The sequence below is a fragment of the Aythya ferina genome (assembly GCF_964211825.1).
Source record: "Aythya ferina genome assembly, chromosome: 9".
NCBI classification, from domain to species: domain Eukaryota; kingdom Metazoa; phylum Chordata; class Aves; order Anseriformes; family Anatidae; genus Aythya; species Aythya ferina.
Window position 1 is genome coordinate 24,288,062 of NC_140305.1, and position 60,948 is coordinate 24,349,009.

The 60,948-nt window shown below is 40.8% G+C and overlaps 1 protein-coding gene and 2 long non-coding RNA genes across 7 annotated transcripts; 1 reads left to right on the forward strand and 2 right to left on the reverse strand.

Moving 5' to 3' along the window:
* Window positions 1-1,763: 1,763 nt before the first annotated feature.
* LOC311441680 lies at window positions 1,764-21,839 on the reverse strand. Of its 3 annotated transcripts, XR_014696148.1 has the most exons (5): window positions 21,705-21,839; window positions 21,485-21,546; window positions 10,251-10,475; window positions 2,709-2,835; window positions 1,764-2,636 (listed from the first exon to the last, which is right to left on the reverse strand). It is a non-coding gene; the product is annotated as an uncharacterized lncRNA (long non-coding RNA). The 3 variants fall into 3 exon arrangements; XR_014696149.1 differs by lacking the exons at window positions 1,764-2,636; window positions 2,709-2,835 and adding an exon at window positions 8,495-8,940; XR_014696150.1 differs by lacking the exons at window positions 1,764-2,636; window positions 2,709-2,835; window positions 10,251-10,475 and adding an exon at window positions 14,870-16,021.
* Window positions 21,840-27,970: 6,131 nt separating this feature from the next.
* GOLIM4 (golgi integral membrane protein 4) lies at window positions 27,971-60,480 on the forward strand. 2 transcript variants are annotated; one of them, XM_084529591.1, is made up of 16 exons: window positions 27,971-28,633; window positions 42,246-42,320; window positions 43,532-43,581; window positions 44,338-44,391; window positions 44,894-45,044; window positions 46,361-46,443; window positions 47,011-47,094; window positions 49,959-50,126; window positions 50,913-51,245; window positions 52,505-52,743; window positions 53,325-53,404; window positions 53,873-53,982; window positions 55,230-55,400; window positions 56,134-56,202; window positions 58,167-58,247; window positions 58,599-60,480. In XM_084529591.1, the coding sequence occupies exons 1-16, from the start codon at window positions 28,447-28,449 to the stop codon at window positions 58,749-58,751; spliced, it is 2,088 nt and encodes a 695-aa protein (XP_084385717.1). In that variant the 5' UTR covers window positions 27,971-28,446; the 3' UTR covers window positions 58,752-60,480. The 2 variants fall into 2 exon arrangements, with proteins under 2 accessions (XP_084385717.1, XP_084385718.1); XM_084529592.1 differs by lacking the exon at window positions 47,011-47,094.
* On the reverse strand, window positions 35,680-48,213 carry LOC311441450. Of its 2 annotated transcripts, XR_014695974.1 has the most exons (7): window positions 48,085-48,213; window positions 42,983-43,073; window positions 41,942-42,025; window positions 40,308-40,370; window positions 40,053-40,191; window positions 39,583-39,678; window positions 35,680-36,437 (listed from the first exon to the last, which is right to left on the reverse strand). It is a non-coding gene; the product is annotated as an uncharacterized lncRNA (long non-coding RNA). The 2 variants fall into 2 exon arrangements; XR_014695975.1 differs by adding an exon at window positions 46,007-46,104 and having other exon boundaries at window positions 35,680-40,191; window positions 48,085-48,204.
* Window positions 60,481-60,948: the final 468 nt, after the last annotated feature.

Consider the following 60,948-nt stretch of genomic DNA (forward strand, 5'->3'; position numbering starts at 1 on the left):
TGATCTGACTGTGCCCAAGTCAGTTAAATCTTCAGACCTGACACAGACAATACAGAGGTAAAAGCAGACTCATTTATTCTAGTTCTTACAGTGGTAGCAGCGGGAAATGTCAGGAAAAAAATGGTAGTGGATACAGCATTAGTGACTCCTTTATATTACACGTCCCTGCCGTGACCAACCAGACACGGTTACTGTCATGAAACTTATTTGCCATACAATTGTGTATCTTTGATCTTGATACCTACAAACTGTATCGTGCCCATCACCAAACTGAGCACTGAACATGTTGACAAAAGAGTTCTCTTCCTGCCTGGTGAAAGGAATAAATTAAATCCCATCTTGCTCTGCTAAACCAGCTTTTGAACTGAGCAGCTAAAGTGTCGATTCCCCTTGGTGACTTTGTGCAGGTGAGCTATAATCTAAGCCAATTGCACAGAATACTGACTGTCAGAAAAGGAACACCTCATGCCCTCCATGTAGTACTGATGGACTTTCTGTGGGATGGAAAATACATAGTTTGCATTGTTCTCCTATTTCATTGATCAGAAAATTCTTACCGTTTCCAGTGTGATCCTTACCTATGCACTATCAAACTCAGCATATTGTTTACAGCACCACTGAGATCACAAATTCTGTAGAAAAGTTGGCATCTCTCACGAAGTCTCATGCTATCCTCTTCATTTTAAAGCATATTTCCCTCCCCATGAATAGTCATTGATGATTTTGTCTTCCCACAACATGTTGTGAAAGTTGCTGTGTGTCTCCACATATGAATGAGCATGTCTACAACTCTGAGTCAGTGACACACCACCCGTTCCCGTTTTCATTTTTCTGTCTAATTCTCCATATCTCCAAGTCTTTTTAAATCGTAGCTAGTTAGAGGATTTAACATTCCCTTCTGATGGAAAGAAATTCTCGTGCAGAGATTGTAATTAGAAAGGCTGCGCCGTGTTCTGTTATTAGCAGGAATTGTGATTTTTGGAGTGGTGGGTTAATTGCTAATAACCATATGCAATGCTTCTCTCAAGATGTTTCCCATTACAGTAATTAACTTAGCAGCTGGGGTAACAGACATTTACCATTTGTCTTCACAGTATCCCTGATTTAGGAATGTTCCAAAAACCTCTTTGGATTTGGTTTGTTCAATTCCAGGCACAAGATGAAAAAGAGGGATGCTGAGAAAGGAATATTTGGGAAGGAACAAGTTGCAGGGATTCTCTCCATTTTCAGATGTGTATCCTCAGGACTTCTGAAGTTTTGTACAATAGTCTTAGCCTGGGACTGTCATTTTCATTGTGCCAACTGGATAGAGAACATGGCAGAGCAGCCCAAAAGAAGGCTTTTAAAAATATATATTTTTTTACTGTGTTACTCAAAATAATCTGATTAATCTTTAGCCTTCTGGAGGACTTATTAATCAAAAAGTGCCAAATTTGTTATTGCTTACTCATACCCTTAACCTCAGAATCCCTATGACTTATGATTTTTTTCTTTATATTTCATAGTCAGCTATACAGATATAAACATTTTTAGGTAATTACTTCCTTTCTATGTTGTCTCATTGAAGTTCCTTCCTCCACAAAAAGCAGTAAGAGCCAGGCTAGAATTACAGTAATAGTTTTAAGTGTATGGCTACCCTGAAATTTAAGAAGAAAATAAAGGTGGCCTACAAAGCCAGACCACATGACAGAGCAATTGCAGTTTTGTTGATTTAATTAAACAACAGAATATATTGAAAGGATTAATTTTGCGTACTACAAGAGAATTTTAAAGACTTTTAGAAACATGATGCTAGATTTAGTCCTCTTTAAAGTTTGTTCTGGCCAAACAGAGTAAGTTCTGTACAATACTGTATTAAAGAAGGTTTGTTGATACCCTTAAAGATGAAAAGTGATGTACTAAAGTAACTGGAAGCTTTCTCTGTTGCAATGAATTGGCATTGCTCCATCTCAATGAAGGGGGGAACGCTAATTTACAGTAACTGAGGATCCAGCCCGCATTGTTAATCATAATTATGGACTGACTTCAGGAGGTACATTTTCCAAAGCAGTTGGGTAAGACAAGAAAATTAAGTTCAAATTATTTTCTTCTACAGGAAGTAGAAGTAATACATAAATAAATACTTGGTGTTGCAGTAGGTCTTAAAAACATATAATAGCTTTCTGGCACTGCATCATTCCCTGATATTTTTCCCTACAGCACATAATAGTAAGTTTCTGATAATAGTGCTCACAGACAGTTTTGATTATAACCACTTGTCAGGCAATGGATAACTCAGAAAATAACACTGTATTCAACTTTAAAAAATGCTGCCTGAAATACATTAATACCGTGATAATTTCTGCTAATAGAAGCCTCCAAACCCCATCCATTAGCTCTGAATCGAAATTCCTGCTTCATTTCTATCTTTCTGAGCATTTCTGCCCCCTGACCCCTCTTCCATTACTTGGTAGCAACACAGCCATTCCCAGCCATTAGCTGCGACAAAGGCCGAACCTGCAAGAAGCCTGATGACAAACTCGACATGTGCTTGAACAAACCTGGCCAGGGCTGGGGACTGGAACCCTGGCGGTGGCTCTGCTTGCCATGGGCATTGCTTTGCAAGCGCCAGGACAGGGGATGATGAGAAGCAAAGCCTGTGAAGTTCAATAAATTTGGTTTCAATAACAAGGTTTGCCTAGTTTGTGAATTTGTGGTCATCATCCTACCTGTTCCCATCTCTTCCACTCCATCCATCTGATGACCAGCAGCTCTCCCCTCCCACATGCCCCGTGTAACAGAACTGTATTCTCTCACTGATGTTTGGGATTCACTCAGAGGTGAGGGCAGGAAGGGCTAGAAGGGAAGAAAAAGCAAAAGAGTGAACAATTTGACCCCAGAGCAATCTTTCTTTGGGGGGAAAAAATTATTTCTTTTTGACAGAACAAGTAGAAATCTATTGATATTCAAGTCAGGAGTATACTTCTGTAGGGAGCTATTACATCTGATTGAGAAAATAAAATGTAACCCACATTCACAATTACTTACATAAAGGCTGCTGATCTCATTCCTTAGCTTTTCACTTTAGCATTAGTTAACCAAAACCCCAGCAAGAACACACTATTGACAATATAATCCTAAAGTATGTTTTATGTTGGTAGGCAGTAACAACTGGGAGTGCTTTTATCTATTTCTGGATTTGGGATAATGACACTCCAATGAGTGGCTAATCCAGTGTACTTATGCACATTCAAATTAAAATCACACATTTGGGGGACTTGTATCTTTTCCAGCCTACACAGGTGAGAGCCAGATGTATCTGAAACTCAGTAGAGCTCTTCCAGCCTCATCTCAACACAAAGAAAAGAATTAGGCTTTAGAAACCCCAGAGCAATGCACTGTTTTGCAGAGCAGTGAAAATATTGCAAAATATTTTCTAGGAGGAAGTATTTAAAAAAAAAATAAATTAACAATTCTTTCCTAAATGAATTACTTTTGGCCACCCTATTAGCCACCTGAAAATTTTCAAACAGCTGAGCAAGCGCCTCGTTCCAACATTGAGCAGAGTACCTGCATGCTCCTGTGTTCCCAGAAATCAAATTTGGGGTCTTCGTGCTAGGAGTGTTTAAAAGCTTGCTGAGCCAGGAAAGACAGGGAGTGCTTGGAGACTTACCTAGCCAACCACAGGTAGACAGCACAAACTGATTTGCAAATATTCTTGATCTACCCAGAGGGTGGGAGATTTCAAAGAGTTATTCTCTAAGAAAATTGAAACAAATGCAAAACCAAAAAATATTAAAATGTGTGATAAAAAAGGTCTATTTGGCCAAATGAATTATTCAGTTAGTTCACAGCAGAGTTCAGTGAGTGTCAGGACTGTACCGGGACCATAAGGGATGAACACAACCACACAAACCAGGCAATAATAACACTCCAGCAACTGCTGTGTATAAAACTGCAGCCTTAACTAGCACTAATACTTCAAGCGCTCTAATTTATCCTCTGGGGGAGGCAGCCCCCTCAAAATTTGGTTTTTAGATGTTGAAACTAGTAACTTTAATCTACATCACCAAAAATGCAGTCGCGAAATATATCAAAGCAAAAAGTGCTCAGAAGTAGAATTCTCCTCAGGGTTTCCCCTTCCCCTTGGAATTGCTCATGTATTTCAGACGTAGCTGCTTGGAAAGCTTGTATTTTCCTCTTTGTCTAGTACAGCGCTAAGCCTATCACTGGTACTTAAAATACTAAAAAATTCAAAGAAATAAGTGTTTTGTTTGTTTGCTTCCAATTAGGAGCTAACGAAATCCCAGGAACACACTTGCACATAATTTGTCACAGACGAACCGAAACTCAATGGTGTGTTTCTGCGTCTACCTTTCCTCTCTGTCTGTTCTGCTGACGCAACCAGCTCACACCTCATTCTCAGAAAGACATTAGAGCATTACTTTACTGTTTTTCCTTCTAAATTACCTGCCTGGCTACTGTCGCCATCGATCTCTTAAATCCTTGACGGAGTAATCAACCACACAGCTAATTAACGCAGGGGCTTGGAGGGAAAGAAGGAGGGAAGGATGAAATGAAAGAGGAGAGCTTTTTCCTTATTTGTCCTGGTTTTATTGCCTTTGAAAGGTGCTTTATCCATAGCATAAAGGAGATTTGTCTCTGCCTTTTTTCTTCTAAGGGATGGTTCGCCTACTACAGAAGTATTTACCAACCAGTAAAAGTGGGAGAATTTCAGGGGAATGATGAAACCCGAATGCAAAATCTAAGGAAAACAACAAATACTCCATTTTTAACGCTTACAAACTGCAGTATGTGTTTTGAATGAGTACCAACTGCAGGAGCTGACCCATATTTTCAGAAGTATTTAGAACTTACCGTGTTTTAAAATTCAGATAACTTCTTCATATTTTGATGGAACAATTTTTTTCTCCCCTTCCCTCCTCCTACTTCCCATCGCCTTCTCAGACAAGAATGACCCGTGTGACCTACAAACCCAGAATGTATCCAGATTTGTTTTTAACCAAATGCTTGAACTTAAATATTAAATTAATATTCTTATTCTTATTCTTAAACAGCACTACTCAGTTGACTTTAGTCTGAGACTAAAGATGTGAGGAAAAGGAATCCCTCACACTAAAATGCGTATTCCGAAAATACAGATCAGCATTCATGATTTAAAAAAAAAATATTAAAAAGCATATTTTTTCCCTAGTGGTGCTAAAGTGCATTGCTCCAGATCCTTCCCTCCCTAAGTCCTAAATCCTAGAATATGATGCCTGCACACTGCAGTTAATGTTGGAATATTTGCAAGCATTTTTCCATACTTCCCTGTCCAACGTTAGTAACCAATTTCTCTTAAAAATGAATGTGCTATTAAGAAAGTTAGCAATCGATTGATTATTTCCTTAATCATGGATATGCGAAAAGCATAAAGGAGTCTCTTCTTTGTGATAACTCTTATACATAAAAAGGTTTTCATTTCCTTTATTCTCAAGGAATCCTAAGTATCCTGGAACAGCTCTTTAATACATTGAGCTAACCTGGTATTGCCGCGCACATCTATATAGGTATTTACATATTACAGGGCAGGATTTTAACATTCTCGTCTACAGGGAGTTGATGAACTGAAAATGTTTAATAAGTTTTCTTTTGAAAATCTTATGGGAGACAGATATTAGCATCAGCACTATTTGTTGCTAAATGCAAATAAAATCATTCTGAGCACGGGAATTGCGCTGACCATGCTTCATGAAACAGCAAGCACAGGACTGCAGCAAGAAAGTGGCAATTAAATATTTCACACATGCCTGCGTGTCTGTTTATCTACAGCTTAACGGGTTGTGCCGTGATCATATCCAACAACAACAAAATGGTGTTGGAATGGAATTCCCAGCTAATAACTCTGGACCTATTATTAACTTGTGGAGAAATCCATGTTGCTACAAAGACTTACAGAGAAAATGCTTGAGAAGAATATGTAAGGGTCACAGACACAGTCTTCTCTCCAAGAAAATCAGCATTCAGTGGACTAAGTACTGCAAATCAAGTATCATGAAAATAATAAATTGACCATCTAGATGTACACAGGACAAAGGCAATGTCATCGATAACAGGCTTTTTAGACTGACCTCAAAACTTGTCTAACAATCCATAATTTCTGAGGCTACTTCTGAAGGAATCTTATAATTAAAAATTAATGGAAATGGTATAAAATTCCAAGAAGTTAATGAAGGAAAATCATGCCAAACTAACTCTACATTCTTCTTTTATAATGAGTTTTTAGATGCAAACTCTAATCTATACAGGCTTCAGTGAAGCATTTATTGCTTGTGGAAAATTATTTGTTTAACCTCCAGCAGCTTACAGCACAAGAAGAAAAGCTCAGAAAGATATAATGGGGAGCTGTGTTCAAAAAGGAACTGTGTAGTGATGGGAAGGCCACTAAGGAATCTCTCAAGGATGAGTCCTGGGGAAAAAGAGGAGCAGTACAGCACAAATGATGGGTATGACCTCATGAAGTTTGCTGGTGAAAAAGCTGAGAGGTGTTGTAGAGAATAAGGACATCACACTGGAAAAGCAAGAAGACTTTGAGGCTGGTTGGATGAAATCTAAAAATGCAACACACTTGGGGACTAGTAGTAACAACCTTTGCTGAATCTGCCATGGCACACAAAGAGGAGAAACAGTCGAAAAGTCACTCACACATTTCTGTAAGCCACGGATGTGGTAAGGCATTAAAAAAAAAAAAAAAAAAAAAGGTTTAGTATGCTCCTGGAATACAGTGTCATGTTAGAAATGAACATATCCTGATCCCAGTGGGAGACCTTCTGAGATACCACACACAGTTTTGATTATTTGGGAGTATGAAGAGAAGAATTCAACACGATACAGGTATGGAGGGGGTTATCAGGATGAGCAGGAAGAAAGGCAGCCAGGAAGCTGGAAAGAATTTGATCTGTTTAGACGAGCAAAAGTAAGGCTTGTTCAGGATAGCAGATTGAAGGTTGGGGCAAAGATGGATGGCTTTGTCACTGCTCTCCTGCAGCACACTACGGGAAGGGGGTGGGACAGGCTGAGTATCAGGGACAGGCAAGAATGTTGGCAAAGCTGAAAGACAACACTGGTGTAAGCATGAGCCGGTCTAAACCAGCCATACACATATGTTTAAGCAGGAAATTATGGAGGAGTGTTTAAGTGTTTAACAAGTGAGTGTCTGGAATAGGTTTTTAATATAAGCAATACGAACAACAACAACAAAAAAGCTAGCTGCATGGTGGAACTTTATAAGTTCATTAAACAAAGTCTAAAATATGTTTCTATGTGATAACAGGGAACTGGATGTGGGCACCAGGCGATGCCTTTCAATCCTATGTTCCTAGCTGGTTTTTAGTCTTTTAATTATGAATCCTATCACTATAGCCATAGCGTGTTGCAGCCTCAGGTGCAAGAATAACACTTTGATCTTTTTCTAGTAATTCCTGTGCTGAAAACGGGGTTCTGTGCTAAGCAACTATATGGAATAACTTTGGAGGTTGCCAATTTAATTTTTACTGATTTCCAACAACTGAGCCTTTTGTTTCTTGAAGTGGGAATAGCCTTTTTGTTTTATGTTTGGTGCAATACAACCCTGAACCTCGCTTGGGGATTCTTAGCATTATGCTAATATAAATAATAACAAAAAATGGCAAACAGACCCTGAAATCACAGCATGCTATAATGTTTCCTCATAAGAGGATAGAAATATATTTGTCTTTTAGATCACACGCAAACATCTAGAGGCTGAATAAAAGCAAAGACCAGCTACATTTTCCAAATGCAAATGTGTATGTACCCATCTGCTTGTGTTAGTCATGGGTAGGTACAGCAATGGTGTCAAAGTAGTTCAGTCCTGCTAGCTGAGCCTATTTGCAATATTATTGGCAATGGGAAATTATCAGATTTTATAGTTCAGCTAGAATTAGAGAAATAGTTTGAGTTAATTTTCCCCTCAATATTGTAGCACCATCTCCTGAAACCATACATTTACCGATAAGGCAGAGCTACCAAGGTTAGCACTGCAGGGCTAACAGGAGAACAAGACAGGCTCTGTTATATCTTTGTACACCATCAGCTAAGTTACCTCCTAAATTTTCTTTACAAGACCTTTATCTCCAGCAATGAGGCATGCAGGAAAAAGAATGGTTGATCAGCAACTGCAAACTTGATTTTGTGGATCTAAAGGGCTGCAGAATGCACTTTTGACCTGGATACCATTTCCTGCAAAGGGAACTCCTATAAACCTGCTCCTGCTGTGTCATGCCTTGCAGCAGCATTTTTTTTTTCCACTTTGGTACTGAACTCACGGCAGGAAAATATGACAGAAGCATTTAATTTCATAAAGCTGATATGGTAGACAACGTTCACTTAACATCAATTAGCTTTTATTAGAGCTGATAATTTGGACCAAGGCTATGTGCAATTGACATTCAGAGCTGGGTCCAGACATGATATGGACAGAGGGGGATGCCTCCACAGCTGCGCTGCTCCTCCTCCATCACTTAATGATGCCTGCGTTGAACTAGGTTGCAGGCCCTCAGGACATCTGCTCCGGATGCCAGGAATTACAAAAATGTGCTAAAACCTGGTTTGAAAAGCATTCTCTCTTCGTATAAATTTTCTTGTAATTCTCAGTGCAAACGGAGTTTTTTTCTTTAACTGCCTGGCTGTTACGGCACTACTGAACTGGAATCTTCAGGTTTGACGAGTATGTTTATTTGTTCCCTTTCAAGTGTTGAGCCCAACAGTGATATTATGCAGACATATATTATTAATGATAAACTATTCTGTCCATTTTAAGGCTTGTTTTCACTTAGCTGGAAGTCAGTAAATGCAGCACAGGAACCAGAATTTGAAGGTTTAGGCATCAAAATGATATGGGACATTGGTTTTATTTTCTTGCTCTTAAAGCTCATAGGTGACCTGAAAGAAGTCATGAAAAGAGTTGTAAAGGCAGTCAATTAACTTTGGGCTGTTTAGCTCTTAGAAAAGAGTTGCAGCACCTCATCTTACTGCACTGAAAAGAAATGGATACTCAGCATATGCCAGCCATTACCTAGAAGGAAGCTATTTAAATTAGCCAATAGAACAATAAAAAAAGACAAGAATGAATCCTAAATCTCACCTTCCCCTGGGCTTAAATATTGGCCTAGGACAAAATACCTATGTCCATGCAGAATTTGCAGTCTGGAACTCTCCTGGTACCATCAAACAATCACTTGATAAATCATCAGTCTTTAGAAGAGGGGTCAAGACCAAGTCATCTCTTTTTCAGGTCAATGCCTTAACCCCAGGTCAGGACACCACTCTCTCGTTTGTGCACAGACAAAGAGGCATACTGGCACGGCATGCAACATTTAACTGAGTGACAAGGGGACTAACCTGGAAGTGCAGGAGACGTGGGTTTTGAATTCCCTCCTGCAGCAGAGTGCAGAGAAATTGGGTCTCCACATCGTTAGCCAGTGCTCAGAAAGCAGTGGCTGGTGGAGTGGGAGACATAAAAGCTGTCAGAAGCACAATCCCACAGAGCTCGTGAGCTCAAACAGGGGTCTCCACTGAGAGGCAGAGAAATGGGGTCAGCAGCTTCCATCAAAGCCTCCTTCTGCTCTGGCTGTAGAGCAGCCAGATTAGGCACAGAGCACCAAGCAGGAGCTCACAGCAGCTCCATCATTCATCTATGTTCCTGCCTGCCTTGAATTCCTCTTTCTGCCAGCATTTCTCCAGAAATCCCCAATTTCCTATTCCTCTTTCTCCTTTCTCAGGTACTTCCGTTGTGGAAGACAGGCAGATGTATGTGAAACATTGAAGAAAACCTCTTCTGTTGGACTACCGGGCAAGAACCTGTATCCTGAGACCTGTGTCCTCCGGCCTCATTTCTAATGAAACCAGACAGTGGCTCCACATCTTCTGGAGAGGTTGTCCCAGGCAGGAATCTGCTCAGAGGAACGTCAGCATGGGACAAGCAAAGCTGCCAAACCTTGCTAAGACAGACAGTTCTGGCCACCAGCAGAAACAGAATGGGAAACATCACTGCCAAAACCATGGCAATTACAAGCGTTAGGCCTGCAGTTCTCACAGCGCTGCCAGGATCTAAGCACTTGTATTTTACCTCCATGTCCTAAAGCACTGGGGGAGTTGTGTTTGAATTTCAAATTTCCCTTTAATTTTCCTCGCCATGCCAAGGTGGCCTAAGGACGAATCCATTAACGCGTGTGATATGCAGGTATACTTACAGTGCCGGCGTTATGTAAGCAGGTAGATATCATCAATAATTAAAGGCTCCGTGGGTAAACAAGACCTGGCCATTTCCTCATTCTAGCTTCCCAGGTTTTCAGTGCAAGTCACACACCCTACGTGCTCTTCTTGGGAATAATTCCAAGGGATGACGTGCTTCCAAACTTCCCTTCTGTCTGCAGAAGGTTGCGTGAGCCTCTCTTGCATATTCCTCGTAAGACAACCTAGAGGAATTATGAAATTAAAACAGGAATTAGTGAGGGGGGATCAATCTCCCTGTCATATTAGTGACAGTCTGAACAAGATGTAATACAATTGTTTCTCTTGCTTAAAGGTTTCTTTCTGTCTACAGCAAGAGGAGAGTGGGCAAAGAGCTCTTTAGTTCTTTGGGAATCAAATAATCACACCTTAATGCAATAATCAGTACGATAAAAACTCCACAGTGGACTATTAATTTTTTCACACTGATATCCTGAATTTCAGAGAAGAAGGATACTTTTAAAGAGAGAGGAAATTAAATGCCTACTTAAAAAAAAAAATCAAGAAAATGCTACACATTTATTACTAAAGACAGTTTAACAAAAATTCTCAGTCCTTTAAGGGGTAAATGCTAACATACAAACTTAGTTCACCTGAACATGAACAGTAGATACTGATCAAGATTTCTCTGAAGTGAAGTTTAAATAGTCAATGAAGTTCCAAATTCGTATGGCTGTGCTGCCAGAAGAAGCCACCATGGCTTTCTGTGATACTTCTGCTGTCAGACAGGGTCTTTCCCTTTTCCCCCGTGCAGCAAGCCACTGATCTTCAGTGTCTGGTGAAAGACGTGACGTGATCCAGCACAGAGCCATTGTCTGACACCAGCTGAGAACCAGCTGCTTTACGCCTCTGCACTGCATCCAGCAACAAGATGCATCATGAAGATGTAATTGGCAATTACAAGGTCACATTAAATGCTATGTAGTGAGCTATTTAAATACATCGGGAACAGGTAAAACAGATGCAACAAATAAAAAAACTGTATCAGGTAAAAGGCCATCTTCATGCATAAGTAATGAGGGAAAAATATCACAAATCAGCTTGTTCTATTGGATCACATTGAAATTTCAGTAGAGTTTCAGTAATGTGGAAGAACAAATGAAAGGCAGAGCAAAGAAAGGAGCCGTGCTTGGAGAATTATTCCTTGCTGACACAGGGTGAGCTTACTGTGGCTCAATGGCAAACATAAAAGCATGATCAAGACCAAAAGAAACTCTGATTAATATGCTCCTACTTCTGTCGGAGATGCAGGTTTTTTGAGATGATATAGCTAAGGAACATTGTCACTTACTTTGAGAAAAAATAGACAATAGATGTATGTTGGAGTTGCAGACAGAATGACTTTGTAAATGTGGACAGCAGACTGTACTCTGTCTTTTCATGCTGTCATGTTTCTTTGTTGATGTCTCTGTTTTAAGATCAGCTTGCTCCATGCATCACCAATTGTCTTTTGTTTTCTCACAGCAGGGAAAGCTCAGTTAATCCATATGTCACCACGAAAAATTCAGGCTTCTCTTTGATAGGAACCAAGCATGACAGCAATCTATTGAAAAGGTGTTTTGGACTATCATTTCTTCCAAGCTAATTTATTGACTGGATGGCTTTCAAAAATAATAGGTCTGTTCCCCAAGATAATGAGCTGAGATGTGACTCAGGAAGGCCATGTGAGCACACAGATAGACTAATTATGAGAAATAAACTAATAATAAACTATCCGTCTGTAGAAAATGGTGTCTGCTGTGATATATCAGCCCAAACTTCAGAGAACATGAATGTTTCCACTCGTTCCCTGGTGCAATGATTTTGTTTTACAAGCCTTAGACATGTAAAACAAATTTCTAACTATTCAGCCTCTGACAGATTAGGATGCTAAGAAAGTACCTGATCTTTGGAGGTGACAGTTTTGCTGAGCAACTACAGTTATAGAGCACTGTGGTCCTCTGGGGCAGATGCTATCCCATTAGTATTTAGTTAGGGTGCCAGAATCCACGGATTTATAAATCAGAGCTGACAAAGTTAAGCATCCATGCAAATAAAAGACCTTTAACACACCCCACTGAACAACTTCTCCCAGTATATTTCACTTGAAGTATATATACCACGGTGCAACTACATAAACTATGCATCTTTCCTGCTGTGTTTGTGGAATAATGTTAACAATTCTAAAGAAACAGTTTCTGTTCCCATTTCTAGGACAGATGATGGACAAGACACAGCCACATTTCAACTGCAGAAAAAGCATGCTAAAGAAATGTGACATTCTTAAGAATAGTGAATTACCTGAACACACACACACACAAAAAAAAATCTAACAATCTAAATGTCTGTAATCTTATCTTCCAGAAAAGACAACTATGTCCAACTTCTGCTGAAGCTGTAAGAAAGACTGTCACCTCCTAGGCCAGCCCATTTTTAACTCCTGGTCTCCAGAAGAAATTGTCATAATGCACAGAGCTTTCCTGGCATGTTTACAACATACCAGGAAATGAGTACACCAAAAAAAACCTTCATCATGTTTGCCTCCCATTAGGAATAAACCCAACAGGACTTTTTATGATTACTGGCTACCTATGCTCACTCTGGAGTAATCAGCAATAAAACCAGCTGAACACCAGAAAACCCTGGGCCATTGTGTGTTTACGATTCTTTTAAAGCTGGCACTTTAAAGGCTGACCCTGAATCATCCTGACCTTAACTTAGGTGCTGAAATGTCTATGCTTTATGTTATCAAGGAAAGAAACTGCTGCTTTCAAATGTTCTTGACCTTGTTCAGCACATTCCTCGTGCCTTAACTGATTTGCTTTTAGTTGCTAATAAAGCACAGTCAATGAGTTTAGAGATGACAAATGGAAGCTGCAGAAGTTGCATTCCAGGAGCATTTGTAATTTCTTCTAACAATTAAGAGTTCCCTTCTAGCACTGTGAACTCCAGATTGCTGTGGATGCTCTGTCTTTTGCTTATATTTCTATGAATTATTATGTGATTTCTACAAACACACTCCAGCATATTGTACTTACATCAACACTTATTAATGCTTAGCAAAACTTTTGACAAATATGGTCTGTTCTGGGTATGCACAAACACTGAAAATAATATTGAGCTACAGAGTCATCATTATTTTCTAAGCCCTATTTTCTCTTTAGCACAACAGATGTCCTTTGAAAATAAAAATATGTTTCCAATGCTTTTAAAATTATGAGGATTTTTCTTCCATAAACGTTTCCCTTAAAAGCTGCTCCTGAGAAGAGTGACCAAAAGCCCAGTTTGGAGCTGCCCCGGTGAGTCCCTGTGTACACAGACTTCCATTTTCCTCTCCAGTTTGAGCAGTTCTAGTAAACGTGGGACTGTGCAGTAGTAAAATGTCTCTGTTCAGCAGAAATGCACAGATGCATTTTTATTTGTGAAATAAAACCTGGATTTTAAGGGGTGAAATTCTGAGACGTAAATAATCCTGTTGTGCCACAGCAACCCTCTTACAATAGGTTTAAAACCAATTTGCCATAAATATTTGTGTGCAAGCCAAAAAAAGCAGTCCAAGTATACAAAATTGATACCTAGTAGGTCAGTTCTAACTAGTGCAGGTCAGACAATTACCTGTTGGTTTCAATTAAGCTTCGCAAAACACCCCCGTGTCAGAAAGAAAAATAATGAGGCAACATAAACCATAGCGAGTGCTTCACTTACAGTGCCAACTTTGGGCTGTGTGAATCAAGTTTGCACTGAAAACAAGCAACTCACCAGCACGCTAAGAATAGTAGATCAATGAAAAGCAGGATGAAGACCTGAGGTAGGGAATTAGAAAGTCTTATGAGACTTGCCAGAGACAGCCCAGTTTCCACCAGCTGGGGACAAGAGCTTCACGACTTGCTTTCACTGAAGTTCCATGGTAACAAACAGAGGCTGTTATCATCCCACTTGGCACTTCTTTAGCATGTTCATCCTGGCAATCTCAAAAACATTTTACAACCCTTTGGCAAAGGCTGCCTTAAAGTTCTGGAAAAGTTTCCTGAGTCTTATTAGTAAATTATGGACAGGGAAAAAAAAAATCAATAAAAAATAATAGCATTCAAGTATTGTATTAATATCTAGGGATAGCCACAGCGATGAGTTAAATTGTGAAAAAACACATTGTGATAAAATCTTTAAAGTATAAATAAACATATGGGAAGAAGAGAATGACCACACTAATTTACAGAGAGGAAAAAGGCATTTGTGTAGCATGTCCGAAGTAAAGCAGAAGCAGAGACAAGATGCTTGGAGCAGAGAGAAGATGCTCAGAGCAGGTATCTTGAGGCTTGTGCCAGTGTCCTATAAGGTGTTTTTTTGTTTGGTTGGTTTTTGTTTGTTTGTTTGTTTGTTTTCAGGTAGTAAAGGGCATGCAACTGAGACATGAAGGTGTATCAGCTGATGGAAATTGTAGATGAACATTAACATACAGCTATAGTTTCTTATTTAGTGACATAGCGAACGTCTTTGAACTCTGTGATGAAATCTCCACCAACTGGGGAAGGATTTTATTTTATTTTCTCTATTTACTATTCTTCATCTTTTTATTGGCTCTGAAATACTACAGAGGACATGAGCACAGGTGGCCCCAGCCAGCTTTTATTTCTTTTGGACAGAATCCACTCTCAAGCCAAGTGGAAGAGGAGTGTCGATACAGTATTTACAGTATTTGTAGAGGGTGAAATGCTGTTGCTTCAGGTAGCGAACCTCTTCAGTCACACTGCCCAAGCAAAGTGCCAGAATCTGCCCAATGCAGATAATAAGATCCAAACAAACAAAAATCCTGTTTTATTTAAGCGTGTCCCAAGCGGTCACACCCTGAAGACGGTATGCCTTGGCGACAGCGCACCTATTAATCCATCTCCAAACACACAAGCCAGCTCAAGCCAGTAGAAACCAGAAGTACTTTTAAAACCAGAATTTTTACTGAAGCTGTGAGAAACAGACCAGGCCAGAATAAAAGCCCAAACGTATTACAGGACCTTGCAGCTCCTTTCCCAAGAGCTGGCAAACATTTCTTATACCCCTGGTATAAGAAATATACCGCACGGTGCAGAGGGGAACAAAGCCAACCACGGTGGCTCCATGCAGCCAGCAGGACCCATTCAGCTACAGCTCTGTAGGAAACCTCCCCCAAGCCAGGGGTGGGTTGATGAGTGCTGGCTTTCCACTGGTTTTCTGCTCTTGTTTTCAGGAACTTTGAATGTTTGGGGTTTATTTCAATCTCTGTAGTCACCTCGTGGAAGGGCAATGGGAATTAAGTCTGCAATCTTAACCTGAGTGCTTTAGCTCTCAGAGGACTTAAGTACTGCAAGGGAAAAGGGAGACAAAGATAAAGCCGAAGCACACCTGGCTCAGTTCAACCACTCCCTGAGGCACACACAGCCAGTGTTAGTGCCTATCACAACCAAGGCACAGGGAAGTCAGGGGATTTTATAAGCATCAGTGACTTGGTGCCATCTGGTGGACAGACACTGGAGGCCTAGGGCATCATCTGCAGCAAGGTTACTGAACACTTTCTCCCTGAACTAGAGTTTGTGCTTAAAGGACATCTGTGTTGTTTGTCTCCGCTTCTTCTGTAGCCCACAGGAACAACACCCAAGGCCCCCAGCTTGTGCGAAGGTCTGAGACATCGCTGAGTGAATGGTCACACAAAGCAGCGTTTTGCTTGACCCTCGCAGAACATTCCTCACGGCGATAAATGAAAGCAGAACACACGCTATTTCTGTTGAGGAATCACAGAGAAATTTTAAACAGTCAGAGTTAAAGATCTAACAATACTGAAGGAGAAGAAAGGAGATGAAGGAGGAATCTTGTGCTGGCTCCAGCTCAGAGGCCTGAAGGGCAGGAATCAGAGCTAAGGGCAAACACCTCCTGTCAGAGAGCAGCACCACGGATCAGAGCAGTTCCTACCGTAGTGCCCAGGGATGCTCTGCTTCTGCTGATAAATTCAATGTCATCCACATACTGTATTGAATAAACATGACATAAAAATTAATATTTGAACCACACCTGAGGGTCTGAAGAGCAACCAACCCATCGTGACAGCATACATAGCTAATAGAAAGTAGGATTGTACCATGCTAATTGGGAGCCAGAACATTTCAGCACTTTACCACCAGGCTGTACTTGTAAGAAATATTTCTGTCACTATATATTCTCATTACAAGGTGTTAAAATTGGCTAACAAATATACTGCTCCGTTTTAATGCATTACATGGCTGTACTTTAGCGAGTGTTTCTTGTCTCATTAAAACATTTTCTCACAGGCACAACATCGCGGGTGCAGTGGCTTTGCATACAGAGGCCTCCATTCACTGCCACGTCTTGAAACATGAAGTCACATTTTGTTGGAAACCCTCAAGAAGGATTACTTACTCACCTCAAAGCAGTCATTATACAGCATCTGAGAGGTCACTAAGAACCCAACTTTTATTTATTATTATTATTATTATTATTATTATTTATTTATTTATTTGTTTCTGCAAACACTGCCATAAGTATATTTATATGTGTCATTTACTTTTGTGGTGCTTATTGTCATGAAGAGATGATGTTACAGGCTATACACCTCTCGGTCCAGGTGGATGAAAAGGCATGGGAAAGCTCCTTGCTGATGTATCTGAAGCATGCAATAAGGCCCTACATAGGTGGCATTTCTCCAGACTGTGTTCTAGAAGGAACATAGGAAATAAGACACTGGGAAAGCTGGAGAAGGATACTTTTGGGGTGTTCTCCCTGTTAAAAAACTTACGAAGAAACTTGGTATCAGCAGTTAGCCTGTTTGCCTCTCCTTTTGTCTCCTCCATCATCCGTGTCTTTTCAGTAGGATCAACATTATAGCCCTCTGCTAGACAGACTCTAGTGATGGAGACATACAAGTTAAATCTCTTTATGCCCATTTACGATGCCCACAATGAAGTGGTCATACCCTTTATTTTGTAATCCCTTTTCCAAGTTGGGTTCAACAACAGGACCTTGGTCTCAGGGGTCAATACGGCCTCTAAGTCAGCTTAAACTTCAAGGCAGAAGGTATTTATAAGCTATTGTGCAGAGAAGCAGTATATCCAGAGTATAACATCAGAAAATATTTTTGCCATACTCAAATCTTTAGGTACAACGGAAAACAACTTAAATTGGCAGGAGTACATTCCTAATGGGTAGTTTCTGTAAAAACAGCTTATTATTTGAAGTGAGAAACTCTCCTCCTGCCTGCAAAACTGGAGATTTACAGTACAATTCCCATCTGGCTTCGGATGACATCAAGACTTTTCAAGCTGGTCTCCAAAACAGTCAGAAGCCCAGGAGTTAGGACACCAACAAAGCGTGCAGATGCCAGCAGTGAATCCTCTCTTGCCCTGATCCAAAGAGGGCTCTGTAGCCTGCACCTCCCACCTCTCAGGTAATTTTTGTCTGTACATCATGCTGCTGACTGACAAGGCTTATCCCTCCATCTCAGGAACAGAGCTTTGACAGATGTGCTCTTTTGAATGCTCTTTTTTATTTTTTTTCTGCATATGAGGAGATCTTTATGTCAAAAGCAGCTCAGATAACAAAGCCCTAACAGTCTGTGATTGAGCGTAGAGGCTAATTTACTCTTGTTTTTAAAGGCAGGATCCCAGTCAATGTTTCTTGTAGTCAAGGAGAATTTGAATTCAAAGGAATTTAACTTGTGTCCCAACAAAGCACTATGGCACAGAAACAGGACAGAAAACTTGGATGTATGTTCTGGATCTCTTTTATAAACAGAGGGTCTGGGGCTCTGGCAGTACTGAAAAGATTTCCAGTGATTTCAAGGCATACGATCAGATCTCTTGGGTGAAGTTTCCTACTCTACAGGACTGCTATACGTTTAATTGCATGATTTCCTTTGTGAGTAAAAAATAAAAAACTATTATCATCAGTCTGTGGCTTTGCAGTCTTGACATAAAATCTGGGCAAGCACCAACCAATTGGAATACACTCTGCAGGTTTTTAAATGCTTGCATCACAAAGTTTTGATGAGTGATGACAGCTTTGGCACCTTCAAAAGTGTTTATTAGTACCAGAAGAAATTCTGCTTTAAATAAAAATATGGGGCACTTACAGGTTTATCTTCCGAAGGTGCTCTACGTGTGCCTTCGGAGGTAAATGATGTCTATGTGTTTTTTTCTTTACTGCTTCTCATTCAACTAAGTGCCATTTCTTCCATGTCTTCCTTTTTAGGGCAGCCAAAGATCTCACTCCGCAGCAAGGTGTCCGTGTGTCCAGCTGTGCTTTGGTCCTCCAACAGCACCAAGCATAACAACCTGCAGATGCTGTAGCTTTTGAATGTGCTCATGTAGTCACACACAGCACTCTACAACCCTCTGAAGTTTACAGGTCAATATTCATAAAGCTGGAACTTTGTGGGAGTACTAGCTTGCCTGAGAGGTAGTTAATAACCCAAACATCAACTTTAAGCAAATTCTGCTCTTTTGGGACAACTGTTTTCCCCAAAAGTGACATTACAGGGTGTCATCCAGCTTCTGTGAACCCTGAAGTTATCAGTTGTGTGTAGCATCACACACAAATTAGATAACATAATATATTTGCCTGGGTTTCCACTCAGAGTAGAAATTAATTTTCCATGAAAAAAAAAATATTTGTTTCAGGCCAGTCCATGTACATTTGATGTTTATAAAAAAATATTTGCATATTTGGATGTAAGTGATGGATAAGGAGAATGGGCGATCCTGACTAATCCTGAGGCTTCATGTCTTCAGAAAATAATATAAAACCTACCTCTTGAACCAGTCTCAGTATTTGTGCTGAAGCACATGAACACAGAGCCCTAAAACACAGAGTACACAGACCCAAGGAAAAAAGGACAGAAAGTTCAGTAAGCCCACTGTGAAACACCTTTCCAAATACCATTGTGATAAATGTAAAAATTCCCTGTTTTCAGGATGAACAAATTAAGGAGGGGTAAGAAACTTACAATGTGACCTAGTCTATGGTTACCATAATCTACTAACCAAACTTCATTTATATTTCCCAAAGCAAAGACAATCCTCTTCACTCGAAATAGCAAAAGTGAAAAAGTAAGAGCCTGACTTCAAAAGCTCTTCAACTCAGTAACAGCAGATCAAGTGTATTTTAATTAGAAAAAGATTCAGACTGCATAATACAGGTCTAGCTCTGGACCTAAACTGTTCCAAATTGCAGCTTGGCTGTCATGTTTCAGCTGGGGCCTCTTACTTTTACTATGGAAATAAAGATGAAAAAATTCTCCAGTGTAACATTGGTGTGAGTCCAAATTGACAATAAAATTACTGGAGTTTCTTGGGATTTATTCTAACAGGAAGTTTTATCTCTGCCTATCAGCATTAGTCATGCATTAGGTTGTAAGTCAAGTCAAAACAAAGGAATCATGTATTGAATTGTGAAGTCAAAAGAAAGAAAAGGCAAAATCTGAAGTTTGCGATATTCAACAATCTGATGTTGAATATAACAGAACCAGTATGTCACCCCAGAAAGCTATCCAAAGGAATTCTAGTCTTTGTTTTATGTACATAATACACATCTCAGAGTATGCTCCTCTTCTGAGAGGTGAAGATCGTTGTTAGATATGCGTGCATATTTGATTTGATTAGGAATCACACTTTATATCAACCATTCTTAGGGGTATGAGGTCAGGAATTATTTCACTTGTTACTTTCAGATTTGGATTTCAGATTTCTGCTGTCTGGAAGTGGAGAAATACATCAGCTTCCTGAGAGCACGTTCATTCTGCATGTACTGTATGAATGCTAAAGCCATGTCGCGTCGTTGCAACAGCCCCCTCCCTTCTTTGAAGCACTTTTCAGATAAAACCAGTTAATTCTAAGCAAGCAGGAAGTTAACCTGAGTCACTGCAGAAAGCTGACCATAATGAAATATTATTTTACCAAAATCTGGCAATTCCCTCTCCTCATTGCTGATGTTTGATTGCTAAAATATCAAATGACATTTTTTGATTTCCAGTTGCTTTGGATATTTAACCCCTTGGAGCAAAACAGCTCTGCTCCAGATGTACTTTAATCTTCCTCACTGTTTCTGCCAAATTTCTGTTTTCTGTTTTCCATTTGCTTTGTGCTCTCATCACAAGCAATGTGTCTGTGTCACTTCCTCCCTGAATGCTTAAGCTTTTTCTTCAGTCATGCAATATGTAAGAAGAAAAGCCAAAACAAGAATCCGAGCTCTTTATGGTGGCTATTTTTAAACACAGGAACTTCTGTGGGGCTCAGTTTGAAAGGGAGATTCCTTTTGAAGAGCAGATAATAAACAACAGCAAGCTAGAAATAACATGCGTGTAAAACCTCATGTGCCCAGGGCAGCACAGAGATAGGAAGCTCCTTCCATCCCACTTTGCTCTTCCTAGGACCTGTAAAAATTGCCACCCCCTCTAATTTACAGGGCACCTTCTGGAGGGACCATCAGTTCCTCGGTCTGCTGGCAGCAACATATTGTAGTTCTGAACCTTCACCCGGAGACAAGGTTAGGATCTCATGTTTAAAATAGGATGAGTAGAAAATAGCCAGAATGTTTTCCCAGAATACTAGGATATTCTACTATAAAACTGCATGAGAAACCTAGAGAAGACAAGCGCTGTCCCTGGGTTTCTGCCAAGGATATAAATGCATTCCAGCCAAGAACTTTTGCTGTATTAAACGGTGCCATGGCACCAGGCAGCATGCTGGGGTGCAATGATGGCTATACTGCTGCAAGGGGATTCCACTTCAGAGAGTGGACGTCAGTAGAGAAACCACTGATGCTGCTTAACACCCTGTTCCTGCTCACACTCCTGCTTCACTACCAGTTTTCTATTACTTTTGCATAAACAAATAGTTCCGATAGAAGTTTATCTTTAAAAGTTTGGTATTTTACCATTGACTGTGACAACTAAAGGCAGCTCTTCCTGTTTTCCCCGTATTTACAAAGTATTTCCATGCTATTAGATGCAAGTTGATACCTCATTCCAGACTTTCCCTCACTGCTCTACCCAGCCACCTATCTGTGTGAACTTCCAGGAATGCAATATCTGAGATTATTATCCCATGATAAACTTGCTGCAATCAGCCCGTGAATTGCAAGGCTTTAGGGAGAACTACACAGAAACACCCCCCCTGAGCTGAGTACAGCGTCCTCATTTCATGAGAAAAGCAAATGAAAAATAAAAAAGTCTCACAGTGGGCTGGTCTTGATGCTTCTTAGAAGCTGTCCATCATCATGGCCAGGGCATCAGAAGGTCTGATAACATAAATGAGTAGATTTTACTCTGAAGGCTCATTATTGATTAGGCAGTAATTTCATATAATAGCAGCCACAGCACTTCTTCATTCACCGTGTAAATGCACTGCGTAAATGCTTGTAAAACTTTATGAGCTCCATTGCCCCAAAGCACTTACAGGCAGATTATGATTAATAAATCACACACATGCACACCAGCCCGTGTCTCTGGCTGACGACACGGAGCTGTACATTCACTGGGCTGCATCACAAGGAGCTCCTCTTCACTGTGAGGAGCTCTTTTGTCAGCTAACTCGAAAAGACACAAGTCCCCTCACAGCTGAGCTCTATCAGACTTTTAATTAACTTTACTTCTTTCCCCCACACATGGCCCGCCAGCTGTTGCCTTCATCTCACTCGCTCCCTGCCTCGCTTATTGATGCTGCTCAGCACCCAGATCCTCACCAATGATGCCTTTATTTCGTGGCCTGACACCTCTGTGGCTTTTTTAGGGTGCAAAGCAGCAGCCTGGCTTCCTGCTGAACCTTCTGAGAGCCCCCACTAGGTGGCACCGAGTCTCTGGGATTCTTCTCTCTGCCCGCAGATTTATTTCCCTCGCTTTGCTCCAGGTCTCTCCTTTTTTTTTGCAGCATTTCCAGCCCCTGAGCTCACCGGTTTTAATAACCTCAAAAACAAACAGCTCCTGGGATCTTTTTTCCTGAGCTTACAGTGCTGCACGGATCTAAGCCAAAAAGACGAGCTATTCCTTTTCATGGACAAAAAGATCAATTTCCAATGTCATTTCTACACCAATTCAAGAAACTTACTGCATAACCATTAACTGTCAGGACCACCTTCATATAAAAGGTTCTTAGGAGTTCCTTGCTTCACCCACCTCGCTTATGGGTGCATGCAGAATAAAGCTGACCTCTGCATGAATTCCCGTTATCCCAGACAGCCTGACAAACTGGGCAGACTGGGAAAGCTGCAAGGAAAAGTGCTGTGGCAGCGGCTGAGAGCTGCACGCAGGTATTTATCTCCTGGTAAATGCCAGCAGGGGGAGAGTCCTGCACAAAGCCCTTTGAAGCTTGGGAATACAAAGCCCTTGAACGGAGCACACTCAGGAAAGGAAATATTATTTATTGACTGGTTTGATAGATTGACGATATATTTGACCAGGCTCATCGTATCCCTTAAGGTGTGCAGGCATGTGCAATGAGCTGCCTGGACACTGGGACTGAGGCTAAACCTCCAGCAGCTCATGTGGTAAGGCAGAATTTCACCCAAATTCCATCAGAGTTCCATGAGGAATTCTTCAAAGCCATCTGAGCTACCAGCAAGGGAAACACTTCCACAAAAAAAAAAAAAAAAAAAAAAAAATACAGTGAAGTCCTAAAGACTAGGGGGAAAAAAAAAATAAAAAAAAAAAAAATCAGATGAATTGCAAAATTTCCCGAAACACAACAAATGAATCAGGTTTTGATGTAAATTAAGAGAAAAGACTGTGTGCATTTTTCTGGTGCATTTGAGCAGCACAAAAGCTAGAAGCAAGCTGACTAAAACTAAAATAAAACTTCAATCCACGGATAACCCCGAAACTGACTGGAAAAACAGCTTCTATTTCTGAGTGCGGAAGGCCAACGTACTGTCACTAATGGAAAAGGCAGCCCTGTGAACATGAAAAAGAATGTGAACATGGCTGGTAAATTCTGACTGCAGTTTAGTCTTATTTAAAGTTCTTTATCTACATTTCTGCAGATTTTGTAAATAGATTCCAGACTGCTTGTTTTCTCTCCCTGCATTAACGCTAGAAAGTAAACAGTCCCTTCCAAACTCCCTTGCAAGTCCCATTTCAGGTCCTTAAAAAATCCCAAAGATATCACAGATATAAACATCAGTGAAGTGTACATTAGCTCATCAGTCACTGTCTTTATCTCGCGGTGACATGTTAATGGAAACAATCATGAAAATGAGATTTCCCTTTCCTAGCAGGTCAGTTTCATGGCCGTTGGCTATCAGAAGCTGGCTTTTATTCAGGTGCTGGAAAACCAGAAGACTGGGAAAAAAATGGACTCATCTGACAAGACTGAAAAAAACGGTGGATGGAATACATCAAAATTCACTGGATTATTTACACTTCCATCTGCCATGGCCTCCAGCCTGGCTAGCCCGATGGGAAATGCACCAGGAAAATGAAATCACTGGGGATTACTCCGTGTGTCAGAAAAAACCAATGTCTGTAGTCAATGTTCCCAAGTCCTACATTTTCCTCTAACTCTCAAAAGAGTCCAAATGCTGTCTTTTGATAAAACGGGGATGCCCACTTCCCTCTTGGACTTTTTCGAGTAGGAATCAGGATTCCCCAACCTAAAACCCTATGACACAGAAGCCCCAGCAGGCTGCCGTGCCCCAGCTGTTCTCCCATTTGCGCGGTGCTCCCCCAGGTTGGACTCTCCCCGGCTGTTCACACCTCACCGAAGGCTCAGACCCTAATCGCTTATATGCGGTCGCTCTTCCTGCAAAACACATCCACCTGCATGAGTCAGGCTGCACATTATCATTGTTTGCATTTCACTTAGTGGTTCAGGCTGATCTGTAGAACAAACAAAACGCGGAACCAAACCACGCACACATCCCTGCCTCAGAGCGCTTCTGTTCCTTGCTGTCAGGAGGGGGCTAACAACTCAAATGTCATCCCCTTAATCACACGAACATTCATATTATCAGCAGCACTCAAATATTATTTTCTTTGCTTTGTAAAATGCCAGCTGTCAGGAATCGCAGCACTCTCCAACTGCAAGTTTCTTGTAAGGGGGATCATCGGGCAATTGTTTAAAGTTGATTACTGATTCAACAATTGGTATCTAACTGATTTGGGATCCTAATATTTGCTTTAAGCTGTTACTAGTGAATATTTTTTACGCTGTCATCTTGAGAACAATGGGGCATATAATGGTGTGAGGAGCTTTTTCTGGGGATTGCAGCAAAGGGCTGGCTCAAATTCCTGTGCTTCCAAGTCAAGCAGGGCAAGGCAGTTCCCAGCGTGCCCTAGACGTGTCGTGCTGCCAATGCATCTGTGGCTCCGAACAGTTCTGCTAATTCCTTGTCCTCTTGCAACAAGTGCACATTTTAATGCATCTGCTCCCCTGCGTTAATTATTTACAAGGGTAATGTTTTGGAGCCACTAAAGCGACAAGGCTGTTTGAGTCATGAAGCACCAGAAACAAGATGCTCAAGGTCTGAGCGTGTCCTCCGTATTCATCCGCACTAGTAACCACATTTTCTCACCTCAGCACAGCACGCTGTTTTAATTTTGCTCTGCACCTACACAGAATTTCTCATTGGTGTTTTATCCCCATTCTTATCATGACTGCCAAGTGGTTTAGAAAAATGCATCTTCATTTGTATCCAAGAGGTAGAAGTCAGTCATCTGTTATTCTACAGCCAGAACCAAGGTCCAGAAAGCAAATGTCAAAACTGTGCTGAGTTTCCAGTTTGGGATACCTTATTTTTGATATTTATTATTATTATTATTATTATTTTTCAGATTAAGGAGCACAGCACTTTCTATATTGAAACACAGCCCTGCTTGTCTTCACCTCAAATTAGGACATCAGCCAACAGAGTTCAAGTGATTACATAAGCTGGAAACTCATACAAAAGCAGATGAAAGGTCAGCTATCAAAAGCCAGGTTTAAGTGACTTCCCCTAACGCCACAGCCTATGACCTCAGGCAAAGATAAGTTCAATTTTACCAGGAGCATTCACCTCATGAAGTCCAACCTTTTTATTTCTTCAGTTCCTGGCCACTAATAAATGACACTGTGTGTTAAAACGAACTTTGTATGCATTAGTGAGCTTCAGTCACAGGACAAAAAGGTCATTCTTGCCTAAACATCTGCAGTTGGAATGTACTTTGTAGCTGGAGAGGTAATAACATATGCCTTGCCAGGACATTCCTTAACTTTTGGCAACCAAATGACTGGGCTGTGAGTTGTATAGGACAACCTTCACTGTACATTTCCACAACTTTGGATCCCTGATCCATTAACTGGTAGGTTTATATATATATACATATAAAATCTGCTGTCCGCTCTATTTAACTGCTGTGTTCATTGGATCATTCATGAAAAAAACTGTATAAATGTCAGCTTATGAATTCCCTGTTGTAACCTCTGAGTGTGCTTCCTATGGTACAACATGGCTCAGAAAGGACCTATCCCTCTTCTTTCCTGATTGCATCAAGAACTTACTCAGTAATTAATCAAAGTAATATTCCTCTCCTAGCTACTACTTTAAATATTTTTTTTTAATATATTACAGTCTTTTTTAGGTCCAAACCTTTCTATATTGGGACTTTCAATTCAAATTTGCGTAATAGCTTCACATAATTGTCCCTTGCTCCCAATAAATTACTTATTTTAACTAATTGGTTTGCTCATGAACAATCACAATTTACATGAGCTGAAGATGAGATGTAACTAGCTATTACTGAATGTAGGTAATATTTGATTAAGCAAAAGAGACAGAGACTCATTTCCTTTCCTTCTCAGCATTTGTTAATGATATTGCCAATTTCTACAAGCAGATAAATTAGATTTACCATAACAATTACATGTGTTTGGAATAGGTTTTAAATAATGATGTTAATTCAGTGTCCTCTTAAATTTATGATGTCTATTCAATGAGTATAAACCCATAATGATTACCAAAAGTGACAAATGCATTCACATGTTGTAGCTGGTTAAACAATTAATTGTTCTTCAGCACAAAGTCATCAAAACTAAAGGCATAGACTGGTTTTATAAAAGGTAATGCAGGCAACAGATGGACACACAAGAAGTTCAGCAACTTGAATAACTGCAAGACTGAAGTATAAATCACTTTCAGTGATTTCAAAGCCTCAGTCCCAAGATAAAAAAGTGTCTCATGCTACATCACAGCTCATCCTGATGAGCCAGGTAAAGCAACAATGCACAGGACATCTCTGAAGGACTCTTGGGGAGGAAAGGGAGCTGGATTTGGATTCTGCGTGATGATATTAATAAGCCTACCGTGACTACTTTGTGAAAGTAATGGATACTGAATGAAAATAAGGCAATTTGAAACACCTGTGGTTTTGAACAAAAGTTTGAAAATGTAACTTTGAGGGCTTCAGGAAGCTTCCTAAAGGCAAGGGAAAAGAAAATGAATTTTTTAAAAACATCACTATTTCAAAGCAATTACAATCACTTCCTGGGTGCTTACCTCTCAGCTTTGAACAAGCCCCCTATCTTATAATTAAGAAAGCAAGGCATTCAGTTAAATTAAAAGACAATGAATAAAAATTTGAAATACATCTAGACAGAAGTCATACCAGCTTGTTGTACCGACTGCTATTTAGTACTGGTAGATGTAGAATATTTGAATAACAAAGTTTTAAACCTCTTTTATGTTGTTTTTCTTTTAAGGCCAGAATAATGCCTGTGAAAAAAAACACAGATCAATGAGTTGGATATGTTCAGAAAAAGAACTTTGGAGTACGCCTTTGATTTTTTGTTAATGCCACTAGTTTAGCTTGAGACAAGCAGGTTTTTCTTTTTCTTTCTAATAAGATACAATAGCAGAGAGAACTCTTGACATCATGCTGGTGAGGGATGAATCCCATAAAACTTTCCTCACCTCTTTATGCATGACAGCAGCATTTGGGAGCAGGGCCCTAGCACAGCCATGCCGTGTACTTGACCTAAAATCCAGCAGTGGCCTCAGCAAGACTGGGTGAAGGAAAAGGCCAAGCAGGGCGAGGGCAGCACCTCCTGGGTGCAAACAGCAGCCTGCGGACAAAAATAAAGGAATGGGATGACCAAGAGAAATGAGTGAATAAGGGAACTGGGGTTGTTTAATCTGGAGAAGAGGAGGTTCGGGGGAGACTTTATTGCTCTCTGCAACTACCTGAAAGGGAGGTGTGGGGAGCTGAGGGTCGTGTCTTCTCACAGGTAAGTGGTGATAGGACTAGAGGGAATGGCCTCAAGTTGTGCCAGGGGAGGTTCAGGCTGGAAATTCAGAGACATTTCTCCTCAGGAAGAGCAGCCAGGCGTGGGGACAGGTTGCTGAGGGAGGTGGTGGCGTCCTCATCCCTGGGGGTGGTCGAGGGAAGGTTGGACGTGGTGCTTGGGGACACGGTTCGGTGGCTGACGGTGCTTGGGGGATGCTTGGACTAGCTGATCTTGGAGCTCTTTTCCAACCCTAATGATTCTGGGATATTAAAACGGCACCTCTCGGACCCACAGCCCTCACACTGAGCCCCCTCAGAGGGGTCGCTGCGGGCTCTGCAAGCCCCGTGCGGGCCGGACAGACGCGGCGGGCACCCAATGCGCTCAGCCGCTGCCTCCCCGAAGGGAGGGGAGAGAGCCGCGGCCGGGCCCAATGAGGCGGCGCCCGGAGCGGGACTTCCTCCGGGGAACCGGCGGCGGCTGCGGCGGGGCAGCGGCGGCGACACGTAAGTGAGGGGCCAGGGGAGCTGCCTTTGTTCCCCTCGGGTGGCGGCGGCGGCGGGGCCGGGGCCGGCTTCAAGGAAGGAAGGAAAAAAGGGGGAGCCGGGGATCCCCGGATCCGCTTCAGCCCGGCCCCACCGCCGGGGGCAGCCCCCTCCGGTCAGCCCCTCGCAGCCCCCTCCGAGCCCCGCGGCCGCAGCATGCGGCTGGGGCAGCGGCCCCGCTCCGCCTCGCCGCGCCGGGGCCGCCGGCAGGAGGAGAGCGGCCCGGGTGTCGCCACGGTGGTGCCCCGGGGCTGAGGAGCCCTCCCGGCCCCTCTGTCCCTCCTCCACCCCCCTCCCGGTCCTCCCTCCCTCCCTCCCATGTCTCCGCCTCGTCGTCCGCCGCCTGCAGCCGCCCGCCGCTGAGCCGTGAGGGGCGGGGGGCCCCCGGGACCCCGCCGGGGGACATGGGCAACGGGATGTGCTCCCGAAAACAGAAGCGGATTTTCCAGAGCCTGCTGCTCTTGACCGTGGTGTTCGGCTTCATCTACGGGGCCATGCTGTACTACGAGCTGCAGAGCCAGCTGCGGAAGGCTGAGGCCACGGCGCTCAAGTACCAGCAGCATCAGGAGTCCCTCTCGGCCCAGCTACAAGGTACCGCTGCCAGGCAGGTCCCCTGCCCGTACACTCTGCTGGGGAACCCCAGCTCCAGCCATCCCGATGCTTGCCAAGTTTTGCTCCTTGCCTTCTTCTCCCCCTCCTCTCTCCCTGTGAGGTTTTGCTGTCAGGCCGTGGTGAGCCCCCAGCCCCGCTGACGTCAGTGGGAGGTTTCACGGCTGGTTCCTAGAAAGCTCCCCTATTCCCTCGCCCCCGCACGCTTTCTGGAGTGCCTCTCGATCCCCAAGGGCTGCAAATCGCTTGGCAGTTCCTGGTATAAAAGGCAGGGATGCTCCCATTCGTGTCCTACAGACCACATCCAGTTCTGGGACTTCTGTGTGCTTCTGTGTTGTCTCAGCAGTGCTAGTGGTGCTGAGCGGCTACTCGGCTGTAAAAAGGGAAGGCTGCAGTTCCAGGAAGACAGCGTGAAAGTTAAATAGCTCCAGCAGGGTGAGGAATATTGTAATAAACATTTTTTTCAAAGGGTAAGTTATTTGGATAAAGCTATTCCATAACTGTTGAAACAGCCTTGAATTTCTTGGCTTAAAGTTGCCACTTAAATACAGATCCGTATGTATCTTGGTTTGAGGCTGCACCAAACGTGGGCTTTCAGTGCTTGAAGATGAAAAGATGCCGATCTCTGACACGTGCATGTCCCGAAATCAGATGCAAAATGGCAAACATCTACATGAAGTATCAGCACTGTAGGTAGGGCAAGACCTCAGCACCTCGCTAATTGTCGGGTGCAAAGTTATCAGCCCAATGTGTACAGAGTCCAAAGACAACCTTCAGAACAGGATTTTTTTTTCTCGAGGTTGTGTAAGTCATGAATACAGGTGATCTGCTTCAGTTCAGGGCGATCTTCTGCCATGCTTTTTTACTGTGGAAGTGTACGTAAGAGCACATCCAGAAGCATACTGCTTTTATGCAGAAATAGCAGAATTAGGCTTATGCTGTTAGATTCTCTTAGCGGTTTGTAATTTGGAGTATGCTTATCTGTGATCTGAGACCGTTGTTGCTTCATATTTCAATTTCAGGAAATAATGATGCAATGCCTTGGAAAAAAAAAAAAGATAAAATCCTTCATTTTTTGTCACTGAAAAGGCCTGAGTGTTTGGCTGGGAGATGGGTATGTGGCAGTGGGCTAAAAGGCTACTTTTGCTAGTCTGTATATTTGCCAGCGGTATTTGAAGGGGAAACAGGAACATCTTGTTCTCAAGTTAAAATTCAACAAGTTGGCTTTTTCTGTTGCTGTGGCTATACCAAGGAGGGTCATGCAATAAACTTTGTCCTAACAGCGATAGTCTCTTGATCAGATGCATTGGGTCTGGATTGTGAGTTTTAACTTTCCCCTTCTGAAACGTTATTTTAAGTGGGCATCTACCCAAATGAATTCATGGAAGCAGCAGGCAATCAGTAGCTGATGAACGCAGCAACAATGATGCACTGAAAAAAAAGTAAGAGAATAATTATATAAAAATGCAGCAATGAGAAATGTAAAATATGAACCAGGATCTGAAAATGCAAATACATTTGATTATCAATGAAATATCTTTTAAATTGTTCTGGGATGCGTGCCAGTGTATCAAGCCTAATAAATAGGGATGTTTAGCTATGCCTAATGCGGTAGCTGTAAACTTTGGGGAAAAAATACTTACAATTAAATCAGAGCATACAATGAAAGATATGATTTAAAAATAAAATTGTTTCTTAAAAATTGTTCTGTGTTGTGGCAACAGTTAATGGAACTAACAGAGGGTGAGGCTGGGAGCTCCAGGCACGTTAAATGCAGCAGCAAGCGTTAGGTTCCTGATCTCCTGCTACAGTAAGTGGAAGCTACAAAGTAAATTTCTCTTCCCTGCATTTCCCTGTAGATTTCACATGACACTTGCTAGGATGAGCTGCCTTGTGTCATCACCAGCATTTCTGCAGAAGGAGTTCATTAGGGATGAGAACATGGAGAAGTCAGGATCTATGCCCAGTTCACCCTGAGATACACAAACACCACGTTAACTGGTGAAATACAAAACCAAAGCTATTTCTGAACCTTTCCCATTTGTTAAACTCTTTCACATGGAACAACAGAAGGGAATTTGTTTTAAACAGAGAAGACTTGAAAACAATGCAAATGCTAACAGAAAACCTTGTGTTTGCAGGTGCAGCATCTGACTGCACTTTGAACTTTTAAATAGCCTGGATTTTAAATCAACAATGTCTCTGTTGCCAAACAAAAAAGCTCTGCAACTATCTAGGCTACGTATCTTTGCTGTCCTTCACATTGCAAGATACATTTCCTTGGATTTATCCTTTTAGGAGAACAATAAAATGTGTCATTGCTACACTTGCAGCACAACTTCTCTTCCTCATGACGTAATTGGTTTCTCAAAGATGCTGATACTGGTGTAGAGATAACTTTGGGACTTGCAGTGTGCTGGGAGCACTGAAATCTTTAAGAGGGAAGCAGTTAAAAGGGCTGCTTCACTTGCATAGTAGTGCCAGGAGGAAAAGAGTGGGTGTATTCACAATGCTTGATTTCTTAGTGCTTACTGCTCTTTTCTGGGTGATTGAATAAGACTTTAAAGCTCATTACAAGCTGAGGAGAGAATTGAACCTTGGACTTCTGCTTCCTGAGCAAACATTTCATCAGTAAGCTTTTATTTAATTAAAAAAAAAAAAAAAAAAAAAAAAAAAGAAGAAGAAAAAGGCAACTTCTTAAAGTTGGCCTTTTGAGGATCCTGAGGCTGTATTGTGCTGGGCTGGCTGTGCTCCTGGAAAGCCTGCAGGATTGAAACGCGTGGATGCCAGCGAAATACCACCCGGTCTCTGAATCTCGTTGGGTTTCGTTGTGGCTGTTCGGGCCTATAAGGGTAGCTGCTTTCCTGATTGTGCACAGAGGAACGCTGTTAGGGCTTGCGGGTGAAATATGAGTCGGTTTGGGAAATGCTTAAGGCAGTGTAGGTGACTCCTAGGTTTGTATATCCAGTCAGAGTTCGGTGCCAGAGTTTTAGACTTGAAAGCCTTTGGTCTCCCCAAAATCTTGAGAAGGCTCCTCGGATATAGCTTGGAGTGTAGCCTCCCTTAACTTCCTGCTATCTGCTGTTTTCTCTCTCTGTAGTTTTTCAGGTTTTTCATCTGCGCTATGTAATAGGAACCTCCCTTTCAGTACTTGCCAGTTCTTTATGCCTGAATGAGCAGTGTTTTCTGTTTTTGCTTGAAAAGCCAGTCTTTTTAGATTTTAATCTTTTTCACTTGCTTTGTTCAAATGCAGCATGTGAAGCAGGCTGAATCTGCTGCACGCTTGGGCAGAAGCAGCACCACAACCTGCCATGGCAGAAGGTACAGATCACTGAAAAACAGTGATGGGAAAGGTATCAAAATCATTTAGCTCATGTGCTGATCTGAAGAATGGGGCATACGATGGTTGTCGTAGGGAGCTTTGCTTTCTGTGGAGCTCACAGCTTAAGGTACTGGGCTGAGAAGTGTTTGTGCCTCCTGAAATAAGATCAGGTTGCTGTTCGAGCAATGATTGACTTGGGAAGCCTAGGAATAACTGGCTGGAAAAGTTGGATCTTTAGCCCAGCTCACGTTGTAGCAGATCTCGTGTTTGAAAGCTAGACTTCCAGGGCATTTCATGAAAGAGAGCGTCAAACTTCAGTATTATCATCTCTTAACAATGTCCTGATGGGCAAGGAGAAAGCAGGGCTGCTTCTGTAAGTAACGAGGGGAATGCCAGAGGCAAGATTTTGAGATGACACAGAATCTCGTGACTGCTAAGAAAACTAAGCCATTGTTATCTTAAAGTCCTTGTTTTCTGGCAGGTGTTTCACAGAGGAGCGGATCTCCCCAGTAAGCTGATTATTTTAGTCTCATTCTCTGAGCATTATGTGTTTGAAACATGAAGATAATCTTACTTAATATTCCTTAAAATGATTAAAACCAAAACTTGATACTGTTCACCTCCTGCAAAGATGCATCAAACGAAGTCTTAAGCTACTGGCTTACTGGAACAGACTTCAGTTGCTAGAACAGATCTGCACTGACAGCTGTAGACAAACCCGATCATATCTTTGCTTCAAGATTTAATGTACCTACAGGATTTATTTATTTATTTATCAGCCTTTGCAACTTCTGGCTTCTCATCTTCCGGGTATTAGGTAATTCCTTGTGTACTGTTTTAATCTGTTTAATCTGTTTCAATCCCTAATCCTAATAACAGCATACATTTAGTGTCTTTTACTCCCTTATTTTCCTGCTCTTAGAGTTTAAATGTCTGATGGCTTCAGGTGATCTCTGCAGGCTGAGGCTGTGCGAGGCAACCCAGCAAGCTCTTGCAAGTTGAGAGCATGCACTGTTGTAGACAATGTCTACCACAAAACTATTCCATCCGATGCTAGAAAGCTTCACCTGAACAGCAAATGAAGATTCCTCTGGGCCTTTTGTGCTGTGTGTCCTAAACCAAGGCCCCTCCTTGCAGGTGACCCGGTGAAACTTCACTATATCTGTAGCAGCCAGGTGTAGAGACTCGCACAATGTGGCACCGTACTGGATCCATAGATTTCCTAACTGTTCATAGTGAAGTACTTAAACATGGAGATGTTCTTCATTCTTGCACTCCTTTTTGTAGCACTGTATTGAAACTTGTTCCTTAAGTTGGCTGAGCTAGAACTAATTACTTCTGACAGTTTGTTCTTCATGTGCATCATCCAAGTAGAATGACACCTGTGCAGCTCCTGCATGGTTTCATTGTTCCTTGTAACAGCAGCCTGAAGTCCCGTGAATCCCGTTAGTGTCAGATTGTACCTAACGCTATAAAACGATCCCCTACAGTTTTAGGAAATGGGTCAAACTGAAAAAAAGTGCAGAGCAACCTTTAACGTGTGTACAAACTTAAGGAAGTTTGTCTTACATGCCAAGTAAGACTCCAGTGCCTGTATGTTGAACTTGCTGATGTTGAGGGCAACATGCACCTGCTAAAGTGAGTCTTCTGCATCAGTATCATGCTAAATAGCAAAGAAGGCATCCCTTGTTCTGCTACCATTGCAGTATCCTGCTCCCTTATTCTGAAGTGCTGTGCTTGTTCATGTTTAGAACCAATCTAAATATGTATGTGCCTGTTTTGAAGACAAAAGACCTGTAGATTTAAGGTTACCTGGAGTTACCAGTATTTCTTCATACTCTGAGCACAGAAAAGGTGCTGGAGCTTTGAGTTCTGTAACCCAGGGAGCTGCTTTGCTCCTTCTAGGCCCAGAGGGATAGGTCTGGGCAGCTGAATTCCAAGACTGGAAAAAGCAAATTGAGAAGATGCCCATAGTTACAGTTCTGTGTGGTGGTGGGTGGGTGTTTTTTACTCCTGTAATATGTTCCTGAATACTCTAAAATCACTTCCCTTATGGGCATAATACTTCCTGGATGAATATGTCCTAGTGCTGCAACTTCACACCTGCTTGGGATCTGGTGTGCAGATCACAGAGCATGTAGTCTAGATGAACGCTGGGCAGTATGAGATAGAGCCACTATCCTGAAACTCTGTGTTGCTGATTACAATTGAAGCCTTTTCAAGCTTGTGAGCGATGGATCTGTCTGGATCTGTGAACATTTCAGAGCTGAAAGAGGAGGGAGAAAAGATGGGTGAATGCTTTGGAGGGTTTACGTTTGACGTTTTCAACAGTCACCTTCTGTCGTTTGGTTCTAGCAGGTGAAGTTTGACAGGAGCTTCTGCATCACCTAAATATCTCCAGCTTTGGTGAGGGAGACCTGTAGAGAAGGAGCAGATGCCACAACCTCAACCTGATGCAGCTGCAAACTGAGCCTGAGTCCTGCAGTCCCCAGCACAGGTCAAGTGGTGTCTGCCTGTGCTGACCACGCGGCGTAGGAAGAGTTTGGGGGCAGCTGTGACTCTGCAGTTGCACTGACAGTATTTTTGCAGTTAATGTCAGAGAGTTAGGTACTGCTGGAAGGGTTCAGCTAATACTGTAAGATTCTTACGCCTTAAATAAAACGTTCCAGACGCATTGTGTCACCGGACTGCGTGTTTTGGCTGGCAGGATGCCGGGTGTCTCTAGGTGGGGCTTCTGTAGGAATAAAGTTTCCACCCGCCCTCTGATTTGGGTATGCATTGTAGCATCTCTTACACAGTCGTGAGGATCTCGTCAGCAATTTGTGGTTAGTACAGTTCGCTTTGCTCATTTTGGAATAGGATCTTTGCGTAGCAAAAAGTAATTACATCTGCCCTGCTAAAAAGTCAGGTGCTATTTTGAGGTTTAATTGTAATGAAAGCTAAATAATTCAGATTAATAGCTCTGTGTACTCCATTTTTTCAGTAATTAAGGCAGAATCTGTTGTTGGGTGACTTTTTTAGTGAGTCAGGGGTATGAATTTCTTGTCGTATCGGAGCCTGAGGTAAGCACGTAGGGAACACAGCCTGTTTGGATGCTGTTCTTTGTTTAAAAATGTCTTCTGTGATGGATGTAGTTCTGTTCTTTTTCTGGTGATCTAGCATAACCCAAACTTCCTGAGATTTTTCCACTATGTCTCTAATTGAAAAATTAAAGAAACTTCAACTGTTCCGCCTCTTCCTTTGCAGTTTTTTTCTTTCCTCCAAGGTATCCAAAATTAGCCTAGTATCTTATTTCCTAGAGGTGACTCAGATCCCGAACTTGGCAGTCATTTCCAGGGATAATTACAGAGATGCTGAGAGAAGCGTGGCCTGTTTGCCCTCCTGGAGGGCACGGTAGGCAGCCTATTCCTATTCATGCCACCACTGAATAATGACGTTTTCGGTGTTCCAGTCAATCTGTCATGCTCAGATGTATATTGTAAGGTTTGATAGTGATTTTCTGTTTAAAAAATAAAAACGATGATACATTAACTTAAACTATTGATTTTTTTTTTTGTATGCAGCTTTTTGAAATGTACAACTGAAGCTGACTCCCAGTCCCCTATGTTAGAGTTCTCTTGAACAAATTTAAGGAAGCGGTTTAGCAGTTTTGTAAGTTGATAACTGTAGCTATTGCATCAATTTCTGCCATACTTTAAGATAAAAGTGCAAATGTAGGTTTCTGTTGGGACAGACCGTTAGAATGCACATGTGAAGTAATCTACACCATTTTTCTTCACTGCCAATTTTAAACTAGTAGCTGAATGCATATATCTGAAAAGTGTATATATATGGAAAAAGATACAGAATCTTAGCAGCGTGTAGATAGAGTCACTGGACTTCTTCAGAAAGTTGGAAGAGCTCTAAAACAATTTTTGAGAGAAGGAACAGGCCCTTGTTTTCTGGAGGCAAGAGGTGAGCAGCCCCAGACATTCAGAAATGAAATGGAAACTTGCTGCCACAGCCCTTCTGCATGTTTGTGTGTCTCTACAAAATGAGCCTGTGTGTTGTGACACAAAGGGCAGGAGAACTGAGAGAAGAAAATAAATAAAAAGGGGAGAGGAATCCTGTTAGAAGAAAATTTGCTAATCACCCTGTGTGAAGGACAATGTAAGCAGCATTCATGCCACTTGCCAGCCAAGGAGTTGAACAGCCATGTACCTGATGTGTTTTAAATACAATCATAAAAATAAAGTTAAGCATTTGTCTAAAATCACCAATCAGGTTTTGTCTGAACAATTTGCATTTATCACTTTAAAAAAGCAAACAAAACCAAACAAATTAAAAACCACTTCAGCATAGGCAGGTGGATAGGAAATGCCACATGCGGGGTGAGATGGTGATCTGATCATGGGTGGCACCAGAGGTTGGAAGAAATCATTGGTGGAGTGTGCAGGAAATCTCTTCTGTGACAGAAAATGTGATCTATTTCCAAATAAAAATCATGTTTGAAGCCTAGCAGGCATTAAACATTCAATCCCATTTAATGCTCCTTCTCAAACTTTTGTTTTGAGCAGCACCTACTCCAGTTCACTGCTTCAACATGATAAATACCTCCCCGAATCCCACCTCATTGTTTTCTTTTGCTTGCAATTTGTTTATAAACATGTTGTTTCCTAGAGGTGGTCTTAACTTCTAAGAAAGAAAAGCATATATGAGGTAGGGTGAAATATGAGTCTTTTAAACTTAAATGTTTACTCCACTTTAGAAATCCATTTTCACATCATCCTGATAAATGAATAGAGGCGAAGACTATTTCTTAGAAACATAAGCATGTTTCTGGGGTGAACTGCAGTAGTGTGCTGAATTCTCCCGTTCCACAACTGCAAAAAAGCAAACTTTTAAGACCTGCAACACTTCTATGTGCTGTGCTTCAGCTTTTCCTTTTCTATTTGAGGATGCAAAGCTGAAGGTTTGATAAGCATATGAAACTTCTTGTATGCTTATCTGACCTCTGCACACATTCCAGAGTGGGTTTTGAAGTTCTATCATGATGAGTTCTGGTATCTTTTTTTAATCTGTTTCCACACTCAATGTTGCAGAGCTTGGTCCAAACCCTTTGATGTAGGGCATGTTCCACAGAGAGCACCAGCGTTCTTGTCCCTGTCAACACCCCAGGGACCGAGTTGGATTTCATAGTGCTGGAAGCAGGAGTCTCACAGCTTTCAGTAAGAAATCAGCTGTGAGCTGTAACGGGCTCCCGGTGCTCTCTGTGGTAGGGACCAGCAGGATACAGGTACTTCCTCAGTTACCCTCTAGTTTTTCAGATACAATCTGACTTACCTGGAAGAGATGCCTGTGTTGCAAGATTAGAAAAAAAAGTTGCATAAAAATGCAAGTCTTCTGTTCTGCATTATCTTTGGGTAGGTTTTATCTGGTTGATTTTTAAACTTTGACATAAATGCCTCCTAAGGCAGCGTAAAGCTGCTAAATTTGCTCAAGTCCCATTCTCCAGTTCTAGTTTAATGTTGGAGTGCTGACTGAGCTAAAGGAACAGACTTACTTTAATTGGTAGGCTATTTTTGGTGGGGTTTCTTGCCTTGTGCAGCTGAAATCATCACTAGGTTTATGATGGGCACTACAAAACCCCTGAATATGGAGATCCATGTATTAAGTACAAACCTCTCTTAAATTCGTTAATGCTATGGGCAAAGTAAATGACCAGAGAATTAAGTCAAAGCAGTGGTTATTTTTAAGTACAATTACCACCACATTGATTTAGTTTGTCAGGAGAAATCCCGTTCCTTTGTTGTAACTGTTGTAATGTGACAAAGCTGTTATCTGTTTTTTTTATGTGTGAAAACTGAAAAGTGTAGGGCTTTGTTTTAAAGTGAACATAAATGTGATACTGCCTGCAGTGCTAGTTGGGGTTTTCAGTGAACAAAACAGAGCAGCCCATTCCTGCCTGTATACAAAGCTCTTCCTTAATTAAGCCAGAAGAAAGCTTGTTTTTCACGCACGATCAGCTTTGTGTTATCTTGGCTTCTATTTCTGTTCTTTTTATATGAATTCAAAACAGAAATTTTAAAGGGCATAAAATATGAAATAATTTCAATATTTTGTTCAATATATTGTAACTGTACTATTTCTGTAATGCTGTTTACTTGTACTTTATTTAAAAAACAGCTTTCCTACTCTTTACTGCTGTGGGAATGCTTCTTTAGCTTTATATTTCTTAGATATTTGCACTGTCACTGGAATATTGATTTATTGTGAACCTCACAAATGAGTCTTTCAAGTAGGAGGAGTGCCTCCTGTGACCAGTATGGGTTGTACTGGTTGGATTGTCAGCGGTGAAGGTGAAACAGGAGATCTTCCAGTCTGAAGGCAGATTCACTGACTTAACAACATGCAGAGCTTGGAGCTGGGAGAGCAAGTCGTGCTATACTAATAACGTGTTCTCCCAGCATGAAACATTAGCATCAGATGAGTCAAGAAATCTTTTCTGAGATCAACATTTTAATTATTATCATTGGACTAGAAAATCTATTCTAGAAGGGATTACTTGCCTAATAGAAATGTTTTTCTCTGAACAGAAAAGCTATTTGCATGGGTTCACAACTTAAATGGCTCTCTTTGAAGTGACAAGAACTTGAGATGTAACTGTATTTCTGTAGCAAGTCTGTGTTCTACAGCCCTGCATAGCCTTACCAGAGAAGTGCTGGTGTGGTGGGCCCTGCTCTGCTGCTTCAGTTCAACTCTGCCCCAGTCTGAGACAAAATAACATTGGATGTTGCCAAGACTACTGAAATCTGCTGGTTTAAAACCAAAGATGGTATTGCTGTGAGCTCAGAAAAAGATTGCAGAATTAGTTAAGAAACAATAACACTGCAGTTAGTGAAACTCCTGGCATCATGTATATTTAAGTTCCAGTATGTTCTTAATTTTTCAGTGTGTAAGATGGATGTTGGGGTGCTTGAGACTCTTTTGGGTCATGCTTCAGACAGACCAAAATGCCAAAGTAACACAGCTGGAGTTGCTGATAATGTAAAATCAGAAATACATTCTTTTATATGTATTATAATAGCTTATTTTTTCTAATAGTTTGACTGCTTAGAGATGCAAGGCCAAGTGAGCTAACTATGACTGTTAAATAAACTTGCTTTCATCAGATAACTGGACTCCGGTGTTGCAATTAACGTTCAGCCATGAACGCGGTGATGCAATCTGCTGAGAAGCTTCCCCCCTTCCCCTGCTACCTGTTCTTCCACTTCCCTTCTTGAATGGTAAAACTCTCACACCTTAATTCAAGAACTGTTAGATGTCTGCTTACTGAAGACAGGGTGTCTGAACTAGCTGTGATTTTACTGGTTGTGTTTCTGGGCTCTGCTCTTTGAGGCTGGATCACCTTTCTGTGCATTCCTGTTGTGTTGTCTGTTTAGTCACATAGGTGACATTATATAGGTCCCCTAGGCTTGATACCTGCCATTATTTTGGTTTGGGAATAGTGCATATTAACAGTTAAATTATGTTTCTCCCTTTGTTTTGTACCGTTCTATTGAATAACATACCACCAAAATGCAGTTACTTGTGCAAAGCTTAGTAGGAGATTAGGGGTGGGAGAACTTACCCTGGGACAAAAGTTGTTTAAGTGCTGTGTCTGTGCATCACACTGCCAGGAATTTATCCCTTCCCTTGTATAGTTTCCATATCCTGGATGGGAGATCTGTAATAGAAACCATGTTTTTCAATATGTGTATATATATATTTGAAATTCTTGCTCAGGCATATCCATGCTGGTAGTGGAGAAAGAAATCCCCTGCTACGGCAACAAGCCTTTGGACTCTTGCCTAGAAAGTTTACATCACGATTTCCACCTTACTGGTACATTAATGGGAGATAAACTCCAACCTGTATGAAATCTGACCTCTGCCATACTCCTGAAAAGAGCTAGTGAGAATATACGGCAGCTACGCTTTCTTAAAAATCATTCTTCATGTTGCATGTTATGGGTTTTTATTAGAGAAAAAATGTTGCAGAACATGTTTCGACCAGCACATTAACTAGGTGGGAAGAGAGGTGGGAGGAAGTTTTTCTTACCCTCCTCTTTGGTTGCTTTTTGGCTGTCTGAGAGACTCCTCAGGACGCTGTAGGCTGTATCCCAGGATTTCAGGGGCTGTCGCACACAAGGTGGCAGTGAGGATGCACCCCCCAGGAGGGGCACCAGTGACACCGAGTGCTGGGTGAGGGCAGCAAAGCCACAGCTCAGCAGAGCCAAAATTGGGTGCGGAAGTTACAGAGCACTGTGTGAAAGTTAAGCATCGCATTCCTCGTCTCCTTTCTTCCGGCCCTTACCGTGATGGCTTTGGTGTGAGTTCCCCACTTGTTAAAACACCAGGAGGAGCTGTGGAAGGTCGCCTGCGGACAAAGAAGTGCAACAAGAAACGTTACCTCAGAATCCGTTTGTGGCTCAGTCTGCTTGCCAAAAAGCCTATTTCCACTCCTAATGGCGTGGGAGGGGAAAACCATTATGGATTTTCATTTCTCTCCTGAGTTGCTATGCTACAACCGCTGCTCCTCTTGCAATGTGATTCAGCATTCACCATCTTCGGTGCCTAGATAAAACCATTACTGTAGTGCTGCCATCTTTTCTTCTTCTCTGGAAACTTACTTGCTGGCGACTTTGTGAGTGTTCATTAAATGCCTGTTTTGTTGCAGAGGATGTTGATACATTAGTTCATCTTGACTGATGCCCTTGACTTTAGATGATAAATGGCAAAGCAGGGATAGAGGCGGGATTGCTAATCAATCCTTGTCACCTAAGCCAAACTGTAAACATTCTGAGATAAGCCAGTAGCTAAAGAGCCTGCAGAACGAAGCTTGGGGGAATTAAGAATGCTTTTTAAGGTGCAAGAGGAGTTTTCTGTGGCTGCCAAGATACTGATCTTTGAGACTTTCTGTTGAAGGCTTATGCACACCAATGGTTTGATATTCAGAGAACACGTTTCCTAGTTTTGAAGGAAAAAATCAAGTTCCTTTAATTTGTGTAACAACTCTTTGGTGCAAGAGTGCAAATTAAAATTAAAACAGTGAAAGGTGCTGGTGTCAAACCAAGCTTTAGCAAATCCAATTGTGAATTTATAAGAGATCTAATTAATATTGTTGCTGCAAAGTCAGCTATTTCAGATAATGATCCTTCTGTCTAGTGAGTGGTGAGGAAAGGGTAAATAGGGTCTGATGTTCACTGTCTGTTGAGACACATCCAAAACTCACTGTCCAAAGCACGTGCTGCCTGAAAAGCTGCTCAACATGTACCAAAGTGGTGGAACCCTCTGCCAGGGGATACAGCACGTCCAAAGTACGTGTGGGTACAACAAACAGATAAATTCTTAAAAGCAAAAACCTTTTGGCAGGTAAAACCAGATGTCAATTCATTTTTATCCAGATTACATGCAGGTGTTCACACAATCTTGGCTTTAAAAGAGCTTATCAAAGACATCGGGACACCTTTCCCAGAGAACACATGCAATTTTTCTTAGCAGATGCCCCCCGTGGAGGAGATGCAGGCACCGTGCATGCCTGCCTTGCCTGGCCTGTCAAGGGTTTTGTGGGATGTGCTCTGAAAGCTTTGCCTTCAAGCTCGGCTTGTTGCTCTTTGCCCAAAGCACTGCACGCAGACCACTTCTTCATCTCCAGAATATCGTATGGGTACTTTGACTCAAAGGAAATGCATAAATGGAGTTAAGAATCAGTGAAGATTAAATTTTGTTCTCAAACTGAAATGATCCACGACTAGCAGTCTCTGATACCCAAGCCTTACAGAAAAGTGTCATGGGATGTGTTTTTTTTTATTTTTTTATTTTTATTTTTTTTATTTTAGCTATGCTAGCCCCTCAGATGGCTTATTTTGTTCTTCCTGCTTTATCTTCTGTCTCTTTACAAAAAAGGCAGAAGATGAGGAAAGCATGGAAAAATGCGTATGTACATACCCTAGAAGGAACGATGATCTACACAGGTTTCGTGTAGAACAACCATAGCTGACTCCACCAAGGATAGAATGCAGTAACTGTACTCTGTAATGCAATAGAAATAACAAAAATATTCAGGACCAATATCACATGCAAAAATAAAAATAAAAAAGATGTAAGCAGTCCTTAACCTTATGACCTCATTCCACTTGTATTTTCTGGGTATGTTTTTTTTTCTTTGGGTGTTCTGGGAGATGGGGACTTTTATATATTTTTTTAATATCCTGCTTTTAAAATTAACTGTGTATAAAATCTGTCTTTTCAGTTGTATATGAACACAGATCAAGATTAGAAAAATCATTGCAAAAAGAAAGGCTTGAACATAAGAAAGCAAAAGAAGGTAAAATATGATTTTCACCTTGATATCTATGATAAATTGACTATTAAAAATAGTGACTTTAGATGTTTATTGTTCAATTTTAAATGAGTTGTCAATATATTTAAAAAACAACACATCAGGAGGACCACCTTGGCAGATCTGTGGAATATATTTTTAGTGCTTTTCACAGATCACTACAACATGGCACAGTATGCGCAGGAAACATGTATATGGATATACCTACAACAAAAATGGATGTGGAGTATGGGCGTGTGTAAATCGTGCTACGGCATAACAAAGTTTTAAACCTTGCAACAAAAACATATGATCTTTTCCTGCATTCCCATGTGAAATTAGACTGATTCAGTTAAATTGATTCACTCTGATTTACTTAAAGGTACATGCATGCTTGCATACCTTTTTCTGATTTAAAATTAAGTTCTTGATGTGTGTGATGGAGAAGTGTTCACACATTTTATTTCTTACTTTTTTTTCTTAACATCTCCCCTCAACAAAACTTTAGCAGAATGCAGAAGTTTGAGTTTTCTCTGAGACTTTTGTAGTTGTAAATTCACTGTAATTCTCGGAGTGAAGTCTGCGTTATTCCTAAAACCGACGACTCAGCCACTGCATTCAAATAACTACTTTAGCGAAGGTTAAGAGCATTTAAAAAAACAACAAACTTCTTAGTGTGCAGCTCCTGATAGCTGTCTGGTGCCATCTGGTGGACAGCTGCCTCATAGGTATGCAAAGGTGAGTCGTCATTTTTAAATCCTGAAAAAAAGCAAAAAGAGGAGATTGTTGTTGTACTTCAAAAAGTTTGGAAGTCAAAACTAAATTGAAGTATGTATCTTTATTGTAATAAAAATATGCACGATTTATAAATGTCCTGTTCCTTTTGAATGATGCTACTGCGCCTCTACTGAGAAAGCTCATGTGATATATGATTATTGTTTCCATAGTCTTGAGCCTTTATATGTGAGCCTTATAGTCTATATCCCCTATATCTCACACAAAGATTTAAAATACATTGTTATTTATGACTTTTTTTCTGAATGAAAATATTTGGGCAAAACTTGAACATTTTTTAAAGTTCCTCTGTTCGTGAAGATCTCTTGGAAAATTGTAACTGCATAAGTATTCAGCTCTTAAGAGAAATTATGTACAGACAGTTATGCTATTTAAGTACGGATGTTTTTTTATTCATCAGTATTTTTCCTTTTATGTTTTAGATTTTCTTGTTTATAAACTAGAAGCACAGGAAACACTAAATAAAGGAAGGGTAAGTCTCATCATTCCTAGTACCAGCTTTTAATATTTTGCTAATATTTGATGCTATTTGAGCTGCAAGAACAAGGAAGTGCTTTGCAATTATAGCTGTTCAAAGAAAGAGGTCTCACAAGTGCTAATTGAAGGAGCTCTCACTCCATTTCTGCTCTGCTGTTCTTAATTATTTTTACCTCTTACTTTATAAGAGATAGATAATATCTTTCCAGAAAATTAATTTAGGAAATATCATATCCTCCTGTGTATATTATTGGCGTTCAAACATTTTTATTTTTAAGTGCACAGGCCAATGAGAAGGCATTGGAAATCTTTTCATTGCTTAGTCTGCAGGGAAAAGGACAGTGACAACTTTCTAACAAGTGGTCAAGTGGTCTTTGAACTGAAAAGTATAAAAATAAGTAAATCATGAACCTGTTTTAGATACCAAGTGCTAGAAAGAAGGATGTGTCTGGTAAAGGACCCAGAGACCTGTAGAGAACTCTTTATAAAGAAGAGAATAAGCTAGTATTTTATGGACACTTCAGGTTGAAAGTGGGAAGACTTTGTGAGCTGAGTTAGGTATGTTACAACTACACAGTTGCTGCAGCAAGTGCAAAATATGTATACTTGCTATGGTCAAAACAAGTGGAGAGCTTAATTTGTTTCCTGTGAAGTTACGTCCATTGGCTTGTGACTTCTAAATAAGCATGTACAGAGGTTAGAAGAATGACAATATTGTTCTGATGAACACTGTTTTGTTTTCTTTTTACAGCAAGACTCAAACAGCCGATACAGTGCACTGAGTGTACAACACCAGATGTTGAAGGTAGGTGACTGAGGTAACCCGTGTCACAGGACACTGCAGTTCAAAGGCCTCAGTGGCTTCTGGAAATTCATTCCAGAACATCAATACATTGACAGTGCCTTCCTCGCGCAGCAGTACTGTTGAAAGATGATTTATTGTGGTTTTCACTAGTCAGGCTTTCCAGTGGATAATTTAATCTTCTCAAATGCAATTACTTGCATGGAGCAGTGACTAATCAAACTTCACATATTTTGGCATCTAAGGAATTTCTTAGACACATTCAGCAGCTCCCCGTGGGACAGTGCAACTGCTGAGTGAGGTGACGTAGCCCTAGAAAAGGAGACTACTCATCACAGAGATCATTTTGTGTTTGAAAGGATCTGCAGTGTGCATGCTTTGAATAATAAGCTTCCTTTTATGAAAGCTTCGTATTCATCTGGACTTATTAAATAAATTGCCAAAGACAATATTAGGCAGATATGCTAATACAGAACTGTTCCGGTGTCCAACTTGGTATTTGCAGAGTCAACATGAAGAACTAAAGAAACAGCATGCTGACCTTGAGGAAGATCACCGAAAACAAGGAGAAGAGTTTAGCAGAACATTCAGTGATCACAAGGAGAGATATTTACAACTGCAGCAGGAAAAAGAGCAGGAGATCTCTAAGCTGAAGGGTATGTGCTGGCTGTCCATATTAAAGTGCGTGTCTGTCATCGTGTTTTGTGTGATGTGACACAAAGGCAGTGTCTCTGTTCTCACTAACAGGTCATTCACGCACAGCCTATGCCTACGATAAGTTACACTTTCTTGATGATTTTCCATGGCCTCTTTCTGAAAGTTCTTTGTATTTGTGCTTTCTGTTTCAATCTAGATTAGGGAAGTAGTAAGAAACAGATCACTCAAAAGCCCATCAAGTGTCAGAGGCTGGTTTATCCTACCATTCATTTTTAGTTCTAAAATTCATATAAAAGCTGGAGAAATAGGTCTCCCTCTTTGCCTTTTGTTTACCAAAAAAGGTAAAGAGTTTTTGTCATTTCTATTAGAGACCTAAATGTGCCTTTTTATGAAGATAATTTACATAATTTCTCATAGACCTAATTTTCTCTTTCTCAGCTCCTCTGAAACATGTTGCACCTGTATACTTAGGGGATGAATTAGTAATTTTTTTACTCTTAGCATCCAGCTTCCTATTACAGAGATTTCTTGCAGTTTGCAGAACTTTTCAATCCTAATAATACAATAGTATAGAACAAAAGGATGAGGCATTTCCCATCGAGGGCCTTTGGCCACTTTCTGCCATGTGTCACTAACACGAGTTAGTTTTGGAGCTGTCTGCAGTTTTGTCTGCACAGTATTTTGCAGGCAGAGGCTGTGTTCATTAGTTCTGCCTTGGCACCACACCAGTGAAGTCATACAGCGAGCTCTTGGACTGAGCTGGATTGCAGCCTAGCAGCTTGGCGTGTCGGTAGAGCTTGCTTGTGTCTGCTTGCAGTATTCCACATCACCATAATGTAACAAGTGGGAAGAAAAGCCCCTCTCCCTGGTCCCAGAATGTAGTGCTGCTTAAGTATGCTGGCCATCTGGGCACCTTTTCCAAAATAATAGCGTAGTCCTACAGAACAAAACTCTCACTCACCAGATGCGATGTGGGGGAAGAAGGAAGAGCAGAGGGTGTCTTCCTCTCTGCATTTTAAAGATTTGGATTACCATAATGAATTTTGCCATCTGCAGACCCTAGAATGAACAATAATGCATAGTTCCAGTTGCACAGTGGGTACACCAAAATGAAATTTAACCAACTATTAAGTTTTCTGCTTAAAAATGTAAAGTTCTGTACAGGGTGGGGGGGAGATGTAAGGTAAGCAAATCCTACAATTACTCTAATCCAGAGTTACTACAGGAATTGTTTAGAATTAATTGTAGTTAATGTTACAGTGCTTTAGTATTATAAATCTGGGCTTAACCTCTGTATTTTGGTTCTTTTAAACAGAATCCCTGTATAATTTACGGGAGGAGAACAGACAGTTGAGAAAAGCTCACCAAGACATTCATACCCAGTTACAAGATGTAAAGGTAGGCTTTGTTTTGAAGGAGAACTGTCAAAGCAATTGGCAACAAGAACAGATTTTCCAAGTTCTAACAAGCCAGAAATGGGCAATAACAAAGAGTTGTAGTTTCTCTACTGTGGCAAAAGAATATAGCTGAACTGGATTTGTCTTCTGCCACCAGCATTTAAGGAACATGCTCATTTACAATAAAATAATGAACTAAAAAAAGACTAAATTGGAAGAGAAGTATTTAGTATAGAAATTGGAATTGGAAATGTGACTTTGTAAGTAATGAACTGTGTGTTTGCCAAAAAGAACGTTTCCCAGCTCTATTTTATCAAGCATTTATTGAAATCGACTCCAATTTTTAGTTGCATAAATTCTGGACTTCAGATTTTCTTTCCTGGCACCGCTCGCTTTCTCTATGCTTAATATGCATTCCAGGTTAAATAAATAAATGCTGTTATGCCAACTCAGTGTTTTCATTTTAGAATACACTGAATTATCTTCTTAGCTCAGAACCCCCCAGGCTACCTAATTTACCTTTAGAATGAACTTTGTGAAACATGTTATGTTCTTTTTTTTTGTGTAGCAACAGCATAAGAATTTACTCTCCCAGCACAACCAGCTTGTAGTGACATTGGAAGACCACAAGAGTGCACTAGCTGCTGCACAGGTCAGAAAGGAAAGCAGCTTGTAGTAGCTCTAACCTTCCTTAAAACTCCTTTCTCCTAGTTCAGCTGACTGTAATGTTCTGCATGTAGCCTTTCGCATGGGGAATTTGCAGGTAGCACCATGCTGCACACTGCAGGGAACTGCATGAGTTAAGAGGTTGCTTTTAAGAAGAAGCTGCAACAGCTTATATGGCTGTCAGAAAACACAAAGCTCTGTTTGTAGGCCTAAGAGTGCATGTATTACTGGTAAGAAAAGTACCTCTGCATTCATGAGAGCTGTAGAATACCTTTCTCTGTCTTCTCTGATAGAGCTTCTGTTAGTTTAACGTCTCACTTTCTGACATTCCCTTGTATCACTTTTAAAATGCAGATCTATTGATATTTCAAAGTTTCATTTTGTGTACAACTAGAATGTTTAGAAAGCTACATACATCAGTGCTACAGGGGTCGGGTATATACCAAAGTATGCAAGCTCCATATGAAACCCAAATTAGGTTTTTGTTTAAAAAATAAATCAGCAGCAGTGTCTTAAATGCCAATTTCAAATGACCTATCCATGTAGCACAAACTTTGCTAGGCTGTGGCAAATTCAGTCAGCTGTACCACCTGTGTAGGTCACAGGGAATTGGAAATTAGGAGTAAAGAAGGTAATTTTGAGCAAGGAAGACTTCAGTGAAAGATCAGAGGGAAGGTAATGAGGTAGAATGAAGATACTCTTATTCCTGACTAATTTTCTTCATTTGAGTGTTTTTCAAGGTCCAAAAAAAACATGAGTAGCACTAAAAGGACTAAATTTATTTGAGTGCTGCTTGTTTTATGTGTCACATGTAGATATTCAAGTGATAGAGAAAGACCAGGAAAGTCACTCAGAGAATAAATATGCAAAGATTCTGAATTTCCAGCACTAAAACATACTGGAAGCTAATTGTAACCTCTTCTCGCCCTGGCCCTATTAGTTATGTGGTACATATTTGCTTATATCAGAAACTCACCCAGAGCTGATTGAAGGTCTGACTTAAGGTCACCGAAAGGAGGCTCCTCTTACTTCTGGCTTTTATTCAGTTCTTTATTTTGAACACCTGTGTCTCACACAGCCTTCCTGTCTGCAATCAGAATGTGGCATTTCTCATGGAGAGCCTTTGTTCGAGTTGAGGATCTTGTGGAGCCTTTCAGAACAGAAGGTGTTCAGCACAGTCACGCAGTTTCTCCTGCAAACTAGCTACAGAAAGTTCACAGGGGATTATTGCTTAGAAACACAGCTCTGTAAATTACCCTGCTGTTTCTAGGTGTATTCTAGACATAAAATATCAGTAGTCAACCCAGCACTAATGTATTTGTGACCTGAATCTTTAAGACTTTGTGATCTTTGTCCTTTCCCATAGTTCAAACAGCCAGACAGATCCTTCATATATTTTTACAAACCCCGTCTGTCTGCCAGCATTAATACCTTTTAGGCTGTGGCCTTGGATCACAGTGTTCAGCTTAGAATGATTTGTATGGTGGGGTGGAGTACTTCGATTCTAGACATGCACAGTTTAAATATCCACGTGTATTAAGTCTCTCTGCATGGTCAGCGAGCGGGGAGAAAAAACAAAGACCTCTGTATTAGCCTATGGCTAAATAAATACTGGTTTTTACTCTAAAGTTTCTTACTGCACTCTCCAGCAGCTAATCAGGGAACAGCAGTGCCCTTCTGGAATGATGAGTGTAATTACTTTGAACTCTGCTTTGCTTTGCTTTTAGGCCCATCCGTTTTAATGGATGCCATAGTCTTTTGAAGATGCCTCGAGGTGCGTCTAGCTTGAGAGCTGTTATGCATTGCATCATGTCAATCCGTAGCACTGTGGATATTGTTTTGTATGAGTATCATGCATTGTACATCAATGCATCGTGCCTGTCTGCTGTACTATTGATTGCTATGATACCACGTAACACACACAAAGTGGCACACACAGTGCTGAGTATAAAGTGTAATGGTTCTAACCCCAAGTCTTAAATGACTTACAAAAAGCACCTCTGACTTCAGAACAGTAAACACTCCCACCACCTCCCCTGGAGCAACAGAGAAACCCTGTCATGGGGCACCACCTCTTGTCTGTGCAGTTGGTCAGCTTTTATAAGTCTTATGCCTCAAAATTTTAACTCTATTCTCTGCTGTATAGACTGTGTGCCAACCAGTCTTGCTTCTCACACTGGACTTTAAAGCTTGTTGAAAATACTCTGATCTTGTACAGAGTTAAGCTGCAAACCAAAATACAACATCCTACTGTTGCATTTTAGGAAGACAAATTTACATGTCATCATTGTTTTTTTTTTCTTTTCCTTTGTTTCTTGCTCTTCACCAAAGGTGTTCTGTGACTTTCTTTGCCTCAGTTCTGTACCTTGACTGTTGTCTTTTATAACACCTGCCTAAATGTTGTGGAGTTGGCGTTTTCATGATGTGTATATAAACTCCTGGTTCCAAAAAAACGGCACTGCTTCCTACCAGTAAAGAAGTTGTGGTGCTCTCAATTTCCCTCGCTTTAGTCTTCCAAGAAAACTGAATCATCCTCTTCTGAAAATTCTCCTGCTTGGCATGAAAAAAACAATCTTTGTCTTTGTCCCATGGGGATTTTTCCAGCATCTTTGTATGCATGTGCACTTTGGCTGAAAAGATCGTGATGAATCAATGCTGTTTAGCGCATGGAAACAACCGATCTTAAAAGCTCTCATCCCTGCTTCTCCCCAGTCTTTGCTCTGATGTGAATATCGAGTCATTCTAGCATACGTCTTGCCAGCAAGTTCACTCAGGGGTGACTGTTTTATTAAAACACTTTTATTGGTTTTTGTTGATCGGGACACGGTGTAATTAATGTGTTGACTTTAGTCCCAGGTGGAGGAATACAAACAGCTGAAGGACACGCTCAACAAAATGCCAAGTTTCCGGCAGCCTGAGAGGTTGGAACAACCCAATGAGCAACCAGAGGTGCGGGCACCGTCTCCCCACAGCAGCCTCCCAGTACACCACAAAGCTGTGGCTGAAGAGCCTAAGGAGGTACGCAGCACTGACTGGAGCTGTGGGAAATAGTTCTCATTCAGCAAAACACTAGCTGTGCGCTCAGCTTCCCTTAGAAGCGTGTGGATAATTATACGTGTTTGTCACTTCTTGAATAAGGTAGTTAGGAACAGTTTAATTTGATTGAGTAGTAGAAAACTACGGTCAAGATGATGTTCAAAGGCCTTTAAAACTGTGTTATGTAAGCTGTTTTCAGAAGTTGCTAAAAATATGAAGTTTAATAATACATTGTCCATAACATTTTAGATATTTCATGTGTTATAAAAAGCTTTAGCTTAGTTCTGAAGAAATTGTCTTGTCATGCGTTTCATAAGGTTTCAGTGGCACACTTGAAGTCAGTATAGTTAAAATTGACATACTACCTGATGCTCAAAGATAAAAAAGGCAAAGATGTGGGTAAAGTCTACAGGTTAAAATACCAGTAGTGTTTTTGTTTTACTAGAGTTATTGACTGGCAGAACCCACAGGAAATAAAAACACAGAGCATTCTTTTTAGATGCAAAGTGGTAATAGTTTGTTCCACCTCAGAATAAAGTGAGGCTTAAACTGCTTTTATGATGCTATTGTGCAACAAGTTGTTTAGCTATGTAGAGCCAGGAGCCGGGTACTCATCCCTCTTGGCAGGAAGGGTAGTTTGTTCTGAGGCAGGCATTTGGCTCTCCTGACTACAGATTCACTACTGCAGGCTGGATTAAAGGTATCCATATCTGGTCTATAGCTCTCTTGAAAATATGAAATCCTTAATGTCTTGTGCGTGTTTTTCAGGATGAGAAACCAAAAGAGAGAGAAGAAATAAACACCCAGGAAAGAGAAGACAGAGCTGAGCCTTTTCATCTACAAAGAAGGCCTAATGAGGGCCATCACGCCAAAGAACTCAACATTCAGGAGCAACAAGAAGCTGGAGAGGATGATGAGCAACATGTTGACCAAGTTGAAGAGGAACACAAAAAAGAACTTGAGGAGGAAGAAATGGAGCAGGCAGGTCAGCCTGAGCACTTAGAAGAGGAACAGGATCAAGTACCAGAAGAACATGAGTGGAAGAAACAGGAACAGAAGGAAGAAGAAACCAACATGTTGGGTGAACGTTCTCAGTCAGAGGTATGGAGAGCTTTTTCCTACTAATTGATTAGATTTGCTGTTGAAATGGAGGCATCTCTTATCATTGCTGGTCCTATATTGCACTCAGCTGTTCCTAGATGAAATCATATTTACAGAAAGCTTGGGATTCAGAGCACTCACCTGTTTTTAGGTAAAACTAACGTCATATTTATAGAAAATTTGGGATTCAGAGCACTTAGATGCGTAGGATTCAGGCTCAGCTTTAGCACATGCTCACTGCTCTGCTTGCCAAGTGCAGCTTAATGAACATTAATTCTGCTGATAAAAAGCAACAGATGGAAGAAAAGAGCTGTCAGGTTGAATCCTATCTCCTGCTTTAAATTTGAGGCCTGTGGTAGCTGATGGAAGGAAGACAGGTGATGAGCACAAATCATAGAATATCCTGAGCTGGAAAGGACTTCTGTTCAGCACTTTGGTGAGGAGGTGTCCCACCTTAGTAACTTGAGGAATCTCAGCAAATTGCAGTTTCCTTTTCAGGTATACCTGCTTTCTGTAAACGCTTCCATCTGAGGGTCATTTAACAGGTTTTTTAACAACAAGATGAACGTGACTAAAATAGTCTGGGAAAACCAGTGCAGAGCAGTGGCAAGTCTTGCTCTGTGTAGCTCTAAATAAAACCATTGAAACGTGGATTTACATTCCGGATCGGATCTCCAATGGAAAATATGTTTTACTGATCTCACTTTAGGCCTTGTAAACACTTACTCTCCTAGCAGATTAACTGTGCAACTCCAAAGGGATGAGAAGTCATTGCTGAACAGGTGCAGCGGATTAGAACAACAGCGATAGGTTTAGCTGTGAAAGAGGACTTACAATTTGGCTGTAAAGAATGTGCAGCGTCTCACTTAACTACCACACAGCAGCCCCTACTGAATCTACCCATAGTCAACGGAAGCCTATTTACTGTCTTTATTGCCAGCCCTCAAAGCTTTTTTTTATCTGGTAATATGTTGGGTTTTTTATTAACCTGTAAGAAATGCATGGCTTCCCCAGGTCTGTTACCCCCTTAGCCGTGTTCTCCACAAACACACCAAAACTTCCAAGGTCTGTGTAGTGAAAAATTAATATAAATTTAAACAAAGACAAAAATAAACAAAAAAATCTTTTCTGTAATTTTCTCGATTGCATGTAGCATCAGCATAACTTTCCTTCTTCTTTTTGGTGCTATAGGTTTCTGCATGCTTGCTTTTGATCATTGAATCTAGGATTAAACTATGACTAAACCATTTCTCTGACAGATAACACCAACAAAAGCTGTAACAAAAAGATATAAGGCAGCCTATGAGCAACAGCTGGAGCAGCAGCACCTTGCAGCCCAAAGAGCAGAGGAGGCCGACCAGCTGAGAGAACATCAGGAATCGCTGCACCAGCAAAGACTGCGAACACAGCTATTGCGGCAGCAGCAGCTTCAAGAAAAAGAGCTTCAGCTACAGAAGGAGGCAGAACAAGGGGAAAAACTCTATAAAAACCGGCTAAGGTTAAAATCTTTTATGTAAGCTTGTTATGGTCGGGGCTCTGGGCTTCATGGCTTCCACCGCACAATCACTGACAAGAGGCTGGCTGAAAGCTATAAACCTGGACTGCCCAGAAACTAAATAAATACAGTGAGCCTCATCTCCTTCTTTCCAAGGATAAATCTGGTTGCTATTTTAAGGGTGGTTTTCGGTGGATTTTGGTGTTGCTTTTTTTTTCTTTGTCCCATTTTACTATAGAAGCTCTGATGTCTGGACTAATGAGTGCACGTTCCAGTTCATAGCATTTTGCTTTGATTAAGGACTACCCTAGCTTAGGAGTTTTAAAAATGCAAGGCAGATCCCATTGGTATATAGCAAAATCTAAGTACAGAAGTTAGTGCAGTGGAACAAGTGACTTTGTTCTACACAGAGCACCTTCTTTCAGGAAAGATGATGCAAAAATATAACACCTAATAGAGAGCTAAACTGAAACCCATTCTGGCAGGAGCTGGGAGAGGCAGAGATGAGGTAGGGTGGTTTGTTTCTTGAAGCAAAAACATTCTTTTTGAAGCTGAAATGATGAATTTGCATTTACTCTTCTCAGTCAACAGGCTCGTTATGATAACATGGACCATGACATTGTACAAGGGGAAGAAGAGCAAGGTATTCAGGAAGAAGAAGCAGGTAAGATAACATTTATGCCCCTACCATGTTCATAGGTTCCCTCTGAACCTCCTTTCATGTGGGATTTTAATATCCAGTTCGGATTTAAATGAAATACAAACTCAGTTTAAAACCCCAAGCTCAAATAACACTGGCTGAACTGACTGAAATACAGGTGTTAATAAAGATCCTATCCATATTGCTGAAAAGAAGAGTGCCCTTTTGATTAAGCCTCTAGGATTGTGTCTCTGTTACATTCCTGGCTCTGCCTATGATTTTGTCTGATGTCTTCAACTTGTATAATCTTCCAGCGTTGGTCTCCTACTAGCAGTAAAACAATTTTGTTGGTATTATCTGTTTAGTAAACACTTCAGGGAGAAGCTGCCTACTGCTAAAAGCACGTATGGAAGCTATTATATAGGAGACTGTTTCTTAAAAGGGCTAAGTAGAAACTTCTGTAATACAATAATAATATCAAAAATTTGTCAGCTTATGAACGTGACAACCAGCACCAGGATGAAGGTGAAGATGATCAAAATAATGCAAATGAACAGCAAGAACCAGAACATCAAGTAGAAAATCAGCAGGTTGATGAATCAGTGAGTATGAATTAAGATGCTATGGATTGCAATTGCTACTGAAATGAAAACCCAGAAGTCTCATCTAACATAATTATACATTGCAGAAGTAAGGTGAAGCAGAGGTCTGCTAGGAAGACAAGTTTGACAGTTTAAAGCTACATCCGCAATCTATTTAAAGTTGCTGTTACTGATTTGGGAAGAAATAAAAAAGAGCTTTCTTGTTGGAAGCAAGTTGCTTTTCTACATTCCTTTGATCTGTGTTTTATGTTGAACAAAGGATTTGGACTTAGCTGGGACTGAACAGGGAAAATTGGATTCAAAAAAATAACAGAAGTAATTCATTGGTGGTCAGTCAAAGAGTGGTGACAGTATATTTTTTTTTTCTTATCATTAGATAAGAGGGTGAGAGCCAACTTAATAATCACTGAAACCAGCTGGAGTCTTCCCACAGGAATCTGTGATCACTAAATCAAAACCTTTTCAGTATCGAAGAAGTGTGAGCTCTTGAAAGAGAACATAACTGCAGCGCTGAATGCAGCCATAATATGGATTACACAGATTCAGGAGATTCAGTACTGTGCTTTCCCCAAGTTTCATCTTATTTGGTGTAGTAGAACATAAAATGCATCATTTTTCCTCCCCTTCTCTTCAGCAAAATTATTTGTATAGCAGATATTTCAAAGGAACTTTATATTGTCATTTATAAAGATATTGGAAACGCTTTTCTTGAAAAAAAAAAAAGCAGTAATAAAATGCTCATTTTCTGAATGGTAAACTATAATGAAGACGGCATGTGTTGGTGTGTGTTTGGGTATTTTCCTTCAAGCTCCTGTTAACATAGATGAGGTCAATATTATAGGACAGATTGATCATGAAAGATGTCATCAGCTCTTGAGCTGTGAACACTAATTAAACTCTTCGGTATTTTTTTAAAGCTGGTCTTATTAGGCATTGCCAGTTGTCAGATAGTCAGTAAACAGAGTTCAGCAGCTGATGAGAAATAAGTCACCAGCTTCATTCCAGGTTTTAGCATGCAGTTCTATACTCTTAGCGTGTGTTCAGTACTCTTTCTTTCAGAACTGACAATTCTCTGGTGACTAGGTTTTGATGTAGTGACCCCTGATGTCTGTAGAGATTCCAGCTGGTTTCAGTGGGTATGGAGATGGCTCTACTATAGCTCATGCTCTAGGGTAGCTTTGAAGTGAAGTGGAATTCAGCTGTGAGATTACAAATATGTATTTAATATTCATTTCTGAAAATTACAGAAGGCAGCAGCCATGGAAGATTTGAACCCTGCTGATGACCCCAACAACCAGGGAGAAGATGAATTTGAGGAGGCTGAGCAAGAGAGAGAAGAAAATCTACCAGATGAAAATGAAAAGCACAAGCAGAACAGTGAGAAACAAGGACATCCGGGAGTTGAAGAGCACCTAGTGGTCAGTAAAGGGAAGGAAAGATCTGCAGGTCCCTTTTAGGAACACTGTAGCACTGCCTGATGATAGAACACTGAACTCCAGTTTTAAAGATCTGTATTAAACCACATATGACGTGCAGGTAGAAGTATGAAACTATTCCTGGTGATATACCAGGATTGCTTTCACCACGAGATTCACTCACCAAGGTTCTGTAATGTCATGCTTAAGGGTTCCCTATTTCCCTTCACATAATTGCCTGCAGGAACTCCTGTTCATACGATCTTACTGTTTTTGCACAAATTCCTGCTGTGCTGGTTCCATGCCATCAGCACTCAATCAGCTGTAAGCAGTGGTGTCCATTTCCTTCTATGGCCATTCCAGTGAATGCTGCACACTTGAGTTGTCTTCACTGTAAACTTCTCTAGGCAGAGATAATTCATATTTTTCTGACATCGGTCTTTACTGGTAAGACTGTGTCATTGTCTTCCTGATTAGTATGGAAAGTCTGGCTTTATTCTGTGAAATGAATTTTATTGTAATCATTCTGCTGTCTATTTTTTAATTTAGGGCAATTCTAAATCATGTAGCCAGGCTATCATTAATGCTAATGAAAGCACTATAACTTCGTACGCTGTTATTGTTCCTTTGTCTTGACATGAAGTCTTTAGTCCCAGAACAAGAAGCTTTAACCCTTGGTCTTCTAAAGTTAATAGATATGTACGCAGAGCTAAATTTTCACATGATCTTTCTGCAGATGGCAGGAAATCCTGACCAGCAGGAAGATAATGTGGATGAACAGTATCAGGAAGAAGGAGAAGAAGAGGTAAGAAAGCAGATGTAAGGTGTATGTGGACTCAGGTAGTATAGCAAATGCTCGCTAACTTTCAATGCTGGTACCGTTTCTAACTGCAAAATGAACCCAAATCACTTTGCCAATGGTAGTTTCTGACTTTGTGAAACCTAAGGAGTCTTTGCCATTACTCTGCTCTCCACTAATGAACACATTTAGTGTTATTCATGCTTACCTGTTGTAATCTATTAGTGTTGTAATCTATTAGCCTTCCGTACAACACAGCATTAATTGTGCAATAATTGCAAAGATTAAGCCATTCACAATGCAAGGAAAAATTCCTGCAAACCTCAAGCCCTTTGGAGGTCACTGAAAACCTCATGAACTTTGCACCCTTAATCACACGCTGCTGTTCTGGGCCAACTGCTTTCTTGGTCAGTTATTTACTCTTTAGGACTGACTTCACTTTATCTGTGCTCTTCCTGAGCAGCCCAAGTTACATAAGCTCCTACTATTCATGGAGCACATTGCTTTGAACTGGAGGAAGAAGGGACTTATCCTTCGTATGTTGAATGGCATGCTCATAATGCATGCAGCAGCATATATTCTGCTCTGCATTTCTTCCATACAATACATACCTAATCAATTGCTGTTTTCTACTTCATACATAATGATTTACAAAAAGCAATAGAAAAGGCTATTCATTATTCAGTTGTGGGGAGTACTTTGTCTAGATTAGCTGGAATGCAATTAGAATTCACCACTCCAAAATATGGTTACTTAAATCAAATTAGGTCATCGGGAACTGGGAATAGTTGGCCTTTGGCAATTACCTTGGCTTACAGGAAATAATTTGATGCATGTTTCATGAAGGACTAGAACCAGCGTGCTTACTGGAAGTATTAAGAGTGAGCAGCGATTGAATGGGTAATCAAGAGTGAGGTAAGATGCTATAATTAGGAACAGTTTCTTTAGTGTGGTGACTAAAATACTGCACACTGGAAAGATTATTCAGATCTTTCCAATAAATTCTTCAGTGATCCAGGTTTGATAGTTGCTTATCTGGTAGCAGTAATACCTAACCTCAAACAACATGTTCTCAAGCAGCTTTCCCCTCCTGATGGAAGAAGCTGATAAATAAACTGCCCTGCTACTGGTGAAGGTTGATACAAGGAGGGAGAGAAAAAGTATTTGGCTGTTGCTGCTATCTGCTACAGGAAGGGAGGCCAGTCAGAAGCAGCAGTTGTATTCCTGCTGTTGTGGCGGGGTAGGTGGCAGCAGTGAGTGGTGAATATTCCCCAGCCAGGTGAAATGGCTGTTTTCCATGAGGGAAGCTGAAAGGCTTTAGGGAAGCATCTTCCCCAACTTATAGGACACTGTTTGGAGCAGCTGTGCACAAAAGCTCACATTTTTCCAACAGAAAATCAAGTTTACTTCTTTCTAACTTGGACCTAAACATAAAGAAACATGAAGGGGCATGGACATGAGGGAAAGTGCTCACAGAAAGGATGGAAGAGATCATCCTTTCCTACCAGTCCCCACTTGCTCTTCTCTGATTTTCCAAGAGCAGTTAGCAGAGGGATCACTCAACCACTAGGAAAACATGGACAGCATTAGCATTAAATACGCACATCACCTGTCAGAGCTGATATATTTATAGGAGCCCACGGTGGGATGGAATGTTAGTAGTGACTCTTCGTTGTCATGATACTCTCACTGTAAAAGACAAGCAGAAAATACCGTATGCATCGAGTTAAATGTGGAAAAGCAATTTAAAATAAATTAGCTGATGATAAGAGGGTCTGTAAAAACTGCAGTTAAAATTAAATACACTTTCAGAGGAATTGAGTTTCCTGATTTGTTCCTTTTTTCCCTTAAACTCTCCATGTCCTTGTCTTAATTCTGCAAAAGTTTAGCCGTGAAAATGTGCACCCTTATGCCACAGGTTGCTTTTTTAAAGGAAATTAAAATGTACAGAATATCTCTGTGCTTTGCAGATTCAGGAAGATTTGACTGAAGAGAAGAAACGAGAACTGGAACGCAATGCTGAAGAGCCATATGGTGAAAATGATGAAAATGTGAGTACTGCGTAAACCCATAAACTCGGTGACATGACAGGATTAAACGCTTAACACAGCTCTGATTATGTCACAGCGACACTGCACAATAATTGTAGTAGCGTTCTTTAGATTATAAACCTTAATATTTCACACTGTCTGAACTTCCTTTTGCTCATCCTTCCACCCCCACATACATTTTTGCTGCTTGAAGACCTCTGAAAAGTTTTTTCCTGTGTTTGGTCATTGGCTCTAACAACTCTGAGTCATTTTTTGTGTTCTTTAACTTCATCTCATGGCCCAAGATTAAACTATAATAAAACTGTCACTTCCATGGAATCTTACTTTTTTTTTTTTTTTTTTTTTAATCAGGCAGACGAAAAGAATAATGGGGGAGCAGATCAAGAGCAAGAAATGCCAGAAGAGAACAACCAGAAAGAAGTCCATGAAGAAAATTATGAAGAGGAGGAGGAGGAGGAACGTGGAGCTGCTGCAGCAAAAACACGTAGACGAGGGGAGATGTAGTCCTCAATCTTTTGCAGCACATACATTCCTGATTTTAAGAAAAACTTTTTTAGGATATTTAATTCCCCAAAGAAGTTTGTGTTTTACACTTTTTACTTTTCTATTTAGATGCTCTCATATGTTTATATGAATACAGTATTTTGATACTCTAGATTAGGATTTCTTTTCTATTAAAGATGTACATAAACAGACATCATATAGGTTTCATTTTCTATAATTCTGGGCATGTTTTAAGAGGCCATTTTGTAACACATTTTCACCTTATCCAAGTCTGAGATGTTTGATCTAATTTCAGATATGTTCAACGTCTGAGGAAATCTATCCAGTGCCTAAACCCAGTCTGTAGTAGTCAAGTTCCATCTTCCTTGACACTATTTAGGGGACTAATGGCTGGCCACACTACGTGTCCAAGGCACAACCTGCAGTGCTCCTGGAGGCCTGCAGGCAGTTTCATTCATTGTAATCTCATGAGAGTCTTCAAATCCTTAAATATAAGCACATGCCCAGCTATCTGCAGGACCAAGCCTCTTATAGATGCAGGGCGGTTATAAAATATGCAAGTTTTACAAGCCTTCAAAATACAGCCAGGTTAACAGCTGCTCATTTTGGCAGCTGTTTATATACAGTTAAATTATGCATTTATTTTAATGAGCATACCTAGGTACTTCAATTACATGCACTACATAGCAGATAACGTAAATGGTGCTCTGCTGAGATGTGAGCTAGAAATCTATTTAGACTTGACGATCCGTTATGCCAAATCAAAACACTACAGCTGCCACACGAAGAAAATCTCCAGAAGGGACAATTTTGTCATCCTAGTTAATATGTTACAAATTTGACTGGACAAATGGAATTCCGTCACCTTAGTGACCTGCTTTCTGGAGACTGTGGAGGTGGTTAAGGCATTTTAAATGAGTTGACACGATCGGTGCAAGGTGTTGAACAAAGGCTTTTACCTTCTTTTACTTATTTATTTTTTAGTCTAATCTGGAAAGATTTCTGTGTCCTCTAGTGTGAAAATCAGACTAGAGACATCCTACAGGAGCTTTTTGAACAGCGAGCATCTCCAGCGCTGCATGCCTAAATGTAAGGGAGAGGGGGGTGGGGAATGACACAAAATTGTGCCTTGGTAGGCTACTAGGAACATAATCACAGTGCATGAATATATACAATATTTGTATTGGTACAGACCCTAGTTATTTAATATATGTTATAAGGAGAATGGGAATCTGGATTTCCTAGGCTATGCCCCGTTGCTGGAAATGGGGCGCACTGTAGCTTCCCATGAAAGTGTGTGTTAATATATAAAAGGAGAAGGTTCGGGATTTTTCCCTTTTTAAATAATGACGCATAGCAATGTTTTTAGTTTAACTTTTTATATGAATGTAATTTAATTCATTTTTCTACTAACTCAATTATGTTTTATAGCTGGTTTCCATTTTTTGCAATTTTCCTGAGTATCCTAGACACAACGCTTATGTTTCATAGGAATATTTTCGTCAGCAAGTATTTTGGGTTTTAGTTACCATAAATCAGAGTTACCTTATGTATAAAAAAAAGTTTACATGATACTGTAAAATGTATAATATGTACATAATCTGCAGAATACAATTATTTTGGTAAATTGGCCTGTATTTTTAATGTCACTGTTACAGTATTTAATTATTTGAGGCATAATAAAACTTGACTGCAGTCAATAAACTAGAATATAGTCACTGAACTTTCACAAGCATGGCAGTTTGTTTTATTTTTCCAAATGCTGTGTTCATGCTATATTTTAAGATAGAGTACAGCAGAGACTGGCAAAGGGGTGAAGGAGCAGCCATGGTGGCATATGCAGTGAAGCGGAGCTGTGCTAAGGCCAGCGCTAACAATAGTGGCAGCTTTAGCTGAGTCTCCCCTCCTCTTGCAGCTCTTCTGTTGCCCCATGGCAGAGGGACAGGACTGGAGCTCTGAAGGTACAGGGACACAAACTGAACTCAGCTGCACCTCAGAATACAAAGGGCTCTGTTTTCACAGTACCTCTCACACCTAGAGGTGTACTTCAGTTCCTTTAATGACACAGCATTACCTCTTACAGAACGCATATGGCAGCTTCAGTGCTGGTAAAGATGCTGAGAATGGAGGCTCTCTGTCTTCTGTCTTTTCTGCAGAAGTGGAAAAAGCCAAAATCATCTGCAGATGCAAATGATCT

Excerpts from the sequence above, each read along its gene's own strand:
- GOLIM4 (XM_084529591.1), top strand. The coding sequence starts at position 28,447 with ATGGGCAACGGGATGTGCTCCCGAAAACAGAAGCGGATTTTCCAGAGC. Across the intron at positions 46,444-47,010 it reads CCCAGTTACAAGATGTAAAG|CAACAGCATAAGAATTTACT; the intron begins GTAGGCTTTGTT and ends TTTTTTGTGTAG. Across the intron at positions 51,246-52,504 it reads GTGAACGTTCTCAGTCAGAG|ATAACACCAACAAAAGCTGT; the intron begins GTATGGAGAGCT and ends TTTCTCTGACAG.